The following is a 54,108-nucleotide window of genomic DNA, read 5'->3' on the forward strand; positions in this document are numbered from 1 at the left end:
CCACATTCCCAGCAGGGACTATTTGCACCCCCTGCACTCTGATCCTTTCAACAGGAGCTGCCAGGGTTGTAACCTGCGCCTTCTGCATCCCAGGCATATACCCTGCCACTGAACTGTGGAGTGCTTTGTGTCTTTCTAATCTAATCTAAGACCTAGAGTGGACCTTGGACGTTATAACCAAGGTGGGTGGGAGAGGGGAAGCATCACAAAACACTGATGATAACTTTTTATCAGGACTTGCAACCTTCCAGTCCTACCGTTGGGCAAACTGGACAGGATTCAGACTTGGAGGAACAGCCGGGAACACGTCTTCCAATCAAGAATCTTTCATTTTCCAGAAGTTGTAGTGCAGACCTTGACTGCAGATGCTAAGCTATTGATCACTGGTGAAGTGCAGTATGAAAGCTCCTTGGGATTATAGGTAGGTATTATTTGGCCTTACAGGCTTATCTAACAAAATGCGGATGGAGGGGGGAATGATTAGCAGTTGGAGGCAGTTGGAGGACGGATGGCTGCTAACAGATTGAGGTTGAATCCTAACAAGACAGAAGTACTGTTTTGGGGGGACGAGGGTGGGCTGGTGTGGAGGATTCCCTGGTCCTGAATGGGGTAACTGTGCCCCTGAAGGAGCAGGTGTGCAGCCAGGGAGTCATTTTGGACTCACAGCTGCCCATGGAGGCGCAGGTCAATTCTGTGTCCAGGGCAGCTGTCTACCAGCTCCATTTGCTATGCCGGCGGAGACCCTACCTGCCCGCAGACTGTCTCACCAGAGTAGTGCATGCTTTAGTTATCTCCCGCTTGGACTTCTGCAATGTGCTCTATGTGGGGCTACCTTTGAAGGTGACCCGGAAACTACAACTAATCCATAATGCAGCAGCTAGATTGGTGACTGGGAGTGGCCGACGAGACCATATAACACCGGTTCTGAAAGACCTACATTGGCTCCCAGTACGTTTCTGAGCACAATTCAAAGTGTTGGTGCTGATCTTTAAAGCCCTAAATGTCCTCGGCCCAGTATACCTTAAGGAACGTCTCCACCCCCATCGTTCAGCCCAGACACTGAGATCCAGTGCCAAGGGCCTTTTGGCGGTTCCCTCACTACAAGGTGAGGTTACAGGGAACCAGGCAGAGGGCCTTCTCGGTGGTGGTGCCTGCCCTGTGGAACACCCTCCCATCAGATGTCAAGGAAATAGACAACTATTTGACTTTTAGAAGACATCTGAAGGCAGCCCTGTTTAGGGAAGTTTTTAATATTTGATGTTTTATTCTGTTTTTAATCTGTTGGGAGCTGCCCAGAGTGGCTGGGGAAACCCAACTGGATGGGTGGGGTAACAACAACAACAATAACAACAATAACAACAACAACAACAACAACAACAACAACAACAACAACAACAACAACAACATCTTTCATCATCAACTAAGGGGAATAGCCCTAGTTTGGGGGTAGCACATCTGCTTTGCACAAAGAAGGTTCAGGGTTCAATCCCTGGTGTCTGCAGGAAAGGCTGGGGTTGCTGCCAGTCAGTGTCAACACTAGATAAACCAATGTTCTGACTTAGCATAAGGCAAATTCCTTGTGTTGCCACCTGGTCACAGCCTGGTACCACTAGCATTCAAAACCTTTGTGAACTCTAATAGCACACGCTTTTCACAAATGAAGGTTTTCTGCCATTGGGTAAAATTGGACGAATCTATTGAGGTATTATTTATGCATTAGTTGGTGTCATCCCAACACCCCTAAAGGAGTTAAGAGTTATGCATATTTTATGTTTAATCACATCTTCAGTGACACCAAACCACAGGCAAAGGTTTCCATTTCAAATTGAAGACTCATTTAATGCTTAATAGGAATCATTCCTTGCAGAGTAATTATGTCTTGATATTCACAGGGGAAGTTTTATTAGATGACCCTTGGTTGATTGCAACAGGCATATTTGGTTAATATTGAGAAGGAAGGGAGAGCATTAAATCACCCTCGCATTGAATATGACATACTTTTTCCATACCCAATTATGTGAAATTCCACATAAAGGACACATGAGCAATAAAAAGGAGCCCTTTGTTGCATTAATAGGAAAAGCAAAACAAGGACTGGATCAGACAGCATCTCTTTTGTGCTCTTAGCAAAACCTCCCACTACCCACCCAGTGGTGGTGCAGATATTCTTGCCAGGGGTGTACAGGTGAATGCTTGGACTGTTTAGAATGTCCGTCTTCAAATTTGTGCCCAAAGGCAAGTGCCCAATCACATGAGAAATAAACAACTGTAGCTGTATAGTATAAGTAATAACATTCTTTGTCATAATGTTCATTATAAGAGGAGTCATAAACCTTTTTGGCTGAATTTGCAAACTGGATAAACTGTTGTGGGCACCACAATCACACACACCACAACTTGCTCTATCGGCCAGAACTGAATGCTTCTTTTAAATCTAATTTCAGGTGCAGGGTTATAATTTCTTCAGGTTCCAGGGATGTGGGTGGCGCTGTGGTCTAAACCACTGAGCCTCTTGGGGTTGCTGATCAGAAGGTCAGCAATTCAAATCCATGTGATGGGGTGAGCTCCCGTTGCTCTGTCCCAGCTCCTGCCAACCTAGCAGTTTGAAAGCACGCCAGTGCAAGTAGGTAAATAGGTACCGCTCCGGCAGGAAGGTAAACGGCATTTCCGTGCACTCTGGTTTCCATCACAGTGTTCCATTGCTTCAGAAGCATTTTAGTCATGCTGGCCATATGACCCAGAAAGCTGTCTGTCAACAAATGCTGACTCCCTCGGCCTGAAAGCGAGATGAGCGCGGCAACCCCACAGTTGCCTTTGACTGGACCTTTACCTTTACTTTTTTACAACATTGGCAATCCCTGTAACAATTACTTTCATAGCATGCACATTACAGCTGTTTGTAAGCATGCTGGAGGAAAAAAGCAAAGCATAAAAGCGTAAACACAGCAGAATACGTTCTATTTCTCAACCTTTTCCTTTTGAATTGGAGTTGTAAAATGTCACACTAATACTTACAGCATTTTGTGGATTAATGGATATGAAGATTGTCTTACCAGTTCTACCATTCCCTGAATACAGGGTGGTAACATGTCCTATTTTAAGATGACATTGCTCAGTGGGAAAGGTTGCCCAATCTAATAGGGCTATGCACCAGATTTGGCCAACGACTGAGTCAAATCAGGCAGGTTTGGAGGACCTCAGATGAGTCAGGTATGTGCAGCCACAGATTGTTGCAAGTTAGGTTGGACTGGCCCTGGTAATCCTATGTGTGTGCCCAACAGGATAGTACAGAGGCTCAGAAAACACCTTTCTCAGAACACTTTTCAAACTTGAAACTGACACCTTATTGTCCTAGCCATAGCATCAAATCCCATCACATCTTGCAGCAGGAACCTTGCATGATATGGGCTGGGACCAGCCTAGGGTGGGGAACACATAAGTAAGCTGGGCAGGTGTACAAGTAGAAGTATTAATCAGTTAACTGGTATGATCCTCCTGTCTTTCACCAGAAGGGGAAAGATCTTGCATAGTGGCCAAATCATACATGCCACGTTCCTACGGCTTTCTTGATGCAGAGAAGACACCCTTCACATGGTGCTGGGTGTACATGCCGTAAACCGAAGCAACATCCCTTATGTAAGAGACATTAATGTTGGTCCAAGTGGGTTAATGTGTCAAAATCAAGCAACTGATCTACCTGAACCATGTTTTCATACCCAAGCTCCACTGTGGCATGACTTGGATGTATAATCCTTTGATCTCAATGGTGGTTTCTTCTGCCTTGCCTTTTCCATCCTTGACTAACAGCAGCCAGATAAAATGTCTTGCGCAGGAAGCCATAAAGGCTCTGGCTTTGGTGAGTCTCTAAGAGACGAGACTTACAAATCCAGTAGCAGCCACCCAGAACGAGGATGTCTCCCTATGCTTAGAGTACTGTGGGGCTCACACAGTGCACACAGCAATATTCAGGCAGTACATGCATATATCTGGTGTTTATTAATAACAGGCAATTAGTCCTCAGCCCAGCCCAATCCTGGGAAGTTCTTTTGCTGAATTTCTGGCAACACCACCTGTTATGGGTATGAGTTACTCGTGCGTAAACTGGTGCCTTTCTTGGTTAATTTGCCTTGTTAAAACTTTCTGACTGCACAGTCTCTCCTCATGGTGGCTGCCTCAGTCACTGGCAGAATCCGTCAGTGGGCGTTTCTTGAACCTCTTCCAACATAAAAGTTGTTTGACCCCCAGTCTCCTCCTCCTCTCACTGCGCGGGAGTCTTCTGCGCAGGGAAGGCGTGGGTAGCGGAGGACCTGGTCTCTCCTCACTGATGTCCAGTGAAGAGTCCTGGAGCCCTCTCTCCAATTCCCCCGTCTGCCCCCCTTTATCCCTGGTGTTGCGCTGAATGGCTTCCCCCTCTACTGAGCTGTTTCTCCCCCTGTGGCTGGGTCCTTCGCCAGCATCATCTGGGAGCCTCCCCTTCGCCTCTCCCTCCGATGTCAGTTCCCTGACACCACCTATTGGATTGGAGGTGTAACTGCATATGCAGCACCTGTTCAGTCAAATGGCTCCTCATTCATATAGAACATGAATAATAGAATCATAGAGTTGGAAGGGACCCCCGAGGGCATGGATGCAGCCAGGATTTTTGTTGGAGGGGGAAACTGATGTGATTGGTCAATTAGTTAAGTATTTCTATTGTTTTACTTGATCTAAGGGAAACGGCTGCCCCCGTCTCCCCTTGGCTATGCCTATGCTTCAGGGTGATCAACCCCCTGTATTGCAGGGATCTCAGCTAAAGCATCCATGACAGATGGCCATCCGACCTCTGCTTAAAACCCTCCAAGGATGTCCATGTTTATATGCCTCTGAACTGCATTAGGACATTTGTGTAAAAGGTAAGGCTTTCACTGTATTTGATCAATGGTATCTGAAAAGCAGGGAGTTAACATTTCAGTGACTAAATCATTAGTTTATTAGATAAATTTGCATTCTTCCTAAAACCTTCTTGGTTGAATTTATCCCAGGTGAATGACTTTGGTGTCTGCATATGTACACCCATCATTTTTTTTTGGGGGGGGGGGAATCTTTGCATATCTGTAAGCGCATTCCAGGCTCACAGTGATTATTTGCAAAACCATTTGGCTTTGGTTGAAACAACAAAGAATTGACCTGTCTAAATTTTGGAACAGCAGAAGCAGCTCAGCATAACAAATGGCTGTAAACAGCTGCTTAGCAATTCCAGTAGCAGAGTAGCTGTCACCGTCTACTGAAAGCAAGCTTTTATGAGGAACACTCTAAATTCCTGAGGCATCCTCCTTCACTTATGGGTCATAATGTTTGCCAAATAGAGTGGGACACATGCCGCGTTTGGGCATGTTTTCTCCATCTGCCTTGTTTCTGAAAGGTCCCATTAGGATGTCCTGGGAGCTGGACCAGGCTTCCTCTGAAGTGTTGCAGCTATTATGCTATAGCCTCCCTAGGGAGGTTCACTGCTCCATCTCACTGCTTAGTTTTAGGGCAACTGTGTGTTGTTGTTTTTCAGTTGGGCCAGAAATGTAATTAGGTGCTTTCTGGTTTATATTATTGTGTGTTAACCTTGTCACGATTCATGGAAAGACAGAGAGCAGAGACAGGGAGCTGGAACGAGCCAATGGGTAGGATTCTGATCTCCTCCTCTCTTCTCACCCTGCAGGCCTTGCTTGACCACTGTGACTCACCTAGAATTGCAATGACCACCTGTCACCTTCCATCACCTGTCATCACAGCCACATCTTTACCTGCTCCATACCTGACATCATATATGAGATTAGGTGCAGGGCAGGTAGGTGTGGCTGTAGCCAAACAGTTTCAAGGGCCAAATGGGGAGCTCTGGAGAGCAAGGGATCAGAAGTTCTCCACCACTGATATATTGGAGGGAGCATGGCCATGTGCACTAACTGGACCATCCCCATCTCCACGGGCTGCAGCTTCACACCTTTGTGCATTGGGTGGGAGGGCCAAAGGAGATTACTTGTGAGTTCAGGTGAACATGTGAATAATCCTCTCTAGAAAAGGGAGCTCCAATCATGCAAAGTTCCTGATTGTGTAGATGAGTCTACCAATATTCAGCCAAACTGCCCTTCTGGCATGAACCAATGGATGAGGATTCTGGGGACAGAGACAACCTTCCCCTTTCATGTATTCTTTGAAGGCACAAGGGAAATAACAGGTTAAAAGGGTTCCTTCATTTTGCTGGTATCTATCTGGTTTGGTCATTTTTCTTTTTTCTTTCTTTCTTTTTTGTTTTTTGTTGTTGTTTATTAGACAATTATGGCCTTGAATGTTCCATATTTTCTTGCCTTGGGTGTCTTTGGAAAAAGATGCATGAAATTACTTCCAGAAACAAATGACTACAGCAGATATTGCCTATACAAGATCAAAAGGTCACACGCATTCAGACTCCTCTAGTGGAAGCTGATTGTTGACAGAGTGAACCAAGAGGTCAGAAATGATACTATAATTGGGTGCTTTTGGTATCACTTAGCCTACACATGATCCCTTGCTGGGGAATATAGGAATAAGAAACTTGAAGACCGAATTATGTTTGAATCTCTCACATGCCATTGCTTTTAACTCTGCAAACTTTGATACCAATGAGATGATTGACCAAAGCCTCTTAGTAAAATTGCGAGCACCACTGGGTCAAAAATGGGCCTTGTACAAGTTCATGCAAAGGGAGGGTAATAACAAATTGCTTGCGGCCTCTGATTCTATTTTTTAAAATTTCCCTTTGGGGCAAATTAAGTTTCTTTACCTCAGAGATGCGGGAAAGATGTTGCAGATGTCATTTGTTGTGTAACCACATTTGCAACATGTCTGCAGAGAGGGAAATGCTCCCTTTGGAAGAAGCGGCTTCAATCCAGAGGGAAACTGTTAGAACTTGACCAGGTGAATTTACCTTTTTCTCTCTTTCCAAAACAAGATGCAGCCTGAAAAATGGTCATCTTTCAAAATTTGCGCTTCTCCAAATTTTGCAGTGCAGTTCTCCAGCCAAGTAACATGTACAGAAATGCAGGTGCTAGGGTAAGGAACATGCATAAAAACATATTTAGTGAAAATAAGTATTAAAATGCATCCTATTTGGGGAAATTGGTTTGTAAAAAAAAAAGTGTATTTTAGGCAAAATGGCATATTGTAGAAAGATGATGTTGAATTTTCATAGGGACTTTTTTCAAAATGCAAACTTGTGCAGAAATTTGGAGAATTGAACTTATTACTGAAAAAATGAGAAACTGGGAGAAACTGAAACTGAAATATCTGCCCATCCCTAGTTGTCACACAGGGCAGAGACAAGCAGGCTTCACCCCAGTCTTTACGTCTGAAGAAAGTTTGGTAATGAGTTGCTTAATTGCAACTCATTACCAAACTTAAAACCATGGAGAGACCTGGTTTGAACAAAGACATTGGATTCTTATCCCATTATACATGACTAAGCCATTTCTCACCTTCTCACCCCTTGCCTTTTCCTGTAAGACCTATTACAGTCGTTAAGAGTCGTCAACAGGCTCATCTCAGCTACCTGCCAATCTCCCATTCCCACCACCCTTCTGAGTAATACCCCTCCCCACCTTCTCACTATATAGAAGGATCTGGCAACTTCTGTTTCAGTGTATCTGAAGACGTGTGCATGCACACGAAAGCTCATACCAAGAACTAACTTAGTTGGTCTTTAAGGTGCTACTGGAAGGAATTTTTTTATTTCGTCTGAAGAAAGTCTATGCATGTATATGTTAAAATGTGTACCTGACTACATACAGATGTTTCATTGCCTGAACCTATATGCTCCCTTCCTGCCACATGTTCACTCATTTGATGTTGTTTATTTTATACAACACACACACACACACACAGAGAGAGAGAGAGAGAGAGAGAGAGAGAGAGAGAGAGAGAGAGAGAGAGAGAGACTGTCAGCTGACATTAGCAACTAAAAATATCCCATCAATTCTGATGGATTAATATAGGCCAGGGATAGCCAGCCTGGTGCTCTCCAGATGTTATTAGACTACAACTCCCATCATCCCTCACTATTGGCCATGTTTGCTGTGGCTGATGAGAGTCCAACATCATTTGGAGAGCATCACATTGACTGCCCCTGATATGGGTAGTGCACATCGACTGCAAAGTGAGTCTCATTGTATTTACTGAACATCTGTAAAGGACTGAGCCAATCATGGCACATGCACACAGTTTTTACTATGATTAGCCACTTTGCATAATGAATCGAAATCGCTCTCTTCCAAGGTGATAAAGTGGGGTGGAAGGGAGTTCAGTTCAAAGCATACAGGTTTTAAATAATTTCTGTGCTGATCAGAGAATACGCTGAGTTTTAATATTAATGCCAAATCACAGAAGGAAAATTCTCAGTGCTACAGGAGGGCATTTTGCTGCGCAGAAGTACTCGCAGGGCGTAGGTAACAGGAGCATCCCGCGATATTGCCTTTCATTTCTAATGCAACATTCATGCTTGATGTGTCTCTCCTTACCGTCCCAGAATATTGCTGTGCACACTTTGTTCAAGCAAATGCCACAAACAAAGCTGAGCTGTAGCCGGGTGGAAATATATTCTTAGTTGGCAGCCAGAAATGCATTTTTGTTCAATGGGAACCGCGGGGAACTGTGGAAAGGCGTTGTTTCCCCCCCTCCCCCTCAAAGTCATTTCTGAAAATGGAACTTCTCAAGAAGCTGAGAAGGGAAGGGAACAATGCATGTTGGCGGAGGTGAGAGAGGTGCATGCTGGGTGAACTTGGCTTCAGCTCAGAATAATTCTGAGTCTGGTGCATTCAGCAGCCCTGGACAGGATAGGATTGCTGAAGGCAGAATGCAGCCTTCCAGCATGAGATGCCTGAACTTGACAGGTGGGACAAATGCAGAAGGACACACACACACACACACACACACGACAAATGCTGTGTTTGAATTATCGTGCCTACACTCCCACACACTGCCACTTTCACAGGGCCAATGTCTTTGCACTGAAATAGCTGCCACCAAAGGAAAACTCAGTTTGGAAAAATGAAACCCGGAATGAATAAATCATGGAGGGGCTCTTCAAGCCTTGACAGTTTATCCAAGGCTCTTTGGGTGGTGAAAGACAGCACAATGCTGAGCCCAGAGGAGGGAGTGCCATTGTTCGGGTGTGTTTATGTGCCACATGAGCCCCTCACCTTGGATTCATGGTTTCTTTTTAAAGCAAGCGGCGCCCAGGTTGGCTGTCTGGCAAGGAGGTGGGAAATGGACGGGAACAAGCGGCTCATGCAGGTCATCCACGAAATGCGCTCGGAAATCATCAAGCTAGAGAGAGAGAACAGAGCCCTCCGGGGGCAACTGACATGCAGCAGGCAGAAGGCAGCAAAGCGAGAGGATGGAGAAGGGGCCGAAGACAAAAAGGACAAGGGCTGGAGCCTCGCGGACTCAGTCGAAGAGGCCGCTGCTTCACCGGTGACTCTGCGCAGGAACGTCTCGGCAGGCTCTGCTCTGACACTACAGGAGCAAAAAGGTACCCATGATTCCTGATGGGGCAAGTTATGACTAAACCTTTTGTTTAGTGACCCTTCCTGGACCAGAGGAAGAGGGAGGATAGCCAACCTTGTGCCCTCCAAATGTCATTGGATTCAGTTCCCATCAGCCCCAGATGGCATGGGCAGTGGCGTAGCGTGGGGGGTGCAGGGGGGGCCAGCCGCACCGGGCGCAACATCTGGGGGTTAGGGTTAGGGGGCGCAAATCCACGGGTTAGGGGGCGCAAATTACTTTCCTTGCCCCGGGTGCTGACAACCCACGCTACGCCACTGGGCATGGGCAATGGTCAGGGATGAGGGGAGTTGTAGTCTGGAGGGCACCATGTTGGCTAACCCTGAGATAAGCTAAAGTATTCCACTGATAGTCGCAAGCTGCTCTGGGTAGGCCTCAGAAACTCATCCTGTTACACTCGGAAATTAGGACAGCAGTAATTATTATTACTTTTGTTATTTTCATTTTTATTTATTGAATTTACATACCACCCTAAACCCGGGGGTCTCAGGGCTGTTCACAGAGTGGAATCAAGATATAAATGCACAAAACACCTAATAAAAATAAAAACAACAACCCAATAGCACCCCCCCAAAAAAAAAACCACATTTCAAAAGTAGCTGTTGTAACGAGGCATGAACTAAAGGTTGAAATTAGAGTTCTGATATTACAGTCTCCCAAACTGAGGCAGTCTAATTGACATACAAATGGTTTGTTAATTATGTAAATCAAGTTGTGAGTTGGGAAATGGCTAAGCACCACCCGTCACTGCTTTTTGTTTACCTCATGCAGCCTCTTATCTTAACAGCAGGGAAGTGGAGTGTTCTTGCCGTTGTTGTTGTTTTTCAAAATAATAATAATAATTTATTCAATTTATATACTGCTCTTTATCCCAAGATCCCAGGGCGGTGTATGACATTAAGAACATAATTTACATAGCATGATTATAAAAGACAATAAAAAACAACCACAGAAAAATATCATAATAGCAGTCCCCCCACATTTAAAAGGCCATAGATTGTTTAAAGTGTAGGGCTTTCCTTTCATGTTACATGAAGAAGGCTTGCATTCGAACCTTGCAAAGCCTAAATGAAAACTGTCTAAAGATGGAATTTGGCCACACTTTCCTGAAAGTAAGCTTCAGGCTGGACGTTTTGCCACTTGAGGTAAATAAAAAAATGAGCCTACCACTGCCTCCAACACCCATGGGTACACCATCCTGCAGGTCACCACCATGACAGCGATGCAGGTGTACCATATAACCGTCCTGTTGCTCCACAGATGAGTCTGTGGAGGAGAAGGCAGGGGCACAGCCATGTAGGAGGAGGTGGAGCCAAGCAGCAGGCAAGTGTGGTGTAGTGGTTAAGAGCAGTAGTCTCGTAATCTGGTGAACCAGGTTCGCTTCCCCGCTCCTCCACATGCAGCTGCTGGGTGACCTTGGGCCAGTCACACTTCTCTGAAGTCTCTCAGCCCCACTCACCTCACAGAGTGTTTGTTGTGGGGGAGGAAGGGAAAGGAGAATGTTAGCCGCTTTGAGACTCCTTAAAGGGAGTGAAAGGCGGGATATCAAATCCAAACTCTTCTTCTTCTTCTTGGGCCCAGAACTTCCACCTGAGGCGACCGCCTCACCTCAAGGGCAGGCCAGCCTTGGTAAGCCTCATTAAAAACACAGAACTCACTTCTGAGTAAATTCTCATAGGAATGCTAAGAACAGTGCAAGGGGGGGGATCAGGCTCATTTCCCACAAAACCACTGGGGAGAATGGTGCCAGCACATTTTGCTTTCTGTCACAGGACAGAGGGCAAGAGACTTCCTTTAAAAAAAGAGAGAGAACTAGAAATCCAGTCCAGCTAATGGTGTAAATGGGCATTGGGTGGCATGCCTAACATCTGGCCAGCTGGATAACATGGCACCCCTAGTTAAGTAGCATTTTGCAGCATATCAAAAAGGTCTTTGGAAATAGCCAAGAATTAGCCGACAGTTCGGCACAAGTTGCACATAGTAATAATACTGGGGGGGGGGGGCATTTTGTGTTTGTTTGTTACTATGGTATGTATTTTTGTGTTTTTATATTATTCACCGCCCTGTGATCCTCAGATGAAGGGCGGTATAGAAATTTAATAAATAATGATAATAATATCTCAAGGAAGTCTCCAATTTGCAGTTTAATTGGTCTTTTGCATTTGCAATCAGTTTGGCTCCAGGACTGGCTGCTCTCACATGTAAGGATCCCCCCCCCTTGTTCCCTTGGTTCCAGTACAATTCAGATCTCTCTCTTTTTTGGAGTTGCTGTACCACAGGAAGTGAGGGGGCCTATGTCTCACAGGCTAGGTCTAACCCACTGGTGAATTTCGTCAAGCCCACGATCCAGCCTTTGAAAGGTCTCCAGCAAGTTAATCTGCACTTTTCAAGAGTGGCACTCCTCGGGTTGGAGGTTATCAGCCAGCCTGTGCTTTCATGTCAGAGCCAGTGTGGTGTAGTGGTTAAGAGCAGTGGACTCGTAATCTGGTGAACCGGGTTCGATTCCCTGTTCCTCCACATGCAACTGCTGGGTGACCTTGGGCTAGTCACACTTCTCTGAAGTCTCTCAGCCTCACTCACCTCACAGAGTGTTTGTGGTGGGGGAGGAAGGGAAAGGAGATTGTTAGCCGCTTTGAGACTCTTTGGGTAGTGATAAAGCGGGATATCAAATCCAAACTCTTCTTCTTCAGAGGAATACCTTCTCAGGTGAGAAGCTGGTCAGTGCTATCTAACAATGGAGGTTGATCCATTAGGATGCATGACCAATTTCCCCACCACCTCAGTCAGATTCCAGCTGATCTGTTAGGTTAAGATTGTCACTCCGGGCTATTAATGAGAAAGGTTTTTTATTTTATTTTATTTTATTTTATTTTATTTTATTTTATTTTATTTAAAAAGACCAAACTACATGGATTACAATCTTTGCACAGGTAGCATTATGACGGTGAGACGTTATTCCATCTCCTCATCTGTGCCTTCGCTCCCTGGCAACAAACACCACAAATCTGACAAGAGGAATCCATTCAAGGGAGCCCTAGATGTGAAGGAGATAATCAAGCAGCCGACCTTTCCCACAGATACGCAACTAACCAACAAAGAAGAAAAAGGAGTTGCAAAAATTCCACCCGATTGCCTCTCCAGCAGTTCATCCAACAAAAGGAGATCTTTCCAAGACCATGTTTACAAATGCAGGTAGGCCCGACTGAAATGATGGTTGAAGCTTCAAGAAATCCCTTGTCAGGTTATTGAAGAATGCAAAAGTCTGGTTACCTGATGGCTCCAATCATTTTATAATGTCAGAAGTTGGCAAGCATTGGTATTGCTTCCTACAGCTATGGGACTGGACTTGAGCATATTTAATTGAAGAATGAGCTTGATAAATCTCATGACCATTAGACATCTATTTACGAATTATTTTATTAAGAGATTTATATTCTGCTGTTCACCCAAAATTGTTTACGAAAAAAAGGTCAAAGCATATCCGGTGCAATATTGCAAGTTGTAAACAGGGATGGAGAACCTGTGGCCCTCCTGAGGTTGTTGGACTGCAACTTTTATCAGCTCCAGTCATCAGGGATGATGAATGTCGTGTTCCAACAGTATCTAGATGGCTACAGAGTCCATATCCCTTGTGCAAAGCATGTCAGCTTTGCAATACCAAGTTTCACTATCATGGCAATCAAGGGGAAGCTTACGTGAAGTGCTCTGTGTGACTCAGGCTGCAGTCCTAAACACAATACCTACAACGTTCATCTCATTGGCTGTAGTAGGACTTGCTTCTGACTTAACATGCATCAGATTACAATCTCACTTGTAGAATCACAGTCCCCTGTGAGCAGCATTCCAGTTATCCCACTGGTGTCTTTGGGGCGTGCATATCTATTTAGAAGAGTTTTGGATGTCTTGACTATAATTAGTTTCCATATGAGGAGCAGGAGCCTCAAGAAACATTTTTGCCCTATTCATAAGAAGATAGCTTCACCAGGACCCTGAAGATGCACATGAATGTTAACTGTCAAGCAATGTCCAGTATTTGCTTCAGAAACATTTGCTAACAAACAATGCGGAGCCATATTTGCAGATGTAAACCCTTTGCAAGTGTATACAAGTGCATGATGCCCTCCAGATAGTGTATCCAAACACACCACCCAATCATCCCGTCCATTGTTAGGGATGATGGAAGTTGTAGTCCAGCAACATCTGCAAGGCTCTACATGGCTCGTCTTGTTATAGTGCACTGGTGGCTTTGAAGTGGTTATTCCATGAGTCTTCCACGTTGAGTAGTTATTCTTATAAAAGGAATGCTGGAGGATTCCTCTAGATGAGTAGGAAGTGCAGTCTACACCATGGGGGAGCAGAAAGGAATTCAAATAATTATTTTTTAACATTATAGTCTGGGATGGATTATCATCCTTTCCAAAAGAAAGAAAGAAAATTCCCCAAAAGGTATACAACATGGGTCTGCAAACCTAGGTCCACAGGCTGGATCAGGCCCAATTGCCTTCTAGATCTGGCCCACAGACGGTCCAGGAATTGCTGCGTGGATCACTAGCACGTGTGTTATTTCTCTCTCTCTCTCCCTCACACGGTGGCGGTGGCAGTGGCGGCAGTGCCTCCTCCCTTCCTCCTCCTGGCTTCTCCCTGCCCTGCCTAGAGGAGGAAGGGGGCTGGGTTTGTTGGTGCCAGCAGCAGCAGCGCTCGAGCAGCCACCATTTTAAGCAGCCCCTCTCCAGAGCCCTTTTGCACACCACTCATCATCCCTCCACCACCGCCAGCCCCTGCTGCTCACAAGACACAGGTAAGCAGCCACTGGGGTTCATGGTGCTCTTGCATCATTTTCCCCCCAAAATATAGTCCGGCCCCCCACAAAGTCTGAGAGACAGTGGACCGGCCCCCTACTGGAAACGTTTGCTGATCCCTGGTATACAATCCAGGACAAAGTTGGCAACCTGTGGCCCATAGATATTATTGACTATGGCTACCATCAATCCTGACCATTGGCCATGCTGGCTTGGGCAGATGGAAGTCGGGGTCCAACATCTGGAGAGCTAATGGTTCATCAGCCCTGATCTAATTCAGGATACGTTTGCAATGATGAATTATGTTGTATTGATACATTTGTGATCCAGAAGGTAAAACATATCACATAACATTTTGTTCCAAATATCTTGCACATGTTTCTTTTTTCCCTAGGGGTAAAGTAAAGGCTGTCAGTTTCCTGTTACCCATGGACATGTCACGTTATTCAGAAAATCAAGGCTCTTTCACATGCTCGCAAAATCAGAACACAAAACAGTTAAGCACCATTATTGAAAAGGACATGTGAGCCGGTGAATATTTAAAGGGCCACCGTTGACTTCAGAGATAAACTCGCCTGAAGCGAGAGCCCTGCATCAGATTACATTTCTGCAAAGCTGTTTGGCAGAATGCCCTCAGAGAATCACCCAGGCCAGCACTGCAGGTCATTGGCAGATTGTTTTGCAAAGGGGGGAAAAAACCTGTGACAGAGACTGTCAGAAGCCTGTGTGAGGAGGGCTGAAAGAAACCCACTGATAACAAATGCCTCTCTGCTGTATTTTATTTTATTTTTTACTTCATGGTTTATTTCCGGAACCCCATTAAACAGCATTTTATATAACAGTGTTCACTGTGGTCTTTTTAAGAGCGTGTACTATAACCTCCCTTTACTGCTCAAACTGCCAGAAATATAGAAACTTGTAAAGAAGAGGAGATAGTGTCTATTTTATAAAGCTTTAAAAAGTATTTGAAAGAAATACAGGAGCGTATCTGTCTTTCAAATAATAAAAGTTTGGTTTGTGTCCATTTGCATTTAGCCCCGGAAACATTCTGACAAATTACTAAAAACATACATATTAAAACATGGTGGATTTTAAGTATTCCCTTTTTGCTATGCTTGCTCATACAGTACCTGATGACTGATATATGCATTTAATTGCACTTGTAATTAAACTGTTACTAGCAGGAGATATTAAACCAGCTTCCATGAGTAGGCATTTTCATTTCCCAAACTCAAGATTTGATGGCTAGTTTCCTCTAGCTAAATATTCCTGAAGAAGGAAGACCATAAGAGCATTGCTGGATCAGACCTAGGGTCCAGACTATGTTATGCTTAAAGTAGACCCAATGAAATAATTGGGACTTAAGTTAGCCATAACTAACTTAATTGATTTCAGTGAGTCTACATGGAGCAAGATAGGAGTCTGGATACAACCCAGGCAAGAGTGAGGTCAATGGCCATGAGATTAGAAGAAGCAAAAGGTCCTCAAAGATGCTTGGCAAGCTGAATGCTGACACTCAAGAGTACTGAAGGAGTTTGTGGGTACAATCTCAGAGCCCCTGTCCATAATCCTTGAGAATACTTGGAGAACAGGTGAGGTTCCTGCAGACTGGAGGTGGGCAAATGTTGTCCTCATCTTCAAAAAGGGTGGAGACCCAGATGACTGCTGACCAGTCACCTTAACGTCAATACCAGGAGAGGTCCTAGAGCAGATAATTCAACAGTTGGTCTATGAGCACTTAGAGGGAGATTCTGTGATTGCTAGGACCCAGCATGGCTTTCTCAAAAGCAAGTCATGCCAGATGACTCACATTTCTTTTTTTCATGGAATCACAGGCTTGGTGGATCAGGAGAATGCTGTGGACATAGTGTATCTGGATTTCAGTAAGGCCCCCATGATATTCTTGGGGCGTGGGTTGGATGCAGTAACTGTTAGGTGGATTTGTATCTGGTTGGCAGACTGAGCCCAAAGAGTACTCACTGGTAGTTCCTCATTTCTGGAAGAAAGTGACAAGTGGGGTGCCACAGGATCCTGGGCCCATTGTTGTTCAGCACCTTAATAAACTACTTGGTTGAAGGAATTGAGGGGATGCTCATTACATTTGCAGATGACACTAAGCTGGGCGAGTGGCTAATGCTGTGGAGGACAGAACTGGGATTCAGGATGACCTTGAAAGATTGGTGAGCTGGGCCAGAACAGACAAAATGAATTTCAGGGGAGGACATATATAAGGTTCTGCACTTGGGCAGGAATAACCAGCTTCACAGGTATAGGATGGGCAACATCTGGCTTGTCGGGGATGCAGGAGGTTCTAGGGGTCATGGTGGACCACAGGCTTAACATGAGTCAACAGTGTGATGCAGCAGCAAAAAAGGCTGCTGTTGTTCTGGGCTGCATCAACAGAGGTGTGGGGTCCAGAGCCAGAGAGGTGATGGTGCTTATGAGGAATTGTTGAGGGAGTTGGGTTTTCCCTACTTGAAACATTTCACAAAAATGAGGCCTTTGGCAAAGAATGACATTCTTACTAAAAGATCACTTTGCAAATGATAGGCGCTTCCTTTCATGTCACAAAAGCAAGTGCTAATTTGATGTCTCATATAAAACATTTATTGTCCAAGTAGAAACTATACCAAACACCAGGAAAGTGCCTTCACAGTGACACTCATACAGATCTGCATATATGGAATTTGCTTGGAAACCAGCCATCGATTTCCAGTGAGCTATGCATGGCAACCATGGCTGCTAACCTTTTCTGATTTTTACTACCATGGGTAAAACTAAGATATAAAACAGTTGTGGGTGAAATCAAAATACATTCTGTTCTCTTTTTTTCCATGTAATGCTAGTGAAGGTGTTTCAGGGCCTAGTACAGGACTGAGGGGACACGGGTGGCACTGTGGGTTAAACCACAGAGCCTAGGACTTGCCGATCAGAAGGTCGGCAGTTTGAATCCCTGCAACAGGGTGAGCTCCCGTTGCTCGGTCCCTGCTCCTGCCAACCTAGAAGTTCAAAAGCACGTCAGAGTGCAAGTAGATAAATAGGTACCACTCCGGCGGGAAGGTAAACGGCGTTTCCATGCGCTGCTCTGGTTCGCCAGAAGCGGCTTCGTCATGCTGGCCACATGACCCGGAAGCTGTACACCGGCGCCCTCAGCCAATAAAGCGAGATGAGCGCCGCAACCCCAGAGTCGGTCACGACTGGACCTAATGGTCAGGGGTCCCTTTACCTTTACCTTTTACAGGACTGAGGGAAGGGGAAAGGAGCTATGTAACTCTTTCCTTCCAGCTGCAAATCCTTCTCTGGGCTGCTTTCATCCTTAAAAGGAAAACACGCAGCTCCCTATATCATACTGTTTGTGTATGTGGGTGTAGAGAGCAAGAGGGGCAGGGGATATTGGGCAATTTAAATTCTAAATGAAACAGCTTCCACTGACCATTGTCTTAGGGGTCACCCACACTCACCTTTTGCCCCATGCTTTCCCAGGCACAGGACCATTCCTGGTCCATGCTTTCCCAGGCACAGGACCATTCCTGGTCCATGTCTGAGCTCTTTGTTTTCCTCCACCACTTTCCCCAGGAAGACTTTAGCACTGAATCGGAACAAATGGCAATTTGCCACTTGCTCTCATTCAGTGGTAAAGAGTGGGATTTTGTGGGGAAAGCACTGTGGGGGGGGGGAGCGCTTGAGCACAGAGCTTTAAAGCGCAGAGCTGTGCCTAGAAAACACAGCACAAAAGCAAAGTCTGGATGAGCCCTTAGTAAAGCTTAAATGCACTGCCATGCCAGTTATATCCTCCTATGTTTCTACTTTCTTTTTCTTTTTTTGGAAGTCAAACACAGTTTGGGGATAAGATGACAAAGACTTTTAAATTCGCGGACATCTGGAGCACAACTCCCTTCAGTCTCACACAACAAGATGTGTCATGTTCATACACAGAAAACAAGTCAAGACTGCAAACAGGGAAATACCCAGAGTTTGCTTCATTATTGCTACCAGTGATTTCAAAATATGTCAATATCAGTGCACTTGATGTACTACTACTGTATGCGAAGTCAGGACTCCAGGAGAGCAACAGCAAAACATTACATTACAGAACACACTTGTACTCTTCAACTTTAAAACTCAGGAGCTTCTTAAAGCAAATTGCAGAAATTGGATCGGACGTTCCTGATCCGCGGCGCCGCTGCTGCTGGCTTGCTTCTGCCTTGTGTAAGATAATAAGGATCTTTGCTTGACTGCTGGTCACCATGGAGACTTACATTGGTCTCTGAATCACGAGGTTTGCCTGTAAAGACATGTTCCTTCCATGAGCTCTTAAAGATGGCGGGCCCTGTCTTAATAACAGCATCAAGCCTGAGTCTAACATGATCTTGAAAATCTGGGGTCATTTTAAAGCCTGAGAATGGAGAGAACCATGATGAGAAGCTCTGTTTTCAGTGCCAAGTGCTATGTGCTACATCAGGGATACCCAATGCAGTGCCCTCCAGATGTTATTGGACTCCAACTCCCATCACCCCCAGCCAGCATGATGGGAGTTGTAGTGTGACAACATCTAGTGGGCACCGTGTTGGCTATCTCAGTGTTATGTTGAAGGAATCCTCTCCCAACACCCCTCTACACTCCACTCTGTGGAGAATAAACCTTTTTTAGGTGTCTTCTTGCCTCATCAATATATATTTGAGTACTATAGGACAAAGATTTTGCTTAGAACACATTGAGAGATTTTCTTAAAAAGCTACTCTGAAACAGCCTCCCATTTCACATGGCCCACAGACCTGCTGGATAGAAATACTGATATAAAGTTTGAATGAGCATTTTTTTTCATCTAATACATGCTATGGCTTTCCAGACCATGTATTCTTGACAAAAGAAAAGACATTTGCACCATAGTTCAATCATTTTATACTGCATGCATTTTCTAACACAGAGCTTCATCTCTCTAGTAACATGAGAATGTACATCAAACCCAAAGCTAAAACAAGCAAAAGCCAGGCTGCTTGCCTTGAAATATCTCCGGAAGCTATAGGTTAGTTTGTGGGTTGGACTGTTTTCCTTCTTCCCAAATGAATACCTACCCTTCCTATGCCTCTACTCAGCCACTAACTTGAATGTGCTGTGATTTGAGAGCCAGTAGCGTGAATGCAAACTGGTGCATCATATGATGTCAGTATCATAGAATCATAGAGTTATTTATCAACATCAAGTTATTTCGTAGTGCAGGGCAACAAGGCAAACATGACTGCTGTATCTCCCATCAAAGGTTGAAGTTATTGGAATCCTGGCAGGACTGTCCCTGGGAGGGTGGGGGCAAGGCAAACCATCACACTGTGCCCCCCACGTTGCTGCCCTCTTCCCTCTGCCACCCATCCTACTCTTGATGGTGAAGGTGGTGGCAGGGTGCCCCTCCATGCCCCAGATTACATTCTTTCTGTTGTCATTCTCTGTCTCCACCTCTTCCCTCCCTGCCTTCCTGTGAGGAGACCCATTGGGTGGGTGGGGGGCAGCTTGGCGGGGCTGGGCAGGCAGCTTGGCTGCTGGCCTTGGTCACTGCTACCAAGGATAGAGCCCCTCAGGACCATTGCCTCACCCCAGAGGTGGGGTGTATCATAGCCCCATTCCCACAAACCCTAACTTCTGCCTGACTTCTTAATACAGTGGTACCTCAGGTTAAGAACTTAATTCGTTCTGGAGGTCCATTCTTAACCTGAAACTGTTCTTAACCTGAAGCACCGCTTTCTCTAATGGGGCCTCCCGCTACTGCTGCACCGCCACTGTGCGATTTCTGTTCTCATCCTGAAGCAAAGTTCTTAACCCGAGGTACTATTTCTGGGTTAGCGGAGTCTGTAACCTGAAGCGTCCGTAACCTGAAGCGTATGTAACCCAAGGTACCACTGTACCTGCTACGTCCTTTGCTCTTGATTCATTTCTTCCTTTGACGCTGGTGTGTGCTTCTATGGGGCTATCTGCATATTTCATTGCTATGATAGGAAGCGATGTCTCATCTGAATCTGAAAAGGAATAGAAATAGGTACGTGTCATTTATTTTTTACAGCTGGGGCCTGCATCAAAATATTGCAGTATGGCTTCTCCTGTTAACTTTTCCAGTAAGTCAGCCATGTCCTCCAACACAATACTCCATGTTGTTTTGCCTTCCACCTGGTTTTCTGTTCCCCACCCCTCAAAATTCAGTCAGCTTTCCATGGTTAGCTTGCTCACTTCCCTTGGAGTCCCTTGTTTCCCAATATCAAAAAATATATATATTTTATGCTTCTGTTAACTTTGGAGTTCCCTCAAGCCTGCTGATCTCTCTCTTCCTCCCTCTCTCAAATATATTTTTATTAAGATTTCTTAGTTTACAAAAATACCCGCAATGTCTCTTTTTTCAAGCTGCGTTTTCTACAGATCAGTTTCATTTGTTGTGAGACATTAGCGTTACATTAGGAAGAAATGGGGCGAAGAGGTGGAGGGAGGAATGGTGAGTGGGGTGGGGTGGGGGGGCCATGCTTCTATTCTTCTACTTAGTGTATGTGTGGGGTTTTGTGTCAGCATCACATGTGGGTTCTCTTACTATTTGCTTGTTGTATTTCCTTGGTAGTGAGAGATGTTGGGGGTGGCCAAGGGTGTGATTGGTTGTCTTTGGCTGGCTGTAGTGAGATTTGTTTGAGTGGTGTGTGTGGTGTGTGTGTGTGTGTGTGTGTGTGTGTGTGTGTGTGTGTGCATGTGTTGATTGCTATGATTGCAGATTGATTCCTGTGGTGTGGGTGGATTCTTGTTGTTATCTTGTTGGGCTGTGTATGTGATAAAGTGCATGATGGGTGATGTCCTGCTGACAACATAAGCAAGGGCACTCATGGCCTGAGCATCAGAAACAGCAAAATGATGAAATAAAAAGGAGTCCATTTGTTCTCCTTCCTCTACCTTGTGGACATGTGCTTTGGAATGCTTCAGCGCTGCACTCGAGAGACAGTTGAGCAGATTCATGGCTGGGAACAGGATCCCTCGGTGGTCTTCCCATGACCTCATCCTCAGTTGCCATTGTATTCCGGACCAGGAAGTAAGTGTGCATTTTCCCTTTGCCCTTTACATCAATTTCTCCCCTTTCCGTCATTTCAAAATTCTTGTCCTTTAGGCACCTGAAACATAAATAAAGCAGCACATCTAAGCAGTGGGTTATGAAAATGGCACAATGACAATAATTATATCAGCCTCTAATGTGGAAAGTTCAACGTGGCTTAGGTTCTGTTGAAAGACCTGGAATGGTGACACAATGGTAATTTAACTAGCAGAAGCCTATAAAAGAACATGCATTGAAATGCTTGCCTTCCAGAATGACTCATGGCTATAAAATGATGGCTCTGAACTCACAGCCCAACACCTTCAAGCACAGGCTCTGCACCTGCCTGAAATATTAGTGATGTTATGACAGTGTCCTCAATGGCATGAACAGTGCCTGCCCTTTTGTCACCACTTAGCAATATCACTGTTCTTATACAATGATGCTTATGTCCCAGTGTTCAGTGCAAATTGGTGGGGCCCATTCAGGTAGGATGCTATAAATAAATACTAGAATCTAAAAAAAACAACCACTCATTCAGAATTAATTAAAGTCAATGGCTATTTTCTTTAAAATGCAGAAAATGCAGGGGAAACATGCATTTTATTACAGTAATTCATCCCTTCACAGAAGCAAGGATTCTTATAAGGCTCCTTGTCTACATTAATGCCTTTCTCCACATTGTTCTCTTGTAACATGCATGTAAAGTACATCTCAGCCAGGACAGACAAACAAGGCATTCCATGTCACCACCCAAATTACTGCACTAAAAATGATCCCACTGCAATTTTCAGCAAAACAAGGATCTCACATTAACCCTAGGGGATCTTGAGTGAGGAAGGTTGAATCTACACCCAGAATCTAAGGATTCTTTTTGGATGATGTTGATATAGCTAGGTCACCATCATCTGTGAACAAACCATTTTAGGAACTTCTGTGCTCTAAATCGTGCCATCATCTATCTTGTATTTTCAAAACCACAACCACAAAAATCACCATTCCCCAGTAAAGTAGAGCTCAACAGCCAAAATGTAAATGACATGTATTTTTGTAGGAAGGGAACATTTGGTAATTAACTCCACTAATTTGGGAACAAATCTAAATACTTTTAAAGTAGCTCCAATAAGAAAGCAGACACTATCCTATCACAAGGGGGGTGTGTGCTCCCCAACAGCTGATATTCAGAGACATATTGTCTTTGATACAGGAGGCAATCTATCCCTTATGAATAGTAGCCATTAACAGCCCTATGCCAAGTCAAGAGTTCAGTTCAAAGCACTATTAATGGATTGTCTCAGAGCTTACTCACTGATGAACGCTGGCACTCAGGTGAATTTTGCTTGGTACCCCATGGCTCTCCATCCGGGATGCTATATTCACTGTGTCTCCAAACAAGCAATAACGTGGCATTTTTTCTCCAACAACTCCAGCAAGGACAGGCCCTGTGTGGATCCCAACTCTGATCTGAGCAAGAGTTTTTTGGGGAAAAGATCACTTCCACAACAGGTTTTGTTTCAAGCACAATCTATCCATAAGTTCTAAAACACAAACTAAACAGTCACAAGCCATAATCCACAGTTCCCTATGATGAACTCTGTTTAATAATAATAATAATAATAATAATAATAATAATAATAATAATAATAATAAATTTATATACTGCTTACATGCCAAAATGGCTTCTAAGCACTCTTGAACCCAGGCCATTGTAATTCTTCATAAAAATTGATACTATTCATAAGCATTGTGGTGCAGGGTGGGAAGCAAATCTATCAGGCTGTTCTTTCTGAGAGACAGAAACTGAAGCTCTAGCCCTGAATTCAGAGGTCTGAAAATAAGTGCAACTCTCTCGATCACACTTGCAAGGACATTACTACAGCTGACACAGGAGGACACAATCTACCAGGAAGGTCTTGCTCAACATCCCCAACCCTCTGAAAGAAAATGGAGTTATTGAGTACATAAAATGGGAATTTCTATAACAGGAATGGGGGAATCGCAGGCCTGGGGGCTGAATGGGGTCCTCCAGGCCTCAGGACCAATCCTGCAGAGACATTTGTGTGTGTTCATGGTCTCCTGTCCTTCTAGCCCTTGTATCTCACATATGAAAACAGAACCTTTAGCCATATATCCCCCAGTCCAAATCTCTCTGTGCAGAGACTTGCCCTCCTCAGTGGCGTAGCGTGGGTTGTCAGCACCCGGGGCAAGGCAAGTAATTTGCGCCCCCTAACCCGTGGATTTGCGCCCCCTAACCCGTGGATTTGCGCTCCCTAACCCTAACCCCCAGATGTTGCGCCCGGTGCGGCCGGCCCCCCCTGCACCCCCCACGCTACGCCACTGGCCCTCCTGCATGATCAGGGATCCCTGTTGTGTTAATGCACAAGCCAGCTCCACACACTCATCCCTTTGCATGCCCAAAGCTTCCTGTTCCCTTGAACTGAATTATGGTACCCTTGCTGGGTTCAGAGCTCTGTGTGCACATTTAATACCTTGCAATTGAAAAGAACTGATGGCCTTTGGGACGTTGGTCTTTAGTCATCCCAGTGAACTTGTCAAGCCAACCAACGGGATCTTTTACATACTGGCTTTTTATTATGACAGCCCAGAAGCCTGCAATTTACTGCACATGACGCACAAATCAAGTCTGAGATTGCTGATCATTATGGCCCTACATTGCGTCATCTCCATTTGCAAAGAGTAAGCAGATGATGTGCCTGTGTCTATTAGCTACTCACTTGAATAGGATTCCCAGACACTGGATTCTTTATGTCTTTTGCAGCTATGATCATTCCCAGCGCAAAGTTGGCAACCCGTTCAGCATGTGTGGATACAGGAACAGGAACACCCCCTACTACCATGTAGGCATCTCCTATGGTTTCCACCTTTAAAAAAAGAAGCAGACAAACCCTGCCATGCCAATAGTCTCTGTCTGAGCTCATTGTTATTCCAGGGTAAGTGCCTGGAACCCCTGGAACATCGCACCGCTCAGAGATTGGGGTGGCGTGTTAACACGATAGATACTTTTATAAATCAATGAATGAATTATGATATTAGTTAGGACTTGCCTAATTATTTTAAGATCTGGTTTCGGGGAGAGAGGGTTAGTGTGAAATATCGTTAGCATAGAATTCTCACATTTCTGATATTCAAATTATTTTAACACATAACATTGCTGTTTCGAACGTAATGCTTTTACGTTCTTCAAGAAACTAAAGCATTACAATGCATTCTGTTTGTGATTTTGTGCAGCGTGTGTTTTTCAAAATCACGGCCTCTCTTCTGATACAGCTACCGATAAGCCAGTGCACAGGTGCCATGGAATGGACCAGGGCCTCGGAGGAAAACCATCAGGATTCTTGCTCTCTATAACAACACACAGGGTGGCCTCAGAGTCCAAGAATGGTTCCTTACTCCAGGTTTTCCCTAGCAGCTTCTCAGCACAGGATCCTGTTTGTTATATGCAGTCCTCATAAATTCTCTCTGGCATCACAGGCTTGCCACAGAGTTTGTAACCTCAGATTTACTGCCCCCCCCCAGCTATCCCTTTCTTTCACTCATGTTTCTCTCACAGCTGTCTCACCCTGACCTTCTGCTTTATCTCTACCACCCCTCCCCACACCCGTTCTCCTATTCTCCCACTCTCAATTCATATTCCTTCTAAACAACTTCATGGGGCCAGAGGTCACATTTGCTTTTTATCTCTCCCTTGCTGCTGTGTGCTAGTCAGCATACTTCTGCCTCAACTTCCTATGTGCATTTTGCTGCTGCTACTTGCATCCCACCTGATGTCTTTCAACAGGCTGCAGTGGGCATGTGACAGCCTTGCCCACACTGTCATCGCAAAGACATTTCCACCCCCACCCCCACATTAAGGGTAAGCAGACGGAGAAGATGCACACACTTTAGACAGGATTCAGGCAGAGCAAAGCAAAAGGAATGGGGGCATCAGAGCCCAGGTATCGGGAATAAAACAGGAGAATTTTACCCATCTCTTTTCTCCTTTCTTTTATAGGGGCTGCTGAGAAGGTGGAGCCAAAGAGAGCAGGGGATTACAAGGTACCAAGTGGGGGGGGGGAGGAAGAGGAGGAGAGAGAAATGGTCCTTGGCATCTTTCCCCCTAACATCACTTTCATGAAATTGTGGCTGGACATTTGTCACTGACCTTGTAGACATCATGCACTGTGGTCAGCCTGTCAAATCGCAGATACATCACATTTAGCAGGAGGACAATCTGAATAGGTTCGCACTGGGCACAAATGTTGGTGAAAGTTACAACATCGCTGAATAATATGGTGCACTCTTTAAACTCTCCTGCAAGCCCAAAAGACAAAGGTTAGGAGTGAGGATAGTTTTGTGAATAAGTGTGGTCAAGACTTGTACCTATACTCAAGTTATTCATTCATTCCTAGATATCTAGATCTTGTAATTTAAAAAAGTAATAATAATAATAATAATAATAATAATAATAATAATAATAATAATAATAATAATAATAATTTATTATTTATACCCTGCCCATCTGGCTGGGCTTCCCCAGCCACTCTGGGCGGCTTCCAACAAAATATTAAAATACAGTAATGCACCAAACATTAAAAGCTTCCCTAAACAGGGCTGCCTTCTTCTAAAAGTCTGGTAGTTATTGTTCTCTTTGACATCTGGTGGGAGGGTTTCCACAGGGCAGGTGCCACTACCGAGAAGGCCCTCTGCCTGGTTCCCTGTAACTTGGCTTTTCGCAGTGAGGGAACCGCCAGAAGGCCCTTGGCGGTTACATAGCTAAAATTCATGCAACTGCACAGCAAAAGATCCTAACAGCCAACTATAAAATTATATATGCATACATATATACATGCATGATATAGCCTGAGGATGGGGAACCTCTGGCCCTCCAAAAGTTGTTGAACTCCATCTCTCACATTAGCCCCAGCCAGCATGGCCAATGGTTTGGGATGTTGAGAGTTGTAGTCCAACAGAACTTGGAGAGTCACGGATTCTCCACCCTGATCTAAGCCAAGAGTGATTCAGTCCCTTTTGTTATAAGAGTTAAGCACATGCTTAACTCTTCATCCATATAAAAACAAGAAGAGCATTGCTAGATCATATCAAAAGTTCATCTAGTCCAGCATTTAGTTTCACAATGGAGAACCAGATGCTTCTACAAGCTTCCAAAGCAAGACCTGGTGAGAACAGCCCTCCCTTGTTCTTTCTCCCCAGCATCTGATATTTAGAAGTATGTTCCCTCTAAACAATGGAGGTGCTCTGGGGAACACCGATGAACTACCTTCTTCCCTGACTATTAGCCATACTGGCTGGGTGGGAGATTGGAGCTGAAGTTCAACAAATTTGTGAAGGACCAGAAGTTTCCAATCCTTGGCATTAAAATGAATGGCTAATGGCAACAGTAGATTAAGGGGGAAAGGGAGCCTGGACCAATTTTTCTCTGAAGTTCCTCGTTTTGGTCTTCCTTACAAGTTAAGCACCTGCACATTGGCCCCAAATGTTTTATCTGCCTCGCGCTCATTCACCTGCCTCGACTCGTTTCCCTTCTTTGAGCTGGTTGGCCACATGCTTTGGGAGCATGGCGTAGAGAAGGGCTTCCGTCTTTTTCTTCTCCTCCTCGAGATGCTTTGACAGAATCCGCAGTTCCTCTTTCTTCCTCTCTAGCTGATTGGACAGCTCCATCTCAGCCAGCCGCTGCTGGTTCAGAAGGATCAAATCCCTGGTGACATCGTGGGGGGCAATGTCGGCGATGTGCATGTGCCTCTCTTCCAGCTCATGCAGCGTGCGCAGGAGAGGGGAGCAAAGGTACAGCATGCACTGGGCAGACTCCATCCAAATCATCTGACCTGATTAAAAAAAATACAGAATCACAGGTACTATTCCTTCATGCCATTCATTCTAGTTATTTAAGTTTTTGGTTTGCTGTTCTTTCCCTCTAGATTATATCTGCATTGTTAAACTTCCAACCCTTCACTAGACTTCTACTCCACCCAGTGTTAGGAGGTCCTACACATGAGTAGGAGTCTAGCAGAGACACATGCCCAACTGGCATGTTATCTCCCCCCTGGTCTGTCAGGAGATTCAAAATCTTTCTCCAGTTCAAACATCACATTCAATACCTCAGAGGCATCAGCACACTTCAGGATCAGCAAAGTATAGGCAGTCAGCGTTCAGACTCAGTAGCGCAGCTTTTTGGCTAAACTATGTTTATTAACATATATATACTTGTATATATTTTAACTCAGCTCCTTCCTCTTCAGCATCATACAGCAAAGAGAGAACAAAGGATAAAAGTCCTACATCATGGAAACACAGTAATAAAAACATCCTGTCTCTGTCACTTCCCACAATGTGGAATGAAAACATGTGATAAAACCAATCCCATGACTGCAACACGGGAAAAGAATCCTAACACCCAGAACATATAAAAAGTTGTCTCAATTATTACAATGAAGACACAATTTCAGAATTCAAGGAGGGAGGAGAGGGTTAGGGAATAGATTTGGGGGGAGGGTGCTCCCATATTTGCTACTGTCCAGGCGACAGGCAGTGGGGAGTAACAGTGGGTGGGGAGTGGGTGTCCCACCCCTCAGAACCTGGCCTGAAGCAAGTGCCTTAACACCCTTCAAGGGTTGGCCAGCTCTGCAGCCAGCTCTTCATCCAGTCACCTTAATCATGCCTGACCCCGATATTTATGGAGACAATGAGTTACCTCTCAGTTCTAACATAGGACGCTGCTTCCAAGATTCTGGCATCATCTCCCTCTTGGTCCGGAAAACAAATTGGCTGTTGATAAATTTCTGGACACTGGAGATGGTGAATTTCACTTCAGGACGTACGATACTGAAGTATTGGTTGAGGCGGATGCCCAGTGTCTGAAGGCCTGGCACGATCTTTTGAATGCTGACTCCGGCTTGCTTCACTCTAAGCTTAAAAGATAGAATCACAACTCTTTAGTGTCAACCCCCCTCAAAATTGTCTTGCAATCCTACCTCTGGAGTAAGTACGGGAGCAGCCAGCATGGAATGGTAGCGCCACAGAGCCAACCACTTAGTAGCATTATCACTAGGTTGATAGGGCAGTGGCAAGGTTGGGGATGCAACTCCCATCGTCTGTGATCATTGGCCAGGCTTGCTGGAGCTGGTAGGAATTGGAGTCCAACAACATCCAGAGGGCCAAAGGTCCCCCATCCCAAAGGTAAGGAAACATGAGACGGAAGTCCGCTATTTCCAACCCCTTGCTGCTGCTCCAACCATCCTCCATGAGTTGGAGAGTTATCTTCTGAAGTGAGGGGGCCTCTTATACACATGAAAGCTTTGCTGTACATTTTAGAAGGGACAGAAGGCTTCCTGCTTTAGAAGATTGGCCTACCATTGATGGAACACCACCAGAAGAGTGACAGGGGGCAGAGGCAGCACACTCACCCTCACAGCCCCCATCCCATGCCTCTCTACTTAAAGGCTGGAGTGGATTTTGCATTGTCTCACATAACAGTGTTACTGGGACCATGCTGGAATAATGGTGAAAAGTAGGCTATAAGACGATGCTTGATTGCCGTCTGGGCAATTGTCAGCAGCTAACTACTGGAAGGGTAGTTATTAATCCCAGTATTAATATATTATGAAACAGAATGTCTCAGGTTAACTTATCATGAGAGCAAGCTTCTAGGTCAACAGTAGGCAGTAGCAGTAAACAATTTATTACATTAGGTGATTGAATCTGTAATCCTATGCCTACTTGTCTTGGAACGAGTCCCACTGAACTCACTGTGATTTTATTCTAAGTTGCTATGCAGAAGATTGTGTTGTAAAATGGCTATGTAGGGAAATGAGTTTGACTCACCTCTTCATCAAATACAATGTGGAAAGGAAGCCCATTGCAAAATGTCTTCGGATCTACGTAGAGGGTCTTAGGATAGACAGGATCAAATCCTTTCAGAAGTCGTCCTGCAATATGGGGGGGTGGGTGATAATTTCAATCCTATCATAATTCCCTGATAGAATCAGTACCATTATTCAGGTAGCATGATTCTGCAAGATAATTTAATTCTCATTCATAAATAAATTCATTTCCCTCCATCTTCCTCCAAGAATTCCAGAATAATGTACCTGGGGACTTTCCATGTACAGTGGTACCTCGGCTTAAGTGCTTAATTCATTCCGGAGGTCCATTCTTAACCTGAAACTGTTCTTAACCTGAGGTACCACTTTAGCTAATGGGGCCTCCCGCTGCCGCTGCGCCGCCACTGCACGATTTCTGTTCTCATCCTGAAGCAAAGTTCTTAACCCGAGGTACTATTTCTGGGTTAGCGGAGTCTGTAACCTGAAGCGTATGTAACCCGAGGTACCACTGTATATGAATATGATGTGATTGGAAGAACAGGCTGAAGAGGTTTCCACTATAAATTAGAACCTGGAAAGGGTTTTCAAAAATAAAAATTTATGACATGTAAACACAAGCATTATCTTGTGTTTTTCCTTAATACAATGTGGTCATTTTTACTGGGATTCCACCATGGTGTAGTGGTTAGAGTGTTGGAGGGCTAGGACTTTAGAGAACAGAGTTCAAATCCCAACACGGACATGGAGCTCATTCATCATCTCTCAGCCTAACCCACCGCACAAGATTGTTATCAGGGTAAAATGAAGAAGGTCCACCACCTTGACCTTCTTGGAGGAAAGATGGGATAGAAATTAATAATATTTAATGAAAAAGGCTGGGTTTTAAATGCCATATGGAAAGCATTAATGAATGATGCCAAATGCTTTTTTGAAAGTTACACTTTTACCTTTTCCTATTGTCACAATTCCTTTAATTGTTTCCCAGTGACTTTTCTTGACAGGGCATGTCGAAGGGGGGCTGGCTTTATCCCTGTTCTTGTTTGTGGCTCTTTCAGTATCCTGTGGAATGAACCCAAAGCAATTGCCAAACTGTTAAAAATTTTAAAGTAAGACGTGTACCAAGGTCTTTGCATCAGCAAAATAATTAATGTAATAATGGGAGGCACAAGCAACTTAAATTTCTTCCTATTCTTGAATTGGAATGCGCTTGGGATATCTTCCAGTATCCTTCACTGTTTCAAACTCTTTGGAGGCAAATATCCAGAGTTTTGAGCACATGCTTGGATTCTGAAAATGAAGTGTCTTATATTGACACCTGTTTTCTTTTTTCAACAATAATAATAGTAGCAATACTAATAGTAATAGTAATTTCAATGATGATGATGATGATGTAGAAGAAGACGACAACCTATTACTTTAAAACTGCTTTGATGCTATATATTTTATATACTGTATAGGTCTTCCTGTCAATACATACATTACTCCATACAAAAATGAATATCACAGTACCTCTTTATTCAGCTGTTTTTCCACCAGTGTTCCAGAACTTGAACGGAACGGCGAACAGGAAGAGAACTTATTTCGCCTTCTGTATGAAAATACAGGTTTTTGTGTCACAAGAAATACAATGTGTTCCTTTTTCCCTGTTCTTTCTTCTTCTTCTGACTGATTGACTATTTCCATGGAAATTTCAATGTTGAAAAAATCCAAAGCTGCTGCACCAATGATTCCTGAAGCAAAAGAAAAAAATTAGGTGTTATTGGGGATATGCAGTGATTTGTTCTAGACGCCAGTTTGATGCTTGGGGGTTCGAGTCTGATTCATTCTCTTGCCTCCATCCATTCACAAAATGGGAATTTGTTGAATGGCTATAACTTTCTCCTTCTGTGCATGAAATTTGCAGGTATTTACAGGTATTTGCATAATGAAATTTGCATAATTATTTGCAGGTATAATTTGCCCATAAAGATTGGATAAAATCTGCTAAATTACAAGTAAATGGGTCCAGGGGCTCAGGTGCTACATACTTTTAAAGTGTTTCTGGAGTGGGAAGGGGGGGAGGGATTTACTTTCTAGATAAATTTTTAAAAATCCCTCTGATTGCAAACTAGATTTGTCAGTGAGAGCAAAAATCTTCCTCTGCACCTACTCCCTACCAGTGGCGTAGCGTGGGGGGTGCAGGAGGGGGCCGGCCGCACCGGGCGCAACATCGGGGGGGGGCGCGCTCGCACTCGCAGCTCTCTGCCCCTACCTGGCTCACTCACTCTCTCTCACTGCATTGCTGGCTGTGCGAATCCGATCCGAGCTGCTGGGTCGCCGCCCACTGTGGAGGGGGTGGGTGCCAGGCGTGCGGTGCGGAGAGAGAGCGAGGGACTATCTGGGGGAGGGACAGTGCAGCGGCCGCCCAGCGCAGCACTGAGCGCAGGAGAGAACCACACCAGACCAGACCAGGCAGCAGCAAGAAGAAGCTGGCAGCAGCGGCAGGTTAGGGGTTAGGGGGCGCAAATTACTTGCCTTGCCCCGGGTGCTGACAACCCACGCTACGCCGCTGCTCCCTACTCTGCCTTTTTCTTTCCTTTCCTCCATCACCCCACCCTAAACTAATCCTAAGCTTAGAGACATTGCTTTTGCTTTTAGCAGACACTTGTTTGCAGAATTCCCCCCCCCCCATGTCTGGATCATCCATGTGCCATGAAACACGTCAGGGGTTCCTGCTTCAACACATGCCATCATGTAGAGATCCTGCTTCACTTCAGACAAGCCCAAAATGCCTCCGACACACCTTGCTTCATTTCAGGATTATGCCAGAACAGTTGTTATACAAACTCTGATAGCACAATCCATACCAATCAACCTAGCTGCTGTATTCGGACAAATTATAGCATCCAAGAAGTCTTCGATGGCAGCCCAATAGACGATACAACAATGTAAGTTTATTGTTCTAGCCAAAGGCCATGAAAACCCACGGCAACAGTACCAATAAAAAAATACAGATCATACATCCATTATACCAGCCAACAGCCATGATGTAAAAGAAAGGTTGCCAGAGACACCAAGAAACTCAAACCCAGATTGATTTCAAATTAAGCATCTGAATCACCATAGCAATTTATTAGGGTTGTCATATGTCAGGAATTTCCCAGGTATGTCTGGGATTCAAACGGTGATAGTAGCATCCATGTGGAATATTGAAAAATTGACAAGATGTCCAGGTTTTTGCCAGCAGAACCAGAAAGTGTGTACTTGAGTATCACTCTTTGCCTCTTTGGGGTGAATTTTACATCTTGAAATATGGCAACCGTAAATTTATGACATTTTAACTAAGTCCTTTTCCCTGTTTGTTTGTTTTTCAGTCAGTGCATAGAGGGCCAGTCTTTGTTACAGAGCTATTATTCTCTATATAAATATATAATAAGAATGATGGCAGGAATCGGCATGACATCACAACACTGGGACAATTGCTAGTTTATAGTGAATGGAGGGTTTGGAAGAGGTCTGTAAAGAGAAAAACACAGTGTGCAGGACATTCAGAAGACATTAATCCAATAGCTGACTATTCCACCTTTCAAAATCCATTCCAGAGGAAACTACATACCTGGAACAATATGGCACAAGCCTCGCCTGTCTGAGTAATAATGCAAATGCATCGACCCATCTTCATTCTTTTCCACCCTAAATGAAGGAGCGTTCATTTCCTAAAAAACACCCAGAGTTCTTAATAATCACGCATCTCATATTTCAGCTCATTTTTCAAGATTGCCCTGAAGCAGAATGGGCAACCTTCCTGGGCACCAAATTAAGCACGTGATTTGGGCTGTGGTGGTGGTTCTACCAAATTACAATTACAATTAAACTCACTATTTAACAAATATAGAAAAACAAGTTGTATTCCAAAGTTCTAAGAGGTAGGAGGCATTCCATGAGTTAATGATACATCTCTCTGGATTCTTCCCCCCCCCCCAAAAAAAAAAAAAAAAACCAACCCTGACTGGACTCAGGCACCTCTGCTCCATATGCAATGGAGAAAGGCAATCAAACAGCAGCTAAATATTTCCAGCCCAAGGTCAATACACCAAACTAATCACTGAGAGTATGTATAATAATAGACATATCTCATATTATGCTGCTGTGAACATGTGCTGTGTATGTAGAACCACAAAAGTTATTTCCACTTACCTGGTAAGACAGACTTAGGTAGCTGTGCAATGCATCCAGATTCTCTATAAATTCATAGAGGTTCCCTCCCAGAGTCCGCAGCATATGGTCATAACCTGACCGCTTGCAGAATTCAAAGAAATATTCTCCAAACTGCTTCAGGACCATATCGGGGGGAACATCTGGGGAAATAATTGTTTATTAATTAATGTTTTAGGATCAAGAACCCAGTTTAACTAGGGCTATGTATGCAGCACACATTTAAAGCACATGACTTTCCCGAAAGAACCCCAAGAACTGTAGTTTATCCCTCACAGAGCTACAATTCCCAGCACCCTTAGCCAACTACAGTTCCCAGGATTCCTTGGGGGAAGCCTTGGGCTTTCTAAGTGCTTTACATGCAGTGGTGGCTGATGCAGACCCCCCCAATATTTCTTTAATGAAAATAGGGACATTCCATTCCATAATGATATTATATATACCCCACACATCTTACTGGGTTGCCCCAGCCACTCTGGGCAGCTTCCAACATATATAAAAGAAAACATTAAACATATATATAAGAAAACATTAAACATTTTTTAAAAAAATTCCCTATACAGGATTGCCTCCTTCAGACGGCTCGGGGGTCGGATAAGTCCAACATTTCTGCAATGAAAATAGGGACATCCTAAGGAAAAGTGGGGTCAAATCAGAAACCAGGATGGTTTCTCTAAATCAGGGACGTCCCTGGAAAATAGGGACACTTGGAGGGTCTGCTGGTGGAGTGGGGCAGACAAAGCTGCATTACTTTCCAAGTCATACGTACCTAGCATTTTGCATGCCTTATCAATCAGCTGCATTGTGATTTCATCTCTGTAAACTTCAAAAGTCAAAAAGGTATCCTGTACTCCAGTTTGGACTCTGTAATAGAAATAAATATTGGCTGGCATTTTAATAACATTTTTAGGGTTCAGTCTCTCATTCAGTCAGCTGGCCTGCCACTACTGACCCTTCTTAGGATCAAGTCGTGTGATGAAATTTTGGGCAGTATTCTGGCATATAGTTCCAGAGCTGGCCCAGTCATTAGAGAGGGTGAGGCCATTGCTTCAGGGGGCCAAAGCCCCTGGGCAACACACTCACGGGTGTCCCACCTGCCCGCCACCTCTACCATCGGCAGAGAAGCACCGCTGCCGCCAATGCCAATTTTGGGCACAATTGCATCCATTTGGTTGAAATCTCACCCAAAATTGGCCCTGATAGCTGTGCAGCTTCTCTGCCCACAGCAATGTGAAAAGGTGCATGGTGTCAGCAGAACAGTTGGCAGCATCAGTAGAAGGCATGTGGCAGCAACAGCAGGATAACAGCAGCACTTACTGTTTTGCTTCAAGCAGTGAAATGAGACATTCTGCCCTGGTATAGCTCTTTCCCGCCATTTTCATGAGGTAATCATAGGGGAACAGAAGCACACATGCACATAAAGGGTAGTGACATGTCCTATGACATCTGCTGTTGTGTCATGCCATGGTCCCTGGTACAAATGCAATTTACTGTGGGATGGCTGTACAATAATAATAACAATAATTTTATTATCTATACACCGCCCATCTGGCTGGGTTTCCCCAGAATATTAAAAACACAATAAAACATCAAACATTAAAAACTTCCCTAAACAGGGCTGCCTTCAGATGTCTTCTAAAAATCAGATAGTTGTTTCTTTCCTTGACATCTGATGAGAGGATATTTCACAGGCAGGTGCCACCTCTGAGAAGGCCCTCTGCCTGGTTCCCCGTAATCTCACTTCTTGCAGTGAGGGAACAGCCAGAAGACCCTCGGAGCTGGACCTCAGAATATATGTAACAGAAAGCTACAGTTCCATACCACAACAGGTAATGCAATGTAAAAGGAATGTTAGAAACCAGGAGAGATGCACTAGCATTATAACCAAGGAAACTAATGCAATAATCCCCAGGTCTCAGCACACCCATAGATAATGCTAAACTTGATGAGCTGGCGGAGTGGCTCAGTATAAGGCAGATTCCTATGCTCCTAAAATGTGGGCCTTGAATAAGCCCATAGCAGTCAAGAGAATATGTCCAGAGGGAGGGAGGGAGAGTATAATGCTTTCAATAATAATAATAATAATAATAATAATAATAATAATAATAATAATAATAATATAACAACAACAACAATAACAACAACAATAACAATAATAATAACAATAACAATAACAATAACAACAACAACAACAACAACAACAACAACAACAACAACAACAACAACAACAATAATAATAATAATAATAATAATAATAATAATAATAATAATAATTTATTATTTGTACCCCGCCCATCTGGCTGGATTTCCCCAGCCACTCTGGGTGGCTTCCAACAAAGATGAAAGATACAGTAAAATGTCACATATTAAAAACTTCCCTGAACAGGGCTGCCTTCAGATGTCTTCTGAATGTCAGGTAGATGTTTATCGCTTTGACATCTGATGGGAGGGCGTTCCACAGGGCGGGCGCCACTACCGAGAAGGCCCTCTGCCTGGTTCCCTGTAACTTGGCCTCTCGCAGTGAGGGAACTGCCAGAAGGCCCTCGGAGCTGGACCTCAGTGTCCGGGCAGAACGATGGGGGAGGAGACGCTCCTTCAGGTATACTGGACCGAGGCCGTTTAGGGCTTTAAAGGTCAGCACCAACACTTTGATTTGTGCTCGGAAACGTACTGGGAGTTAGAGTTAATAACACTTCCTAAGGTTGCCTGCTATAATACTTTCAAAATTTGATGTGGCTTCATTCCAGTATGATGAGTTTTCAGCCGCTGCTCTGTCACAAAAATGTTCACCCAACCACATGCCATTCTGTATCATTTTGCATAACAAATAAAGCAATTAGAGGAGAGTAGCATTATGTGATGAGGCAATCTCTTGCCTTTGTTTCAGTAATTGTTTCAGGTTATCCTCAGAGCAGGGAAATCATTCTCCTGCAATATGGTATTCCTTCTGCTTTCACTTAAATATTATTTGGCTAAAGGCATTTTCTTCAGGGGCGGGGACAAATGCTGAGTCATTATAAGAGTCTTGTGCTTCCAGATGTTAGGCATGTACCGTATGTGCTTTTACTTTCCTTTGGGGGTGCTACAATTTTATAGATTTAATCTAATGGGTAGTCCCTGCATTCAGTCTCTCTGCTCTGAAGGCCGTACATATTGCTATGAGTTGTGGGGGTTAGGTTGCCTTGGCCCTCTTCTAATTCCTGGAATAGCCAGGCTAGCTTTTTGGTAAGGTGGTGAACCATTAAGGGAACAAAGGATGTGGCTTGGTGCCAGAGAACAAATAGGTGGGCCCTCTCCCTCAAGTGACTGATAATTAGAAAGACAAAGGCAAGAGCTGAGAAATTGAAGCAGGTGGAAGCCTGAGAGAGAGAAAGAGGTCCTTGATTTCTGCTTTTGGGGAAAGCAAAAGCCTCTTGGGGGTGTTAATTGCTGTAAATCTCTCCATTGTGGGCTCAGGTTGTATATATGTGTAAATAAACCATATATCATGAAGACACCACAGTGTCTGCTGTCCCTCACTCTGAAGAAAACATGAACCCTCGGTAAGCACTTGGGACCCTTAGAATCTCAGAGATTGGGGTGGCTCAGAGATTGGGGTGGCATGCAACAATATTCCTTTCCTGACTGAGTAATGTTGTGTCTTTGCAAAATGCTGCCACAGTATCAATTCCTTCCACCCGCCCCAATCCCTTTGCAAACATGGTGCCCTCTCTAGATGATTAGATCTACAACTCCCATCAGCATGGCCACACTAGCTGAGACCGATGAGAGTTGTAGCCCAAAACATCTGGTGTGCAGTAGGGTTGGCAAAGGTTGGGGTTGACAATACTGGGATCGACAGACAGACCAAATGATCCACCTCAGTAGGACAAACTCCATATGCTTCTGTTATTCACTGGCCTGATGTCTAAGACTATGGTGTGTTGGTGGGCATATAGAGAAGCACTTGTCAACTTGTACCTTGCAGGACACTTCCTAAGATTTCAAAAGGTGTTTCTGAATTATTATTATTATTATTATTATTATTATTATTATTATTATTATTATTATTATTATTATTAGAAATCACAGAGGGAACAAAACAGAAAGTCTATGAATAATTCCTCCAGGTATAAATTACCTTAATTTCTCCCATACTTCTTCACCATATTTTTCAACCACCAAAGACTTCAGGCATGTGTTGATGAAGCCATACTGCAAAAGCAAATGCATGAAAATGGGAAAATAGAATGTTCTCTTTTAAAAAGCCACATTTGCATCACATTGGTTGATATTTGCATTTATATTTATTACATGAAACTTTGGCTTGCTTTTACAAAACCAATACGCAACGAATACAGAATCGGCCAGATAAGGAAGTTCACTATTAGTGTCTTCAGGCTTATTATGCTGTAATTCAGAATTTTTAAAAAGTACCATAATAGTCTACATAACAGACTTGGATAGATCAGTTGGTAGAGCATGAGACTCTTAATCTCAGGGTTGTGAGTTCAAGTCCCACAATGGGCAAAAGATTCCTGAATTTCAGAGGGTTGGACTAGACGACCCTCGTGGCCCTTTCCAACTCCACCATTCTATGATTCTATGACTGTAGCTGATGGACTCAACACATTGAGGCGACCATGTCAGCCTGACAGTACTGAGCTAGATGGACCAGTTTCCTATGTTCTTGCTATTCAACATCCTTACTGGGCAGAAGCCCAGAAACAGGAGCAAAGGAAACCAACACACCGTTCCCTTAAAAGTCAGGGAGGAATTTGCCATTTTCCTGATTCAGGGGCACGCACTCTCTGCATAGCTTTCTCTGCATGTCTGTGTGCCTCTTTGGTACTATTACAAAGCACATGAGAAAAAACTCTGCTTTAGATGTCCAGTAATAGTCGTGCAGATTAGTAATTCGGATGATGAGCAACCTCAGAAGAAGTGCCTGATCAAAATGACCTACTTGGGACGCCCTCTGAGCTCCTTAAAAAACGAATGTCCTTACAGTACACAATCCCCACCCTCTACAAGTTTGCTGCACAGGGAGCCTTTCTCTCTTGCCTGCTTCTGCGTGCCTCCCGGATCCATAAATAGGAGAAGGCATCAAACGCTCTGAGGTGTGAAGCAGAATTGAATCAGCCCCGAATCCCACTGTGTTCAACGGAGCTTAGAGATAAGCGCGTCTTGAAAGGGTGGCGGCCTTAGTAACCACAGCGCCTCTCTGCCCAGCAGCGCTGATGCGTCTCCAAGCCGCTAACTAGATTGCCAAAACCAAGCGCTGTCCTAGCGCACCACAACAAATCCTCTCTCCGTATTTCTAAGCCACTCCAGCTTTGGCAGAAGCAGGGACCAAAAGGGGCAACTGGGCTTGTCAGTTTTTTTATTTTAAAAAATGAGAATGTGCGTAATACTCTTTTCTTGACTTTTACTGGGCGCGAGCAGACGCTTGTGCGCTTTGGGATACGGTATTTTATTTACTACCTCCTGAATCCAGACCGACGTGCGGCCAGACGCCCCCTATTGACATCAGCCACAGTTCCTCGGACTTCATTGGAGGTTACGTCGGCCACTGACGCGAGGAGGGAGGGGACAGCTACAGGTTGCCATCTCCAGAATCTATTGATGCTGGTCCTCCAGCCACTTGACTGACGGGCGTCGAGTGGACGTGGTCGCCTCTGCTCGTGGCGCTGGCCCCTACCAAGACCTTAGCATGGTCCTCAGCTCCCTTGCTCCAAAGTTACTAGGGCGGCTCCGGAGCAAAGTAGTTGAGGATCCCTTGCTTTTCTTTCTCTCCGGGAAAAGCAAAACAGAGCTAAACTGGCAACAACGCCCCCCCCCCAAACTTCCCTCTCCGCCGCCCACTGCTCAGACGCTTTTTCTAAAATCGATTTGACACAAAGTCATCGGCATCTCCTCCGGATCCCGGATCCCTCTGTTAACTTTCAAAACAAAAACCACCCGTGGAAGCTCGTTGGGGGTCGGTGGGGGAGACAAACAGTCGCTACTCACCATTCTGGCGCATGACTCAAGCGATAGAATCGTGCAACATTGCTTTATTCCCGTCGCTCAGGGTGATCCTTCTGGCTCTCTGCTCCTTCCCCGGAGACGCCACGTTAGTTCGGGGACCCTGGCCAGCTCCTTTCCGCGGGCGGAGAGCTAGGATGTCGTGACACCGTGGAAGGAACCAGCCTCTCCTCGAGCGCTCGGAAATCTGAGCGGCGAGCCTGCAGCCCCCATGCTCACTCCTTACCCACCCCCTTCTCCCGAGCCTCACAACCGGCTTGTGGCTCTGTCCTTTCTTCCGCTGCAAGGTTACGATCGGCCTGCCACGAAGTCACCTTTGACTGCCTAGGATCTGAGCAGCCCCGTCACGAAAACAGCGCCTCTTTCTGCGCACTGCATGACTGCAGCGCCTCCATCTCTAAGTGCCGGAGCGCAGCCTTGCCTTGCCTGTGAGACGTTGCTTCTGCCCGGAACTGGAGGCGCTGTCCAGGGGTCTCTGGTGCTGAAATGGCGAGCCACAAGAGCCGCGAAGAGGCTGATTGGCGCCTTCAATCCTGCGGGCTGTTTTAGATTACATTTCACGCATCTGATGGAACCGGCTGTGGTCTAGGGAAGATACGCCACAATGAATTCGTTAGTCTTTAAGGTGCCAGAAACTGAAGACAGGCCATAGGTCTGGAACAGAGCACATGTTTAGCATGCAAAAAGGTCTCAGGTTCAATCCCTTGTGTCTCCATGTGGGGCTGGGTCAGTGTGGGCGATACTGAGCTAGATTGTTTACTTATTAAATCGATATGCAGCCCTTTCTCCCAAAGCAGTTCAGGGCAGCAAACACACAAAGGATTTCCAGTGCAGATGCAGACCGAGAAAGATCTCTGCTTTGAAAGGCTTGTTGGAAGATGAAAGTCTTCAGTAGGCACCAAAAAGACAACAGAAATGGCACCTGTGGTCTGGCTTGGTATAAAGCAGCTTCCTATGTTCCCAAGACACTTTCTGGTTTTTGCTGCGACAGAATTCATGCTGAAGGGTGGCTCTGCCATGTTGGAGAAATAGTAGCACATTTTCCCACAGGGGCTGAGTCACCTATGAACCTCAGAAACGCTCTTCAGTGGTCATCTTGGAGTGCTTTCAATAAGCTGGGGAAAATAGGAGGGCTGCTTATCCTCCTCCCTAACCTAGATGCATTTGCAAAGAGACTTCACCATGAAAATGTGCAAAACCTCTGCGCATTTTGTTTTTGTCATGAGATTTCAGTGGTCTCAAAGGAACGTATGCATGTGGAACTAGAATGTCCCAACAGCAGAAAGTAAACAACAACAACAAAAGCCAAACCTGCTGAGTTATTTATTGTACTTTTCTGCTGTGATAATAGGACCCAAGTCTTCTCAGATCCAGACACTAAGCAGATCTGTATCTGCTTAGCTTCAGGCAAGGTTGCATCATGGTCCTTCAGACTTTGCCAACAAACCCCAGGAAAAAATAATTCACAGATAAACATCAATGGCTCCTGTTCTACCTCCACTGTCAGAGTTAGGATGCCTCTGCATCCCAGTTGCTGGGAATTGCAGGTGGACAGAGTGCTATTTGGCTCCAGCTAACATGCTTCACCCAGGCATCTGACTGGCCAGTGTGACTGGCCCAGATGGGACATTGGTCAGATCCAGCACCCTTGCCTTATGTTCTTAGGTAAGAATCACAATGATTCTCATGGTTCAAAATTGCTGTAAAGAAGAAGAGGAGGAGTTTGGATTTGATATCCCGCCTTTCACTCCCTTTAAGGAGTCTCAAAGCGGCTAACATTCTCCTTTCCCTTCCTCCCCCACAACAAACACTCTGTGAGGTGAGTGGGGCTGAGAGACTTCAGAGAAGCGTGACTGGCCCAAGGTCACCCAGCAGCTGCATGTGGAGGAGCGGAGACGCGAACCCGGTTCCCCAGATTATGAGATTACCGCTCTTAACCACTACACCACACTGGCTCTCTAAAATGGCTCTCTAAAATGAATGCTAGCTAACCTTGACCATGAACAGATATGACTAGGTCCTTCTTAATCCATATTTTGCCAAGCGGCTTATGTTTCTTCCTCATGCTCCTTGTCTTTTGTAGATAATATGAAAATGCATCATCCTAAATGAGCAGATCAGTCAGCTGCGAAACTAATACGGAACTTGAAAGATGTTTTCTCTTTAAACCCTTAATGAAAAATCTAGAAGAGGAAATTCAATTGCTACTTTGGAAAATGCACATCATTATTATTCAGATTCTACAAGTCTTACAGTGCAAGCCCTGCCATGTCAACTCAGAAGTAAGTCCTACTTAATTCAATGGGGCTTACTTCCAGGCAAGTCGGGCTAGTATTGTAGCCTTGAGCCCATTGAATTCAGTGGGATTTACTTCAAAGTAAACATGGTATTACACTACACATTTTTAAAAAGATACTAATGATAATTTGTTCCTAGACACTCTCTTTAGATCCAAAATATGTAATTGCGCTACAACTCACCATTTTCAGCTACAGTTAACAATGAACACGGGGATCTTTCACATTCTGTTTATTCCTATATTCATATTCTGAAGAATTTATCAGACATCAATGTGTTTGGGTTTTTTAAGTGCTGTTTGCTTTCTGTTGCAGGTACTCCTCATTATTTCGGTAACAAAATACGTAAGTGCTTCTTTTTAAAAGGGAGAATATCCAGCTTTGAGCATGAGCAGCATTTGCAGAAGGGACATTGGCATATCCAAGTAGCGCTGAATTTTGGAGTAATTTCATGCCTGGCATCTGAGGATTTTATTTTTGGAAAAGGCTGCTGTGTTCCCTGAACTGAAGATGGACTGTGTAATTTGTAAGCGTCTGGGCTATGATAAAGTGCAGCTCCACATGCTTCCCCATTATGGTTTGAAGCATAGAAAATAGAGTGATTCATTTGGCTGTTTAAGAAAAAAGGTTCTTAGTTCATCAGCAAGGCAGCAATAGATCTGGCAATAGTGTGGACATGATCCAGCAATGAAACCTGCATGCCAAGCAAAGCATTTTCCTTGTGGGCAATGTGAATATGCACACAAAACCTCTCTGCATGTGAGATCTGGAGGTAAGCCAACCCATGCAGTCCATAGTCTGCTCTCAAAACATCCATTCATTGGATAAGTGTTTCATTCTCGTTATATCACACAATCCTCACCCCACCCCCCAATATTTTTCATGGTTTCAGTTATTCATCTCAGGCTATGTTGATGTTAGTACACTGTACAGTTATGGGTACATGTAGCAGTGCCAACTAAAGCACACAATATGTGTTGAAGACAGATGCAGTTGTGGCCATGGTGGCAGCATGGGAGTCTGCAATGCTGGATCTTCCCCACATTTTCCAGATTTCCCCGGACCTTACCGGGATTTCAAAGGCAGAATTGACATCTAGGTGAAATATCTGGAAGGTGGTCTTTTTCCTGGAGCTTAGGCAAGTCAATCGAAAAACTGACTTTGGGGTTTGTCAGCAACTTTCCAAAAAAGAAAAAAAAAGCTTTCAGGGTATCCTGGTTTTTATTTTTTGAAATATAGCAACCCTAGTTAAGGCCTCCTGAATCCCAGGCTGGCAAGGACACTAAAGAGGCAACTGCAAAATGAGGCCCTTTGTGTTCATTTGTTTTTTATCTAGGTGACCTGCATATCTTTCTGAGATGTTGAAGATAATTGGTAAGAGACAAAACATTTCCAAATGGATGGATACACTGTATGGTTACTTCCTCCATGAAATCCTTCTGGAAATGTTTTGATTCCTGGTTGAATAGCTCTACTTCAAGAAGCCCAAACCTGCATGAACTGAAGCTAAAATTAAACACTTAGAACAATCATTTTAGCCTATCCGTGTGTGTGTGTGTTTCTGATACAGCAGGACCATATTGATAGTGTAATATCTTCAGTTTTACCACTAGAGGGCATTCCTTCCAAGTGTACATTTAGATGTGTAGCCTGAGTAGAAAATAGAATGCCTATTTCTAAATATTTAGGTTCCAAATACAGTGGTACCTCGGTTTACTAACTTAATCCATCCGGAAGTCCATTCTTAAACCAAAACCGTTCTTAAATTGAGGCGTGCTTTCCCTAATGAGGCCTTCCCGTGCCAGTGCCCTTCCACCCTTTGGTTTCCGTTCTTAGACCGAGGTAAAATTCTAAAACCAAGACACTATTTCCAGTTTTGCAAAGTTTGTAAACCAAATCATTCTTAAACCGGACTGTTCTTAAACCAAGGTACCACTGTACCAAGAACCAAAGCAAGAAGCAGGGAGAGATACAGTTTTAAATGCAATAATCTAAACTGATTATAGAATTATAAGATACTTTTGCATATACATACAAACATACACACACATTAGTTAAGACAGTGAAAGTTTCAGCTCTAAAACCAAGGCGAGAGTGCCAACTTCTTTAACTGCCTGCCTATTTTATTTTTTATATCCAGATTAGGTTTGGATCCTTAAGTTTGACTCTCAACACAAAGTCCTCTGATGAGTGCAAGTCTCTCATTCCATTCATAGAGTGAAAACATAGGATCCTGGCCAGAATATACCCCAAGTCCATTAAATAAATGCCAGCCCTTCCACTAGCCCACTTGAACCGTAAGAGTGCACAGAAAGAGTGGTCAAACCCACTTCTCCCATCCTTTAACCTTATATAACCTTTTATTATTATAACAACAACAACAACAACAACAACAACAACAACAACAACAACAACAACAACAACAAATTTATTTATACCCCGCTCTCCCCAGCCAAGACTAGGCTCAGGGCGGCTATTGCCAAATATATAATACATTAAAAACACAAAATCAAACGACTGATTAAAATACAGGTCAAAATCACATTTAAAATAAAAATAAAATTAGGTGGGAACCCACGAATCACAACCGCAGGGGTAAGGAATATTAAATGTTCACCAGGCCCGGCCACCCATGCTGGTCCCATGTGGGTCGACAGAAGGAGCCAAGACGTCACTTACATACAGGGTCCCATAGAAAGAGGGAAGAAGGAAGAAGGGAGGGGATCAGACTGGGCCCGGACCAAAGGCCTGGCGGAACAGCTCCGTCTTGCAGGCCCTGCGGAAAGATGTCAGATCCCGCAGGACCCTGGTCTCTTGCAACAAAGCATTCCACCAAGCCGGGGCCAGGGCTGAGAAGGTTCTGGCCCTGGTCGAGGCCAGTCTAACCTCCTTGAGGCCCGGGACCTCCAAAGTATTATTGTTTCTGGACCATAAGGTCCTCTGCGAGGCATACCAGGAGACGTCCTTTCCCCCATGAATTTGACCAATCACCTTTCAAACCACCAAAGCTGGGGGCCATCACTGCCTCCTGCACATCTTACAAAACACAAGACGAACCGTGCATGTTTGCCTAACAGAATTCAACGAAGCAGCAGGGCACAACAGGAGAAGGCTATTCACGTCTGTCGCCGAATAAGCCAGTTCCTGTGTTCTTATATCCCTCATTTGAATGCAGGCTTTATCTTTCTCTCTCACCCAACACACCCACCACCCACTCACCCCTTGCATTTATGTTGCAGTGATAGAAAAATTTCTGCTAGACAGAGCCATCTGTAAAGGCATAATAGTTACTCCCGATAGTCCAACTATCTCAGCAGTTCATCTTCTAAGCATTTCAGTCTGCACTCCTGAACACCAGAGCTGTAAGGGAATATTTTCTCCGAACCATTTCTAGCAAAGCACCTCAATTGGAATTCTGACAGCTACTCTCCCTTTATTTGACACGTTTCACTTCCAGGACAATTCAAAGCAATTCTGTGACAAAACTTATACTCACCTTCGCATCAAACTGCTATTCACTGCTGACACATAGAGAGAGAAAGTATTCATCTCACTATAGTTTAATCATATAGCAGGTACTGGTGGTTGTTGTTGTTGTTTTTTAAAAAGTGCTTCATATGGAGGAATCTTCCTGGTTGGCCATGCTACTCAACTATACATATAAAATACATCTCAATATGAGAAAATAAGTTCTGAAGGTGTACTGCTCTGCACAGACTGTACCGTGGTATGTAATTTAAAGCGGTATGTAATTTTAAAAAGATTAATATTGGCACACTATTCTAAAGATAGTAGGGAAAATTGACAGGGGCTCCATATCAGATTTCTGTAGCAGATCCGGAGACAGAAGAAAATTCTTAACAGATTCTAAAGGCTGTCTTTTGGATACATGAAACTGCTAAAAATGGTGCATTTTAAGAGGCCTTGTATTTAATGTTTTATACCTCATAACTACAGGAATATTATAAAACACACATCAAACGGGTATCTTTTTTTAAAGCAAAGGATTTTATGCAAATCTAGTACATAGACCCATTTTATTATTTTATATAACCACACAGGTGGCCAACCAGAATTCTGAGGGCTATAAATCCTTGGACTAATTTCATGCAGGTGGCAAGGGGGGGGGGGGTGTGGAAATACAGTGGATGCTTGGGTTGCGAATGTGATCCAAGCAGGAGGCACGTTCACAACCCGCAGCATTCGCAACCCGCAGCGCCGCATCTGCGCACCGAAAATGCTCAACCTGAAGAGTCTGTAACCCGAGGTATGACTGTATGGGGTACCAGAAACAAAGGGAGGTGAGAAGAAAGGGATAAAGGCATTGGAAAGAGAAAGGTAAAACAATGGGATGGCTTCACCTACCTTTAGCTCTGGCCCTATCTCTCATCCAGTAGCTGCTTCTTCAGTGGGAGTGCAAGCCCATCCAGGGCAGGCAATTGACCAATTTCTCAAACCCAGGACCCACCCTCCCACAGTGCCTCCATTTTGTCGGGATTCAAGCTCAGCTTATTTTCCCTCATCCATCCCACCACAGCATCCAGGGCCCACACAGCCTCTCCTGATTCAGATGTTATCAAGAAACAGAGCTGAGTGTCACCAGCCTGCAGATGCCACCTTGCCCCCAAACTCCTAATGACCTAATGTTACCACCGAATAGGGCCAAGAAAGGTGAACCTGAAACAGTTCATTGGCATGATTAAATCTTCTGACATGTTTTGAGTACCTACGTTGGGCAAGCAATGGCAAGTTCTTCTATATAAAAAAAGAAAGGTGCTTCCAAAAAATTGACACAGCATGCACTCCTTTGTCTGAGTTTCCTGGCTTAAAAAGAAGTGGAATCACCATTATTTCCTCTAGTAACTCCCCACTCTCTACACCCCCACCCCCTGCTATACCAATAAAGCACTTGGTTCTTGAGGCTGGGTTCTCTGGCATTGTCTGGGAGGGGAAAGATCCTTGATCCTTTCCCACCTTCTGAAACCTTCCATGCAAACCCTGAACAGCATTCCAAAGCTACTGTTCCAGCCCAGCTGGAGTCCTGCACAAGACTATTCCTGTTTGGGGCTGGGGCTATTTGTCTTGCTGGTTTCCCCTTGTATATTCATGTTCTTAAAAGGTTTGTGAACAGTATAGGAGGAAAGCTGTGTCCTCCTTGCTCATCTTCTCCAGAAATAACTAATGGGTGTCTGCACGCATTAATGTGAACACAGCTATAAAAGCAATCAACAGCTGGAGTTGGTTTGGCGAGTTTGTATTCCACCCCCCACCCCATGTTAGAAAGATTCATGTGTTAGATTCCTTCAGTACTCCCTGGGGTTCCTTTTCTGCTCTGGGTTAAAGACTACAGAGGAATCACTCTCAGTTAAAGCTGACTCAGCAGCCCTCTGTTCATTCCTTGGGCAAGACTCCACAAACATAACTCAGAATCATTTCCTTCAGGGTCTCTTTTAGTGTTACTTCCCTTAAAGGTTGCCCCGCAACAGCTGTTCAGCTTCCCCACAATTCTTTCCGCTAGAATCTTACTCAATGTTGCTCAGGTTTAAGTTTTGCAATAATATTGCAAACCAGTCATTGGTCAGGCTGGGGCTACTACCCCTAAACCTCTTAACTGTGGCGTTGTTAAGTAAATTGGATTACTCCAGAGACAGAATGACTGAGGACTATGAAATGCAGGCACTATAGCATATCTGTATGTGGTCTTGAAACATCTTGCAGAGAAGGGTGGAATTAAAAAGAAGACTACTGTCACCCAGTGGCGTAGCGTGGGGGGTGCAAGGGGGGCAAGCCGCACCGGGCGCAACATCTGGGGGGGGCGCTCGCTGCCTCCGGAGTCACTGAAGAGCCTCAGGCGCAGGCTGTAGCAGAGCCGCATGTCTCACGGAACCGACGAGCTGTGCGCGCGTCCGGGCTGAAGGTGCCCGGCAGGCAGCGGCTCTCAGCGCTCGCCGCGGAGGACGCGCCAGGCAGCCCCTCCTCACAGCCCCGCCTCCGCCGCTGCTGCTGCTGCAGCTGCTGGGCCGTTGCATTTTCCTCGCCTCTCTGCCCCCCTCCTCCTCCGGGCAAGCGGCGTCGTTTGGGCAGCAGCGCCAGCGGCAACTCGCAGGTTAGGGGTTAGGGGGGGCGCAAATTATGTGCCTTGCCCCGGGTTAAGGGGTGCAAATTACTTGCGTTGCCCCGGGTGCTGACAACTCACGCTACGCCGCTGCTGTCACCACTTAAAAGAGAGGTGATTAGGATGCTGTGTTAAGGGATTTGCCTGAAATTGTGTGATCAAGCTGAAGGTCTGAAGAGGGCTTTTAAGTGTGTTCTATTAGGCACACTTAGAAACCTCCCTTCCAGCAGGAATCCTGGCTTATTGGGATTTCCCATTTGGAGGAGAGTTTCTAAGTGTTTTCAGTAGAAAATGGAACACACTTTTTCCTTGAAGAAAAAGTGGGATATAAATGTAACAGACAAGCAAACAAATGAAGAGCAAATACAAGGGTGAGGGGGGGATATGGAGATCAGTACAGTGGTACCTCAGGTTAAGTACTTAATTCGTTCCGGAGGTCCGTACTTAACCTGAAACTGTTCTTAACCTGAAGCACCACTTTAGCTAATAGGGCCTCCAGCTGCCGCCGCGCCGCTGGAGCACGATTTTTGTTCTCATCCTGAAGCAAAGTTTTTAACCTGAAGCACTATTTCTGGGTTAGCGGAGTCTGTAACCTGAAGTGTATGTAACCTGAGGTACCACTGTAGTTTAAATGATAACACTGATAAAAATGTCAACATAGTAAAAAAAGGGGGGGAATTACTATAGGTTCCAGATGAGCCTCTTTAATGACAGCATTCTCCCACTGGGAGACCACCATTGAAAAAAGCCTCTCCCTCATAGACTCTCTCTGTTATGTCAAGAGTGAAGGAACACTCATAGAATGGCCTATGTTGATGATCTTAAGGCCTGAGTAGATACATATGGGAAAAGGTGATCCTTCAGATCCAGGAGATCTGAAGCTGCGTAAAGATTTATAGATCAAAACCAGCACTTTGAATAGGCTCTCCCTGAGAAGGTCAGAAAAGGCTAAACTACAAACCCCTAACAAGGCACTCTAACCTGATGCACTGAGGAACAGCTTGAGTTTACACTACGTATAGATAAAACAGAGCCTTAGCTTGTTACATCTAATGGATACCAACACAGAGCTTAGAGGAGCTTAAAGAGGAACAAATGTAAAAAGATTTTAAATGGAACGTAAATTGAGCCACAGCTTCCTTTCTGTTTCAGTGTTAGTTCCTGGGAATTCTTAAAGGGGTTGGCAAGCAATCTCCCTTGATTCCATTGCATTATGGGAAATATTAAAAATAAAAAAATTCCTTCCAGTAGCACCTTAAAGACCAACTAAGTTAGTTCTTGGTATGAGCTTTCGTGTGCATGCACACTTCTTCAGATATGTGCATGCACACGAAAGCTCATACCAAGAACTAACTTAGTTGGTCTTTAAGGTGCTACTGGAAGGAATTTTTTTATTTTGACTATGGCAGACCAACACGGCTACCTATCTACTACGGGAAATATTAAGTCCTTAAAGTAGGCTGGCAATTCAAAGAGGGAAATGAAAGGACTGGCAGGAGGTGTATAATATTCCTAATTAACATGGAGGGCTAAATTAAATGACATTTGCGAGTGAGAGATTATTTATGAATAGGGAAGGCACCCGTTCATCCAGTTTCAGCATTTAATGGTAAAGAGATCACGTCACCTGACTGGTTTTAACCAGGCTAACCAAACTTTATATACTCAGGTATATTGAGATGTCCAATCTCAGTGTTATATACTGGACATTTTTTTCCATTTGTTTATAGGTTTTTATTGAATTTTTAATAGAAACAAGGAACACCATCAAACAAGACATAACAAACCATAATAAAACAAAACAATACTTACTTTATAGGAATATGGGGAGCGGAAGCAGGCAGTGGAATGTGTGGCTGGCAGTGCAGACCAACCCAGTGTGCTCATTCATTTATGCAAACAGATCTGTACATGGAGTCCCCATGTCTGAAAGTTTTCCATCTTGCTTGTACTTTTGCTTCTCACAGTCATGTTTGTAATTAATTGTCACGCCTTCTGTCCATTGTACAATCAAACTTAAATATGCATACCTTAATTCAGGTCAAGGTGTGCATGTACAAAAATAATTGTACAATGCACAGAAGACGTAACAATTACCGTATTTTTCCCTCTATAACATGCACCTGACCATAACACACACGTAGTTTTTAGAGGAGGAAAATCCGTAGGCATGCCACCCGTAGGCATTTCCTCCATAACACGCACAGACGTTTCCCCTTACTTTCTAGGAGGAAAAAAGTGAGTGTTATGGTGCAAAAAATACGGTAATTTTAAACATGTATGCTTTGACCTGAATTACTACATACGAGAGAGTAAATTTTAGGTGGGAGCTGTTAACTTGTACTTCAAGCAACAGTTTCCTCTGCCGTATATTACCGGTAAGTTGCTTTCAATTAATGGTTTCAATAGTGGTTTCCTATGCTACGTGATAGGCAAGTGTTAACATTAAAAGCATATTCTAATCATATGCTTAGGACTAGTTATACCTCAAGAAGCAGCCATGGGGGCTCCCAATCTGGGAGCTCCTTGGAGGAAAAAGGTGGGATATAAATGCAAAAAATAAAATAAAATAAAGTTGAAGAAGTAGACTTCTCTGTAGGAAAACTGAAACTATGTACAGTGGTACCTCGGGTTAAGTACTTAATTCATTCCGGAGGTCCGTTCTTAACCTGAAGCTGTTCTTAACCTGAAGCACCACTTTAGCTAATGGGGCCTCGAGCTGCCGCCGCACCGCCAGAGCACGATTTCTGTTTTCATCCTGAAGCAAAGTTCTTAACCCGAGGTAATATTTCTGGGTTAGCAGAGTCTGTAACCTGAAGCGTATGTAACCTGAAGCCTATGTAACCCGAGGTACCACTGTATTAGATTTCCTCCTTTGTTCCACCTATGTAATTGTAAATAAACACAACCAGGTAAGTGCTCATAGGTTTGTAGCTTTAGTTATCAGCCAAGCAATCAATGGATTAATAAATCTTTCTATGGCACATTGCCCTCACAGTTGTACTGCATGATAGGTCATGCCTTTGCAAATAGCCTTCCAGTTCATCCAGGTTTCTAATTAACCATGTGCATTGGATCTTTAGAATATATAAACGATGCAGCATTAACTTCATGTAGGCTCTAGCAGTGATGTGTTTTCATGTGTAGGTGTGTCATTAAAAGGCTTCCTTGAAGGACAACTTTGTGATGTAAACATAAGATGGGCGAGTCCTTAAATGAGCAGTGACACCAATGCATTATGATAAGCTAGTTGTTTGTTTACAGTTCTCTGTCCTGGCAAACTGATGTCTTCAACTGCACTAGATAGAAGCTTCAAATAATTCTGCTGCACAGGCAGAAGCAACACTCAGAAGTTGACCACAGGCCAGCAAACGCCACAATAAATCCAGCAACAAAAAGTGGTCCTGGAGACAGCCCCAAGTGGTGTCAAAAATTCCCTCTTGTACCCCAATATTCCTACACTATTTGGGGAGTGAAGCCCTTGGTTGGGCCACCCTGCTGAAGGCAAGAAGTATATTTTCTTCCTTCTCTGTGGTGGGGAGATGTTCTTCAACCCTATCCGCCGCTGATGGTTTAGCCACCTGTCCAGCAGAAATATCTGCTGCTTGGCTTTTGCTGCGTTATTTGGCATGGGCATAGTAAACCGTGTATAAACGGCTGCTGAGGCTAAGCTAGGAAGTAGGAAGGGAATAGAAACACCTGTGTGAGGAAATCGTAGAACATGGCATGCTGACACCAAGAGGCAAACTCCACCCATCTGTTTCAGTGCTACAGATTTTCTCCAGCTAGACTTGTTTTAAAAGTGTGTCATGGTGTAATTATAACATCCTTGTGATCTTAAGCCTTTCCTTTCAAGGTATACTAAGTGGCAGCAGGCCACCAGGGATTATTCAGGATATGGTAGACACCTAGTAGAACAAGATCTAGTAGAACAAGGAGGATGCTGTTTTTCTTCAGCTTGGCTTGTTGAATTAAGTCAATAAAACCAGGGCATGAGGTACCAATAAAGATGATATATACCATCTAGCACAGATTTGTGCATACATATACTGTATATATCTAGCTGGATCTATGAGAGTTGGAGCATCATGCTATACATGCTTTCTTGGATGTAAGTGTTTGATGCAACATTTTCAATTGCCCAGGGGACTGAAACTTGAAGTGAATTGCACATTTACAGCTATTTTGTGATTTAACATATACAGTGGTCCCCAGCAAGACGAATGCCTCGCAAGACGGAAAACTCGCTAGACGAAAGAGTTTTCCATTTTGGAGGTGCTTAGCAAAACGAATCTCCTATGGGCTTGCTTCGCAAGACGACAATGTCTTGCGAGTTCCTGCTGGTTTTTTTTCCTTCCCCCCCTTTTTCTAAGCCGCTAAGCCGCTTATCAGCTGATCCGATCAGCAGATAAGCCGCTAAAAGCAGCTAAAAGCCACTAATAGCGCTAATCCGCTAATCCTTCAATGGGCTTGCTTCGCAAGACGAAAAAAAACGCTAGACGAAGAGAATCACAGAACGGATTATTTTCGTCTTGCGAGGCACCACTGTATTATGCTGAAAATTAGGTAAAGAGATTTTTATAGTGCCTCTTTTCAAAGTGACATTTGTGCACAAAAATATCAACAATCTGTAAAGGGGGGAAATCATAGCTACTGTCAAAGTGTCCCAAAGTATACATGCATAACGGTAACAACATTTCGTGAGAAACTAACAGCACAATTCTATGCATTTTTGAGAACAATAACTTTTATTACATGGTCACAGAACTGATGAAAACAAATTGAAACTCAAAAGTCATAAAACTCCAACAGTTATACAGAAATAAACTAATATACAATTAACCTAAGAAAATCCCTTGCAACAGAAAAGAGAAATCTAGTAACTGTTACTGTTTTTTTTTAATTTGTGTCAGCCAATAAGTAGGCCAATTTATAATTCACAAGTCCTTCCTGGATATTTTAGTAGAATGGGAGTGAAAAATTTGTTTCACCCATCTCTGGAAAAGCACCATTTGAAAACAACATGTCTTAACGTTTCTATTGCTCTATTCCAGGCATAGGCAAATTCGGCCCTCCAGCTGTTTTGGGACTACAACTCCCATCATCCCTAGCTAACAGGACCAGTGGTCAGGGATGATGGGAGTTGTGGTCCCAAAACATCTGGAGGGCTGAGTGTGCCTATGCCTGCATGGGGTCAGAGCCATTAATTATATGGGGTACCCCCAAAAATGCCACACAGTACAGCAGAAGGAAGACAATTAAATCATATACATTTTTACTCAAAAGAAGAAGAGTTTGGGTTTGATATCCCGCTTTATCACTATCCAAAGGAGTCTCAAAGCGGCTAACATTCTCCTTTCCCTTCCTCCCCCACAACAAACACTCTGTGAGGTGAGTGGGGCTGAGAGACTTCAGAGAAGTGTGACTAGCCCAAGGTCACCCAGCAGATGCATGTGGAGGAGCGGAGACACGAACCCGGTTCCCCAGATTACGCGACTACCACTCTTAACCACTACATCACATTGGCTCTCCACAGTAGGCTCCACAGCGGGTGGCGCTGTGGTCTAAACCACAGAGCCTAGGGCTTGCCGATCAGAAGGTCAGCAGTTCAAATCCCCGCAACAGGGTGAGCGCCCATTGTTCGGTCCCAGCTCCTGCCCACCTAGCAGATCAAAAGCGCATCAAGTGCAAATATATAAATAGGTACCGCTCTGGCGGGAAGGTAAATGGCATTTCCGTGCGCTGCTCTGGTTCGCCAGAAGGGGCTTAGTCATGGCCACATGACCCGGATGCTGTCTGCAAACAAACACTGGCTCCCTGGGCCTATAGAGCGAGATGAGCGTCACAACCTCAGAGTCATCCACAACTGGACCTAATGGTCAGGGGTAGCTTTACCTTTACCTTTAAGCGCCACAATGCTCAACGGATCCTGCTTCCAGGTAGGTATGTACAGGACTGCAGTCTAAATGCATTTGTTAAACAATATATACTTATATACCATTTTCTTAGAACAATTGCAAGATAGCACAAAATGGAGAAAATGAAAATAATTAATGTGATAGGGAAGACGAACTGCTTAACATATTGCAGGGATCACCAATGTGGCATTCACAGGCACCATTACCTCCTATAGTACCTATGAAAGATCTTAGTAAATATCCACTCAAAAATATTTTGCTCTTCCTGCTCAGTTCCTGTTTGCACTGAGTCAGTTTCTTCTCCATTGAACATATCCCTTAAA

General features: G+C 44.3%; 2 protein-coding genes across 2 annotated transcripts; one reads left to right on the forward strand and one right to left on the reverse strand.

The window, feature by feature from the left end:
* The first annotated feature begins 4,761 nt into the window (after positions 1–4,761).
* CCDC195 (coiled-coil domain containing 195) lies at positions 4,762–15,126 on the forward strand. Its single transcript, XM_081192466.1, has 5 exons — positions 4,762–4,892; positions 5,690–5,818; positions 9,227–9,532; positions 12,495–12,756; positions 14,758–15,126. Exons 3-5 carry the CDS (start codon positions 9,268–9,270, stop codon positions 14,888–14,890), a joined length of 660 nt encoding a protein of 219 aa, XP_081048592.1. The 5' UTR covers positions 4,762–4,892; positions 5,690–5,818; positions 9,227–9,267; the 3' UTR covers positions 14,891–15,126.
* A 1,828-nt stretch (positions 15,127–16,954) lies between these two features.
* On the reverse strand, positions 16,955–40,303 carry LOC308586208 (guanylate cyclase soluble subunit beta-2-like). The gene is made up of 17 exons (XM_081192591.1): positions 39,441–40,303; positions 37,570–37,643; positions 34,219–34,313; positions 33,432–33,592; positions 32,851–32,950; positions 30,765–30,985; positions 30,203–30,314; positions 29,257–29,360; positions 28,127–28,343; positions 26,940–27,260; positions 25,580–25,728; positions 24,153–24,299; positions 22,727–22,881; positions 21,282–21,496; positions 20,261–20,371; positions 17,889–18,648; positions 16,955–17,837 (listed from the first exon to the last, which is right to left on the reverse strand). Exons 1-16 carry the CDS (start codon positions 39,441–39,443, stop codon positions 18,497–18,499), a joined length of 2,337 nt encoding a protein of 778 aa, XP_081048717.1. The 5' UTR covers positions 39,444–40,303; the 3' UTR covers positions 16,955–17,837; positions 17,889–18,496.
* Positions 40,304–54,108: the final 13,805 nt, after the last annotated feature.

The sequence above is a fragment of the Podarcis bocagei genome (assembly GCF_964188305.1).
Source record: "Podarcis bocagei genome assembly, chromosome: 4".
Classification (NCBI taxonomy): Eukaryota; Metazoa; Chordata; class Lepidosauria; order Squamata; family Lacertidae; genus Podarcis; species Podarcis bocagei.

Coding starts and splice junctions, on each gene's coding strand:
- CCDC195 (XM_081192466.1), top strand. CDS start 9,268: ATGGACGGGAACAAGCGGCTCATGCAGGTCATCCACGAAATGCGCTCG. Junction 9,533..12,494: donor GACACTACAGGAGCAAAAAG/GTACCCATGATT, acceptor ATCTTTGCACAG/GTAGCATTATGACGGTGAGA. Junction 12,757..14,757: donor GACCATGTTTACAAATGCAG/GTAGGCCCGACT, acceptor TTTTTTCCCTAG/GGGTAAAGTAAAGGCTGTCA.
- LOC308586208 (XM_081192591.1), bottom strand. Junction 34,314..37,569: donor GAAGTATGGGAGAAATTAAG/GTAATTTATACC, acceptor TTTCTATTACAG/AGTCCAAACTGGAGTACAGG. Junction 33,593..34,218: donor TAAGGCATGCAAAATGCTAG/GTACGTATGACT, acceptor TTATTTCCCCAG/ATGTTCCCCCCGATATGGTC.